At 38.7% G+C, this 72,089-nt stretch overlaps 1 protein-coding gene and 3 non-coding genes across 4 annotated transcripts; 3 read left to right on the top strand and 1 right to left on the bottom strand.

Moving 5' to 3' along the window:
• Window positions 1-17,661: 17,661 nt before the first annotated feature.
• On the top strand, window positions 17,662-22,736 carry LOC134669016 (protein extra-macrochaetae). Its single transcript, XM_063526536.1, has 2 exons — window positions 17,662-18,124; window positions 21,466-22,736. Exons 1-2 carry the CDS (start codon window positions 17,741-17,743, stop codon window positions 21,505-21,507), a joined length of 426 nt encoding a protein of 141 aa, XP_063382606.1. The 5' UTR covers window positions 17,662-17,740; the 3' UTR covers window positions 21,508-22,736.
• A 1,304-nt stretch (window positions 22,737-24,040) lies between these two features.
• Window positions 24,041-24,113, bottom strand: Trnar-acg (transfer RNA arginine (anticodon ACG)). Its single transcript has one exon. It is a non-coding gene; the product is annotated as a tRNA-Arg (tRNA).
• A 10,147-nt stretch (window positions 24,114-34,260) lies between these two features.
• On the top strand, window positions 34,261-34,342 carry Trnas-aga (transfer RNA serine (anticodon AGA)). The gene has a single exon. It is a non-coding gene; the product is annotated as a tRNA-Ser (tRNA).
• Window positions 34,343-40,691: 6,349 nt separating this feature from the next.
• Trnar-acg (transfer RNA arginine (anticodon ACG)) lies at window positions 40,692-40,764 on the top strand. The gene has a single exon. It is a non-coding gene; the product is annotated as a tRNA-Arg (tRNA).
• The last annotated feature ends 31,325 nt before the right edge of the window (window positions 40,765-72,089 follow it).

Raw genomic sequence — 72,089 nt, 5'->3', positions numbered from 1 at the left:
CTGTTTATGAGTGCGGTTATGTAGTGCGCAGCTAGAAAGTCGATAGTCATGTAGATGTGCTGTTCATGGGCGAGGCCATGTAGGTGTGCTGCTGGAGTCTACAGCCATGTAGATGTGTTGTTTATGAGTGCGGCCATGTAGTGTGCTGCTGGAGTCTACAGCCAAGTAGATGTGTTGTTTATGAGTGCGGCCATGTAGTGTGCTGCTGGAGTCTACAGCCAAGTAGATGTGCTGTTTATGAGTGCGGCCATGTAGTGTGCTGCTAGAGTCTACGGCCATGTAGATGTGTTGTTTATGAGTGCGGCTATGTAGTGTGCTGCTAGAGTCTACAGCCATGTAGCTGTGTTGTTTATGAGTGTGGCCATGTAGTGTGCTGCCAGAGAGTCCATAGATGTGGTCGAAAGACAGAGTTAGGTTCTGAAGAGTTAAAGAGTTAAAGAGTTAAAGTTGAATTAAATTAAAGAGTTGAATTGAGTTAAAGAATTGAATTGAGTTAGAGAGTTGAATTGAGTTAGAGAGTTGAATTGAGTTAGAGAGTTGAATCGAGTTAGAGAGTTGAATCGAGTTAGAGAGTTGAATCGAGTTAGAGAGTTGAATCGAGTTAGAGAGTTGAATCGAGTTAGAGAGTTGAATCGAGTTAGAGAGCTGAATCGAGTTAGAGAGCTGAATCGAGTTAGAGAGCTGAATCGAGTTAGAGAGCTGAATTGAGTTAGAGAGCTGAATCGAGTTAGAGAGCTGAATCGAGTTAGAGAGCTGAATCAAGTTAGAGAGCTGAATCGAGTTAGAGAGCTGAATCGAGTTAGAGAGCTGAATCGAGTTAGAGAGCTGAATCGAGTTAGAGAGCTGAATCGAGTTAGAGAGCTGAATCGAGTTAAAGTTGGATAGAGTTAAAGAGTTGGATCGAGTTAAATGTTGGATCGAGTTAAAGAGTTGGATCGAGTTAAAGAGTTGGATCGAGTTAAAGAGTTGGATCGAGTTAAAGAGTTGGATCGAGTTAAAGAGTTGGATCGCGTTAAAGAGTTAGTTTTGAGTTAAAGAGTTAGTTTTGAGTTAAAGAGTTCGTTTTGAGTTAAAGAGTTCGTTTTGAGTTAAAGAGTTCGTTTTGAGTTAGAGAGTTCGTTTTGAGTTAGAGAGTTCGTTTTGAGTTAGAGAGTTCGTTTTGAGTTAGAGAGTTCGTTTTGAGCTAGAGAGTTTGTTTTGAGTTAAACTGTTTGTTTTGAGTTAAACTGTTGGTTTTGAGTTAAACTGTTTGTTTTGAGTTAAACTGTTTGTTTTGAGTTAAACTGTTTGTTTTGAGTTAAACTGTTTGTTTTGAGTTAAACTGTGTGTTTTGAGTTAAACGGTTTGTTTTGAGTTAAACTGTTTGTTTTGAGTTAAACTGTGTGTTTTGAGTTAAACGGTTTGTTTTGAGTTCAAAATCAAATCAAAATCAAAATAAACGGTTTGTTTTGAGTTAAACAGTATAAAGAGTTTTATTTTGAGTTAAACAGTTTAAAGAGTTTTATTTTGAGTTAAACAGTTTAAAGAGTTTTATTTTGAGTTAAACAGTTTAAAGAGTTTTATTTTGAGTTAAACAGTTTAAAGAGTTTTATTTTGAGTTAAACAGTTTAAAGAGTTTTATTTTGAGTTAAACAGTTTAAAGAGTTTTATTTTGAGTTAAACAGTTTAAAGAGTTTTATTTTGAGTTAAACAGTTTGTTTTGAGTTTAAAGAGTTTAACAACTCGCTGGCGTAGGGTGATAACGAAGTTTAACAACCAATCATGCAGCGCACTGAAATTTAATTACAGGGTAAAATGGATTCCGATATTGACACCCCGAGATCACCTAGACTGTCGTCACGAGCACGACGGATGCAGAGTCGCGAGCGGCAGACGCTGAAAGTCAGCGACGGTGAATCTACCACAGAGGACGCTGTGGACTGCGACAGCCGAGCGCGAGGGGCCTGAAGACAGATGTCGTCACCACAGTAGGCGCTGACGACGGGGGCCTCTCTCAGATGACCAGTACGAAGAAGGCGACGCTCAAGAGGGACTTACAGTGGAGGACGTCATCAAGTTTGTAACTAAAGTATTGTAATTTGAGAAAAAAATCTGATTTCAGAGAAAAAAATCATTAGATAATTGCATCTGTTAATTACAAACCTGATTAAGCCGTTAATGTAATCACGTAGCTTCCCCAAAATATTATTTCCATAAACAGTTCCTACATTTACTATGGAAAGTCTAAAAATTCGATTATTAATGTCAATTATTATCGCTCATGCTGTGGAAGTTGTTTCTTTCTTCTTATATCAGGCAAAATTTTATTGCTCATGTTTGTTATAAGTAGAACTTAATTGAAAATAAGTATGTTACAGTACTAAAATCAATGCAATGAAATTTGGGCTTAAATTCTATAAGCACGTGCCGATAATAATGTGTCTATAACCCTGCGTGTAATTAGGTAAAATATCTTATCGTATGGGGATGTAAATTTTAGTAAAAGTAAAGGGTTTGACAGTGTGGACGATGTATTTCGTGAACCTTTACATGATTAGTAGTATAAGTAGGTATTTAAATATCCCTTTTTATGTAACAATAATACTAGTCTGGAGAATAAATACCGTTTACTTTCTGCAATACCTGCTACCATGAGTAAATTAAATAATTTGAAGTTTACCTCTACTTAAGTTGCTGTAATTCTTTGTATTATTTTATTGTATTCTGGTGTACAATGAAGAGTATTGGTATTGTATAAACAGACTACTTTTAACTAAAATAGGATTGAAAAGGCAATAGTCAACACGGCCGAGTGTGATATTATTGTTGATCGTGCACCGGAGGTAGCACGCAGTCGGATGGCCGAGTGTGATATTTCATAAGATTTCAAGAATAAATTGTAATTATTTTGCGTGAGTTATGTTAAACTTATGGCATTCAGTGGGTAGTGATTAAAAGTGTGATTTGTGTTTACCCGAATATTTGTTAATGAATCTGTGGGTAGTCGCGAAAATGACCCTTCTCTCCTACCCGCCAATTCTAATGAGGAAAAAGTATAAAATGTAACTTACCATGGGATGGGGGGATCATTCTCGCTTGGCGCTTGAACCAGTAACATGTAGCACGAAGGTTACGGCTTGTTAACTAAATATTGTCAAAGAGTGTTGAAGTAAGAAGTTGGAGTAAAATAAAAGTAATTGATTGTACGAAGGACTTTGATTCATCACACTAATGGCTGTATAAATTAAAGGTATGTCAGATATTTTGAACGCTTTATCTCGTCAATTGTCATTGAATGTGACTCCAACAACACACTTTCAGTACCCTCGTGCCGCCCAAGAAAAAAAACGCAAGATCAGCTAAACGCCCAGTGTGCAATATATGAGCCATAATATTGTGAAGTCGTAACTGCCCACGCACTTCAAACATTTTTTTTTTACAAAAAACTCGAGCTGGATTTTTTATATTTTTTTCTGGGTATATGTGAATAAAAATGAATACAGTAAACTGAATTCCACCTTCGTATCTTTTGTTCATTTAAATGCACATTGGGTTTTTGATTGATGTTATAAGTAATATAATATATTTTTTTAAATCAACTTTAAGGCACGTAATCGCGATAACGTAGCCTCTGACTATTATTATTCTTCTTAAATATTTACATAATAAGCAACGTAAGTCAACAATAAGCAGAAAATTTTTTTTTTTTAGTATTGGGCCACTTTTTTATGTATGTTAACATTCATATTTGATACTGAAATGGTTTATAACACGGTCTGAAAAATAGTTAATAAACTTCCTTAACATAAAATTTAATATCCTTCTTATTAATGTATAAGTTATTGTATGTTGGCTGTATTTAAGTATCACTTTCTTGGAAACTTTATTTTTCACTAAGACTAAATATTTGGTTCATCACCGGAAAGTTGGTATTCAGGATCACGAATTTTATTTTGTAATGGCAAAAAGTCTTCCAGCTCGTATTCAACAAGTAAATCATCATGCAGACCAGAAAATAAACTATCAAAAAGGAACCTTCAGTTGTAGGTTATATGTATTATGTATTTTTATAACAGTAGCACCCAGTGTGCAATATGATGAACATAATCTTACGATTAAGAAAAAAAATTACTTATTTGTGCCTTTGTAAAAAATAACAGTACAATTCAATAAAACAAACATTGAAGATAATTTTTATATCACTCTCTAAACGAAAAAAAGCCATGATTCATTTAATAAATCGAGATTATATACCCATTTGTCGTGCGGGTTTGAATAATTGCGGAAGTACAACACTGTCTATGAATATCTGCCAAACTTCTGCTGTCAAAATGGTCGCCACTGAACTGACCATTCACGACCTCTAGGTAAATTCCAATTTTGCGCGAAAATTTAAAACTGACATCTGATAAACTTTTATGTACAGCGTATTGCACACTGGGCGTTTAGCTCTGAATTAAATTTTTAAAATCTGGGCAGTTATGCTGAGTGTCACTTTGTACAATGTATTGCACATTGGGCGGCACGAGGGTACACCAAAATCGTTTCGGTTCAACCTAATACAGAGATCTTTACAGGAAAATTACTTTTACATATACCTGCATAGTAAATGTTCCTTTTTAAGTGCATAAGTCAATATTTAGTTTTTACGACCTAACCGCGCACACTGCAATTTATTATAGTTAATAGAATCAGGCGTTACTTTGCGGAAATCCATATTAATTAAAACCAAAATATTACTTTGCTAATCCGCGTAAAAAGATAACGTGCTAGTCAATCAGTGCTAACCCGTTATACTTACTTGCGTATTTTTTGCATGCAATTAATTAATTTATTCTCAATGCTTGTGCCAACCATTTCATGAATGAACCATTTCATATCCGACCTTTATTACATAATAGTAGTAGCACACATTCAGATCAAGTTACAGCAGGGTCAAAGCCTGGTACAATGATTTGTGAATAGGTCATGCAGGCTCTCGCCGAGAAGCCTCACTGCACTGGCGCTCCCTCGGACACAATTTATTTATTTATTTAACAATATATTTACACGGCATTACAGACAAGCCAATACAATACTAAATGCTCTTAAAATTATACCGCGATTTACTTCTTCATATTCTCACGATTACCACATTCCTATTTTAGTATGCTTATTAGCTTTAAAAATATGGTCCGGTACCTTCGTTAAAAATTTGATAGACAATTTTGTTGAAGCACTGACTGAAAAATAAGAAATTAGGGCACAAATGGGGGGAGGCTGTGGGAAAACTCATAGTCGTCATAGACCTAAGTAGGTACTTTTCACCTTTTTTGAACTAAGTACTTTTTCGTGTTTTATTTCGGATGGGAAATTTGAAACTAAGAATCAGTAATGATTATGATCTATCTATCCGACAGGAGGCCAAGATACACTTCGGGTCGTTGCGCCAAAGCAGTAAGTAAGTACGAGTAAGTACGTCTATCATTTTACCTATAGTTTGGGGCATTAAGAAAGCTGTCCCGTAACGTACAGTTCACCTCTCGCTAAAAGGTCAAGAAGAGTGATTGATTTCATTAAGGCAAATTAACCTTATGAGTTATGGCGTTTGTAATCTGATACTATATAATTTGTTTAGTTTGCTTAAATACTACCGTATATTCGCAGTTGATTAATGTGATACTGCTTTGCAGATGAATGGAGAACACGATATTACTTCTGGTTTTCCCTTGACTTCATAGGTATTTAGAAAATTATAATAAATTTTACGTTAATGCTAGTTCTGTCCGTTACAGTGGCGCTACTTCGCCCTTAAGGTACTCAGGAACTAGGTCTATCAGTGGTTGCCCTTGGTAAATGTTGATTTTAAATAAGATAGTTAGGGTATATGTAAATATGATAGGCAATTCCTATGTATCCCTGAAGAACCCTGATCTCGATGATGGCGCGGGCGCAAGTCGGCGCGCGTGCGCTGCGCGTCCGTAATTATCCCGCGACCTGTGACCCGCGTTCCCACGCCGGCCAGTTCACACGAGAACCCCACGCTTCCCATCGGAACTTGTGATTTTCCGACCTCCACCGCTGAGAGCCTTCGGATTTTTGGTGGTCACGTACCGAAACCTTGTTGGCATTGGTAATTTAAAGCAATTTTGACCTGAGTGTGTACTTTTTTGTACCAAGATAGTGGCAAGCAGATATACGGCCCGGTTTATGATTTGCAGTCATAGTATATATGGTCGTGATTATTCGACATTATGTAACATGATATAGGCACTATACTGTGCGGTAAGCTCTACCATAGAACGCCTCACCTGCTGGTAGTGCCTTGGGTACATCCAACTCCAAAGGTATCAAAATACATATATTGATACAGGTAACATCGACTGATACAGGTATTTCGGCGCCTAAACAGCAATCCGTCAATCAGGTTTCCAAGAAATTGGCCAATCTTACTTTTTATCTTCTGTAGACATTCATATTATTCATGGCTTTGTAACCTGGAAATGTTCAAGTTGGTGTTCTCTAAATTGGGAACAAGAAGAGATTCTGCTGGACCTAATCTACACATTCACGAAAGTGTCTCTTATGCGAGTCCTATTCCAATAAAGATATCGTGTATATCTATGTATGTAAAGTGAGGAGGCAAAAGCGCCGAGTGTGTTATATGAGATGCGGAACTAATGCAGCAACAAAGGATTTGGATCTCAATCAGTCCCGATATACCCAATGGATTCGAAGAGGAACAAAGCTAGAGGCTAGGCGCGCACACGCCGGCACGTGGCGGGAAAGCGCGTAATGAGCCCGCACCTGCATGGCGGAATTAAGGGATTTCTCGCGCCCTCCCGTGGGAGCGCCGGCGGCGGAGGGCCCGCGCCCTATTACCACTCCTTCACACAGCACATTCATTTCAACTCAAGTCAACCAATATAACTAGGGCTCGATCCAGCGTAATTAGAAAACACGAGCGACAACACTTATATTGGTTCTCATTCGTTAGCGCTGCCGGTGCGCTATAGGAATTCTCCCGTACGGTTTGCTCACCATCATTCGTCAACATCGACACGCGCACTGCCAATAACGTGAGCCAATATAGCTGGGCCAGCGGCGTTTTATGATCCTGGATATTGAGTTACTGTCTGTCAATATTAAAAATCAACACTGTGGGAACTAATATTCGAATAGAACCAATCTTTACTATCTTTATTGATTATTCTGATATGCCTTTATTTAATTCTGTTCTTTAATCTATATATAGCTCTATTATTCAGACTTAATCATATCAATAATCACACAATTTTTAACGCTATCAGATCTTTCACAATTCAACCGAAACCCAAGTACTATATTGCGATCTACCTCTAAGAGTCAGTTGCCTAGCCTATTGTCTCTCATATTTGAAAAGCATTACACAAAGCATGTCGTAATATGGGCGAATAATGCAGATCAATCAGTCGGGGTGCGCGGGCGATGGGAGCGGCGCGTGCTCGGCACTCCCACGGCACGCGCAGGGTGGACCGCCGGCCATAGGGGCAGAAATCCTAACCTACCCGTTTAATAAAAACAATACTTATTACCTAATACCTATTAGCAAACATTTGTATAGTAAAAAATTTGTAACGTCGCCTTATTCCTTTTTTTTTCGATCAAATTAAATATAATTTCATATGAGGTAACTAAGTCCCATAGAAAGATATATAAGTACACTAGCTGTTGCCCGCGACTTCGTCCGCGTGGAATTTAATCTTCAACATTTTACATCTTTAGTACCTATAATTTTCTATATTTTTCATATCCGAGCAATGTTGAAATTAAGTACTTTTCTTTTTTAGCAAGTTGTATGAAGTTTTAAGTCAAGTGGATTTTGATGTTGGTTGCTGAACTTTTCTTGTATTCTCATAGTAGTTGGTTACTTTTCTTGTATTCTCATAATGGAAATGTTTTGCATTCCAACAAAACATATATTATGTACTAAACAAACACATAACGTCTCTATAATGAAGAATGCGTATGAAGGTTCCCTTTAAAATGCTAAAAACATACCCTTCTGTCGTTGATTACCGTGTTTTTCTCTATGTCCCAGCTAGGATGACCGCTCGCGCTTGACCAAATCAAGTTGTCATCTTCTTCGTTTGACGTCTGTCAAGTCATAGCGTCTTCAACAGCAAGGCCCTTGCTGAGACGTTATGTGTTTGTTTAGTACATAATATATGTTTTGTTGGAATGCAAAACATTTCCATTATGTACATTGTCAAACACATAACGTCTCTATAATGAAGACGTGTCTGATATCTGCTGGTTGAAAGAAAAAACACCCATACGCTATGTGAATTCTCTATTAAATGAGATGTACATAATATAAAGATCTGCTACATATCTAGTAACAATTGAGATCAATAATCACTGTGATTTTCAATTGAGATCAGTTTCATTAAATAACATCATTGGTTATGATGTGTATTAATAACATAAACAATATTTCTATTGAACAAAAAAGCAAAGTACCATTTGCATAATAAAATAATAGTTTTAACTTTTTAACAAAATCAAGTGTCAATTTCAATCAATTTTAATTTAGGCACTGTTAAAATTTTTATGGAGCATATCAGTGCTACAAGAATTAACTGGCTTCTGCACAGCACGATAGTAATGATTTTTAAAAGTTTGGAAGCACTTCCAATTTCCTCTATCCAATATTTCATCAATCGGTCTGTTGTCCAGCCAACTTTTTGAGGCGACTGCAGACCTTATGCTCCCAGGTGAAGCATCAATACCAGCCTCTTTGAATATAGTTCTTATCCATCCTGCAATATTTGTCTTAGAGGCTGGTTTAACATTTCCAGTTACTGTTATAAATAAATCATTAAGGTTTTGAACAGTGGACCGTCTCGGTGCTGATAAGTTTATAAGTAGTTTTATATGTCTAACAGGACAAATAGCCTCTTCAGAATGCGCAGTCAAGCACCATCCTGACTGTCTTCTGGTAGATGAATCCGTTTTGGAACCAAAAGCTGGCCATAAAATGACATTATCCTCTGATTCTATGAGGCTTTCTTCAGATATTTGCAGTAAAGTCAAATCGTGTATTCTTCTTCCTGAAGCTAACAATAATATTATTGCAGTTCTCCTAGCTGCATCAAATAAGGTATTTTTGGATGCTGTTGATAGGAGCCAGTCGTACAATAATTGTGTATCCCATATTGGGGGCTTCTGATTTATTGGTTTAGCGGAAGAAATAGATTTTAAAATCTGTTTAACTAAGAAACTCTTGGATAACATCTCTGAGTTAGCACAATAGGTAGCTATAGCTGACTTATGTAATAGAATAGTATTGTATGCCAGCTTGTGGGTCAGATGTAAGCTTGCCAGGAATCTTGCAACATCATCTCCAGTGGGAGATTTACTGTCCGTCATGTTTTCAGTACACCACTCTGTCCATCTTTTTATTGCTGGTGTATAAGTAGTTAAAGTAGATGATCTCCAACTCTTTTTTAGAAGTTCTTTTTCTTCAGTGTTCCATCTGGATATTTGTTTGCTCCACCCCCAATCATCCAGGCCTGTAGCTCCAGGAGTTCTATTTGGGGAGGGTGAAATCCTGTGGTCCTGTCTATCAGAACTCTCCGGAGGTTCGATATCAACAGTGGTCTCTGTAATGCCCGTGCCTGCAGGTCCGGCATCCAATAGCATTGTGTCCACACTGGTGCAATTAGTATGAATGTGCCTGTGGCTTTGTTTAGGTGGCGTAACACTTGTGGCATTAGGTTGGGCGGAGGGAAGATCCATCCTAGTCGGTACTTCCACACGCGACTGAACGCATTGCAGAATTCGGCTGAACCATCTCTCGAGTCTAGTGTTACGTACCTTAGTACTACTCTTGATTCTTTGGTTGCGAATAAGTCGATTTCTGGCACTCCCCATTCTTTGAATATGGCCTCCGTTGCCTCTGGAAGTAAATGCCATTCTGGTAGAGGTTTCCCTCGTGATAGCCGGTCTGCTATGCTGTTGTACCTTCCCGGAAGGTAACAAGCCGACAGTGAAACTTTCAGCTGGTCGGTCAGTGTTAGCAGTTTGGATGTTAGGTTCAATAGCTGTAAGGACTTTGTGCCCCCCTCCTTTCTGATGTAAGCAACTAAGGTGCGGTTGTCCGTTTGTACCAGTATATGAGCACCGCCGAGGTGGCTCATTTGACACCTTATTGCAGCATATACAGCGTACATCTCCTTGAGATTTGAGTGCCATGACTTCTGCTTCTTGTTCCACGTACCGGACAGGTGAAGTCCGTTTAGTTGGGCTCCCCATCCCGCGTCCGCCGCGTCGGTCGTCAAGAAGTGAGTTATCTCCTCTCTCTGTAAAGGCACCGACGCATGGCACAGAGCATTCTTCCACCACAGTATCTCTGCCAGAACTCCTGATGGAATCCTTCTCTTTTGTCTTGGCCTGTTTTTGCAAAATTCTCTTAGAAATATTTGCATTCTTCGGCAGTTCAGCTGACCTCTGTGAACTACAATGTTGGCGAAGTTCCAATGGCCAAGAACAGTCTGTGCCTCTAGAAGTGAACACCTGCCGCGTTTTTCTAAGCGGGCTAGTTGGTCTTGAATCTTTAACACCTTTTGTTCTGGTAAAGATTTCTTGTTGTTCAGGGTGTTCCAACACAGTCCTAAATACTCTAGCTCTTGAGTTGGCTCCAGAATTGACTTCGAGTAATTTATTTTCCAACCCAGTTGCTCGAGAAGAGTCACAACCTCCGCGGCTTGAAACTTTAACTCTGAGCAGCTTTGGTTTGCCAACAGATAGTCGTCCAGATATACTATTACTCGATAACCTCTGGCCCGTAGGATCTCCGCTGTCCAGTTTGAAAGGGCTGCAAAGGTTCGAGGTGCCGAAGAAAGACCAAAAGGCAGGGAGGTTAGCTGAAGCAATTCTCCGTTGTAAACCACTCTGAGGAATCTTCTGTGAGATCGCAAAATTGGAACATGGAAGTAGGCTTGCGACAGATCTATTTTGATCATATAATCCTGTTCTTGCAAAAAATCTGGTACTGTTGTGTGAGATATCAGTTTGAACTTTTTGGTTGAAATATGCTGGTTCAGACCCCGCAGGTCGAAAATGGGTCGCACCCCACCATCTGCCTTCTTGACCAAAAACATCTTTGAAATGAAACTGGGGTTCTTTGTAGATGGGACCTCCAAGATCTTTTGACTCTTTAGCTGATTTATTACTTCTGTCATTTCCGGGGATACTTTTGTAGTGAATCTTCGTTGTTGGTATTGTGTTGGATACGTCAGGGGGGGTTTGGTCTTGAACGGAAGCCTTGATCCTGTTATGGTTTTCAAAATAAACTGGTTTGCTCCAATCTGATTCCATCTGTCCTGGTAAAATTGTAGACATCCCCCCTGAAAACTCTGATTGTCACTTCTTCTTGGCAGAGGCATTGTTAAAGTGAAAGGGCTTATTTTGCTTATAGCCCTGTTTCTTGTTCTTCTTATCACGCCTTTGATTATTGTAATTGTTTGGTGTGTCTGACTGTACCTTCTTAGAGCTTGAGCTGTCATACTCTTTTTGTTTTTCAGGTTGTTTGCTTGGCAGAGTCTTCTTCTCCTTTATGTAATTTGGTGTATTTAGCCATACTTGGGTACCTCCTAGTGACTGTATCAGAGGTGCCATTGCTTCCCGACTGAATAGGTATTCATTACTCGGTGGGAGATTCTTCAAGCTTGATTTGAGGTTAGTGTTAGATACCTCATTTAGAATACGGTTCCGGCGTACCTCAATACATTCAGTTCTCTTTCCAGTTATTATTTGTAATGTATTTTCATAGTTTTTGTAGATATCTGAGCCAGACCCGAAAATAGATGCAACTTTCTCATACAAGGTATTTGAATTCAATTCGTTGGTAACTGACCAGTCAACAAGCTCTTGTAATCCTTTTTTCAGTATATTCCGGTTATTCAGCACAGCATTAGCTAGGCCTGCTAGTACGTTTTCAGTTGAGGCAAGATAATCCTTGCCCTTATTGAAGTGCATTAGCTCCTCATTGATTTTTAACTCGACAAACCCAGGTGTTGCTAACACCGTCTTTAGTGAGTCTTTGTATCGAACTGCCTGCCAGGCAGGCGAGTTGAATTTATGCAGCTTCTCTAAAGCCCTCAAATTGTTTATATCGGCTGGTTTAAGCACGGAGCCCTCTTTAACGTTTGTGTCTATCTCGCCTAAGTCTAGGACTCTTTTACGAGGGGGTACTAGCAAGTCGTCCGTCTCTTTCTCTTCACATTGATTAGACGGTCCTTCGTCGCTGGCTGATTGTGAGTGCAAGAGTACATTTGCTAAGTAACTCACCTGATTTATAATTGTGTCGACTCTCGGATCGTAAGCCAGCTTCGGAACCTGCTCGCCGTGAGCTTTCCGAGGCCGCTTATTTGGAGGCGGCGTCTCATCCTCCGAGGACGAAGACGACTCCTCTGAATCATCAGAGCTTAACGAGGCCTCCTTCTCCTCTTGCGCACTCATTTTTTACAATATAAACTAGTATTTCACTAATAATTGTGGTTTTCACGCGAAAAAACGTGACGCTTTTAGCGGGAAAAAAATACGCTATGACTTGACAGACGTCAAACGAAGAAGATGACAACTTGATTTGGTCAAGCGCGAGCGGTCATCTTAGCTGGGACATAGAGAAAAACACGGTAATCAACGACAGAAGGGTATGTTTTTAGCATTTTAAAGGGAACCTTCATACGCATTCTTCATTATAGAGACGTTATGTGTTTGACAATGTACATAATGCCCTTATACAAAGATTCAAGTTCCGCACTCACAAATTATCTGATCTCCATACAAACTTTCAACCTCTTTCTCACCACCTTGGGGGATGATTTTCAAAAATGCTTGAATTAGTTTTCATGTTTTTTAATTTAATACCTTTTTGTTGCAAAAAGTTCAAGTTCCTAGCTTAAAATTTAATTTACACCCCAAGACGTACTTTCATCCCCCTTTTAACCCCTTTAGGGGTTGATTTTACAAAAACGTTGCAATTACTTTTTTTGTAATCGGCTATTATGTCTTTCTAAGTAGGTTCAAAGCATTTGTAATGGATTCAAACTTTCAACCCCATTTAAACCCTGTTAGGGGATAAATTTTACAAAACGCTGAAATTACTTTTCCTGTCTTCTATTTAAACCCTGTTAGGGGATAAATTTTACAAAACGCTGAAATTACTTTTCCTGTCTTCTAATAATATTTCTAAATACAAAGATTCAAGTCCCACACTCGAAAAAAATGTTTGATATCCATACAAACTTTCAACCCCTTTTTCACCACCTTAGGGGATAAATTTTCAAAAACGCTGAAATCAGTTTTCTTGTATTTTAATAATATATCTTTTAACGAAGTTTCAAATTCCTAGCTTAAAAGAAAACTTTAACCCCATACAAACTTTCATCCCCTTTTTAACCCTATTAAGGGATGAATTTTACAAAACGCTGAAATTACTTTTATTGTCTTCTAATAATATCCCCAAATACAAAGATTCAAGTCCCGCGCTCAAAAAAAATTTTGATTTCCATACAAACTTTCAACCCCTTTTTCACCACCTTGGGGGATGAATTTTCTAATACGCTGAAATTAGTTTTCTTATATTTGAATTTGATACTTTTTTACAAAGTTTCAAGTTCCTAGCTTAAAATAAAATTTGCACCCGAAGACGAACTTTCATCCCCTTTTTAACCCCCTTAGGGGTTTAATTTCCAAAAACGTTGCAACCACTTTTTTTTGTAATCGGCTATTATGCCTTTCTAAGAAGTTTCAAAGCATTTGTAATGGATTAAAATTTTCAACCCCTTTTCAACCCTGTTAGGGGATGAATTTTACAAAACGCTGAAATTACTTTTCATGTCTTCTAGTAATATTCCTAAATACAAAGATTCAAGTCCACCACTCGAAATTTTTTTTGATATCCATACAAACTTTCAACCCCTTTTTCACCACCTTAGGGGATGAATTTTCAAAAACGCTGAAATTAGTTTTCTTGTATTTTAATAATATATCTTTTTACGAAGTTTCAAATTCCTAGCTTAAAAGAAAACCTTCACCCCATACAAACTTTCATCCCCTTTTTAACCCCCTTAGGGGTTGAATTTCTCAAAATCGCTTCTTATCTCTTGTACACTTTATAAATGCAATCTAGTGTGCAAATTTCAACTTTCTGGCTTTTATAGTTTCGGCTCTGCGTTGATGAATCAGTCAGTCAGTCAGTCAGGACACTTGCATTTATATATAGATAGATTACATATTTACTAAGATACATAAAGTATACCTCTTTCTTACCTTGTAATTATAATCTCATAACTACAAAAAATTTTGGCGACTCAACGTTTTTTGCTTGCGTCTTCGGTTCTATCTATATTATCACTTTCGGAGATAAGACGAGGTCAACGACAAATGAACTGAAACGATAAAATCTATGAACTCGAAAAAATCAGCGGTAGTTATACTAGCATAGAAACCCGTATCTAAAATTAAGTAGGTCCTACTTGTCCCGTCACCCTATGTTTAACATTAATAGATAATCTCCACCGAGCACCACTTGTCCCTTGTACCTTTCCTGTTTACAGTACAAATTAAGATGGTCATAAATTTTATGGTCCTCTGACATAATAACAGATATTCGGCCCTGTCTCGCCATTTTCTCACCTGATAGAACAAAGCGATTAGAGATGCTCAGCAAGCGATTTTTTTCGCGTCTACACCTTCATCATTTATTTACACAGACATAAAAGCATCTTACTTATTTCAAAGTTGTTAAGGTATATTTATCTGGCCGCTAATTTTTTCCATAATATTTTTTTGTACTTGTCGCCACCAAATCGACAAAAGAGAATACCTGCTGCCCTAAGACAATATTCCGAAACAAATTGAACTGCAAGGTGCTTTTGATACCACATCGGCATCAAGACAGGGCGCAAAAAATCGTACGTGTTTAGACAATATCTATTTGCAGGTATGGCAACTAATTGACGCCTGTAAATCTAATATTGTCAATAGCTGGTTTCAGCTCAGCAATAAAAGATTGAAATAACAAACTATCGTTTTAACCTGTTAATAAAAGTAAACTATTATTGTTGGACGGAAACCGTTGTGCTACCAATGTTGGTCGGTTATTTTTTTATTTAACTTAGTTTTTTTTAACTATCGATCAGCTATTAATAATAAATAAATAAGAAGCAATTCATGAGAAATAATATTTAATAAATAGCATAACGGTAAACGAAAACAATAAGAACTTTTCTTTTCCCAGGAAGTCCACTTGACTGTCCATGTCCGTGATTCGTCACCACTTAATTGCGTTATTTGAATCGCATCACTTAAATTTAAATGGCGTTCCAAATAACACCAAATGAAGCAATTCACTACCTGAGTTCTTTACTCCCGCCTCCAAGGTGACTCGACTTTTTGCCGCGCTCGTTTTTTATGGTCATTGGACTGTAGTTGTTACGATTCGGACCTCTTTGTGTGGTCGCATAGGAGCCAGTAACGATTTAGGTACGTGAGGTTTGGTTGCCGCCACGGATGGAACACGTCTAACAAAGGTTACAGAGGTAGCTATTAGAAAGTGCTCATTTTATTGGGTTAAGTATCCTAAAACAATGTTAGATGTTAGCCCCTTTCCTTACTAATTGTAATACATGACACCGCGATAGATAATGCGAGATAATGACAAATAAATTTTGTCTCAGAGTCTTTTTAGTGGTTGTTTACTGTCGATGTTGTTGTCGTAGTCGCGTTGTCGCTTATCTTAGTGCAGTCAGGTGTTATTAAGGATTTAGTTACATCATTATATACGCAGGCATGATTAGGTATTATACCCGGGCCGGAACTAGTTACATACCTGTTTAATACTGTTTATCAATTATTTTGCGTTAATTATTATTACATATTTAGCGATTATAAAAATACATATCATTCAGATAACCCAGGACTGGCGTACTCGCATGTTTGTTTTGCTTTAGGGTATATGAATTCACCTCAAAAGCATAAGGAATTATCCAAAAGGAAGTGTAAATTAATATTTAACGAATTTCAGTTCTTTCGACCTTTTTTTATCTAGTTAAATAAGGTTTGAAAACTTTTCGCCTCTATTTCAAAATCGTTAAACTATAAAAAATATAAGTAATGAACGTTTCACGTATTACGACTCTACCTTACCGTAAATTAGATAGGTAGGCTTAGTTAAAACATGATGTACAGCCGTATTCGAACAATGACATACGTCAACAATTGTCAAAAGTGACGTTTTTGTTTGAAGAGACGACAAATTTGACACTGACATATCTGATCCATATCGTTTCAATATCTAGTATTTGACGTATCTCATTGATCGAATACGTCTGGTAGACTGTTTATTGCAATAAAGGAATGAGATTATTGGAAAATTTATTGACATATCCAGTCCACAAATAGCTTGATAATTTAATTCGCATTCGGGTACGTTTGTATTTTTTACAGGTAGCCGAGCCCGCGGTGCCTTTCAGCGGACCTGTCCCCGTGGGACCGCGACAAGTGGATGCCGTCACGTACGGCCATTGTTCCACTCCCCCCTACCCCCTACCTCGCTCGCTGCAGCCTGTTCAGGCCTAGGTAATATGGTATTGCCTTTTATTAACCTTTACTAATCGGTGCAGAGGGTGACTTGAATTTTGAGGTCGGGTAGAGATTGGCTCTCCTCTTGTAGGAGCGTTGAATAACCAAGACTTGTTTCTATACGCATATAAAATGCTTATCTCGTATCAAGTACCTTACTGAAAACTGTAAAACTTGCAACGTTGGCAATTGAGTTGAAAGAGAACGACAGATGTGAGAATAAAACATCGACTCTACATTTTTTAAACGACTTACTTACTTATGCAGCCTATATACAGAGCGTTTATCCATGGAAATAAATATACGCATAAGTGTACATTTGATAATGGTTTAATAACCATAATTGCATATATATCTGAATTACAAAAGAAATGAATTTAGTACCTGCTCTACATGCGGCTATTATTCGATTTAGCGATATTATCATAATACATTTTATACCTACTAATCTAGTTAAGCTATTACGTTACGTTTACATTACATATACATAATATTAATTCACATTATATGGAATTAAATAGGTACTTCTAATTATGTACAGACTTATCTTCCATATTTTATTCGTGGTGAATGGTTGGGGAGCTGCGTGATAATGATAATTTTTTATAGGAAAATGTTGTGAGTCCCATCATAGGTAACCTTGTAACTAGGAAAAAAGTAAAATTAAAATAAATAGTAAACAATTCGTCTCCATTAAAAATATCTTAATTACTAAATGGAAAAAAAGATATTCATAACAAGAAGAAATAAAATAAAACTTTACAATCAATTTAATCAATACTAGAGTCTAATCCACAAAGTTACTGTAAGTATAGTTCCCTAATTATTATTGTATAAATTAAATGTTTGATCAAAAAGTCAACAATACAGGACAAAGTGCATGTCACGAGCGCAACGGCCTTAGTCAGGGCCGCCCAGCGCCCAGCGCCCAACGCAGGCAGACGCGGCGCCCACCGCCGCCATGGGAAAATCAGGCTTCGCCTCGCGAGCCCATTGGCCCGACCGGCCCCGCCCCGCGCCCCGCCCGTGACCATAAATACTACGCGCCGCCGCGCATCTCCTCATTCCTCGCTCGCAGTCCGCACTCGCCACACGCGTCCGCGATAACGTTATTTCCAGTGCTCGTGTTCAGTGCAACTCACAATCCACAATGAAAGCGATAACAGCAGTGTGCGCGACCGGCGCTTCCGTGCCGGCGATTGCCGGTGGGCGCGTGCAGAGGCACAGGGAAGGCGAAAACGCAGAGATCCAGATGTATCTCTCGAAGCTACAGGACCTGGTGCCATTCATGCCCAAAAACCGGAAGATCTCAAAGTTGGAGGTGATTCAGCACGTCATCGATTACATCTGTGACCTACAGTCAGCGCTGGAGAACCATCCCGCCATGGATCAGTTCGACGCGGAGGGTGCGCTGGCCGGCGCCCCGTGCCCGGCCCGCCGCCCGCCGCAGCAGCGCCGCCCGCTGGGCCCGCGCCCGCAGCCCAACACCATCCTCCGCAGAACACCTGCAGCTCATGAACACCACAATCAAACGGTTAGTTTCTATTTTTTCCTATAAAAACTGAAACCTTACACTTTGTTTACTTTATCAGAGTTTTCACGGAATACCAGTCTCAAAGCCGGGTGAAAACCTGAAAACATTGACGATAAAGAAGTGTTTTCTTTTCTTTACTTAAATTGCTTAACTATGTAAAATAACTGAGTAATATATTTTCTAAGTATTAAATTCAGTTACCATATTTACAATTTTTCCATGTCAACCTATAAATATGTACAGAAGCGCAGGCACTAGCCATGTTGAAAATGAATTCGCTAAAACTTTTAAATATATATTGAATTTGTACAATTGGCGATGCATACGCGCCAATAAACAACTTGTTCGCCTAGCTAAAGTAAATGAAATCGGGCGCGTCGTTGTTTTTGCGGCGCGCGCGCACCTGCGCGTTTCGCAAGCGCGGGAAGGTAAAAGCGGAGATGCCGAGTTTCACAAGCGACGGCGAGACGTCACTATCGCATGCATAGACTCGGAAACTTAAGCCTCAAAACATGCTAAAGGTTCCCATGATCTCAGATGTCAGTCCTATTCGTCAAACATTTAAGCGAACCATTCAAACGCTGTAGGTACATTAATTCTAAGAAGTATTTGAGTAGTGCTTAGGTCTATAGGTAAACAACAGCCACAATCTAAACCGCTGTTCACGCATGCGTGACGACTGTTTTGATTTTCAGCCTTGAAGCGCGGCCACCTGCGCCGGCGCCGCGTAAACGGCCGTGTACTGACACACTATTTGAATATTCAACACATATTTAAGCCTCGTTTAACATTCCGCCTAACACCTGCGCGAGCTGGCCGTTGCGTCTTGTTTCAAATTGCCCCCGAGATACGCAGAGATTCCGACACCGAACGGAATCATCTAAAATTGCACTAAGATTTTGCTGCCCCGTCAGAGCGGCAGGTGCATCGCGCAGGATTTATTCGAGCGCCTTGCGATTACTGCCCCAGGCGCTGGTCGTTAATACTTGCCCGAGCCACGTAAATTTTAATATCTGCCGCTGTTGGAGCCGAGAGAAATGCCCACGACAGCTTGATTTAGGGGACACGACGTGCTACTCAGAATTTACAGCAGAGCAACTGACCAAACAGACGACAACTGCAACAATAAAATCCCGTTCACAAATCCATTGAACCTAGCGTCTGTTATTAATACAACAAAACAATGTTTTATAAACCAGTTACCCTTTAACCCTTTACCGCATTCCAATGTCAACTAAGAGGTCTAAAAGATATAACTAAAATAGTTTTCCGGTTGTATTCGGATTGCTAATTAAAATTAATTCTCTAGATATAGTATACAAAGAATTCAGAATAGTATATTTATTACAATACACCGATAAACATAGATCATATTACTCAGGTATCCAATAAACAAGCACCACTGAATTAATGAGCTCCGGGCGCCGGCGACATCGCACGATATACTAATGTACCGCCTACTACAATACAGTATCGGAATGCCGATTAATCGGACCGCATTCTTCGAAACAGACGAGGAATAACTTGAAGTATAAAATCTCATATGACTGTAGTTCAAATCTAAATAAGCTCTTGTATAAAGCGTACCTACAAAAAGAAGGCTCGAGGCGATCGTGCCGGAATCCGAGGCATCGTGAGGCGGCATTTCACGGTGATATCTGGCGGGGCATCGCCGTGTGCCACAAACTCCGGTCACGAGCATACGCCACGCCGCTATCTCAGCGACGGTAATTGTTGCTCGCAGCTGCATGAACTCGCGAGGCCGTGGGACCTTTCGCCGACATTACCACTCGATTCCTCCGCTCTCACTCACGTTTTTGTCCTTTGCAGCTTGAACCCAATATTGTCCGTAATTGTATTACATCGCCCCGAAACAACCGCGGCTAGGCACAGCAGGAGACACTACCGTTACCAACTTAGGTACCTATAATAAAATAATGCAGGTACCCCTTTATGATCATCACATGAAAAGAATTGTTATTTGTATTATACTCTGCTGTCAATCTTAACAAAAATATAAATGGCGTATCAGTTAGTCATACACCCGCATGATTCTCCTCAAAATTAATTTAGGAATTTTAAACAGCTTCCCAATAAACTAATCTATCAGATGGCGGCCGCCACATGTTCGTTGATCAGATTAATTTAGGCTGTGTTGGTGCTGCGTCAGATACAAAAGGATGGCAGCTTAGCGCCTACACGGCTTGCTCGAGTCGCGACCGCCGGGCGACAGGCGACACTAACGAGCGGCCAGGTGTCCACGCCCACGCTCTCTGCTCCTCTGAATATCTCAGTCTCCGCGCACCTCGCCACGCATAAATCGCACGTGAAAGTTTTACGAGCACCTTTACGCTTCTCCGAACTAATAAACTGCGGCGGCGGCGAGTAGACAATGCAGTCCACCGCGAAATGTCTCCGCAAAACTTTGCACGTGCAACGATTTCGCCGATCAATTCCATCGCCGACGGATCGATCGAGGGCATTGTGCGGCTAACGGTTGCTCACAGCTGCGCACAGAGCACACGTGACGGCCGCCACCGGTAGCCGGATAGCTAAATAAATGCGACGCTCATACCTACCTTTTTATTATCCAGTCGACAATGCTCGTCACATAAAGGGATTTCACGTGTGCTCGCAAAGTCCCGATCTGTCGGAACATGTGTGCTCTCCCTTTGGTATGTGTCCGTAAATAGGGTGTGGCCACGTGCGCCCGCTCAGCTGCGGCGCGGATGTGCGGACGGGAAGCAGTAATCTAACACTTAGCACCGAAAAAGTTATGCTGAAACTGCAATCGAACAACTACTCCTTCAACCAAAACATCCTGCTGAGTTCGCGTAACTGATTTCCTACAGTACTTATCTAGCCAGCGTTTTATTCTAAAGGTTATTTTCCCCCACTTCTGACTTTACACGCATCCCTCAACTAATTTAGGACAGGGAAATAATGGACCCATTGTCAAAACGCTAATGAATTAAAAAGTGTTGATATGGAGCACACATGCGGTGACAGATGGCCGGACGCGGGCCGGGATGCGTGCGACACTCGATACGCTATTTGTCGCAATTACTGGCTACCGAGTAATTGTGATTAACTTTATCACGAAATATTAATCGATCCGAACCATTTTCACTGCCTTCTTCAATTACATCACAGTTGTTTATAAGAGAAGAATTTTAAGCGAACATGTGCGCGCGCATCTGTGCAACGATTGGTAACTGCACCCTCGTCCGCCTTGAATTGGGTGGCAAGGGTTTGCCTTCTGTCATTCTGAACCCTTCATTTAATAGAAGGTTAGTTATTTATTATACCTATACTTACCTATGTTTTTCTTATTGTTACAGGCGGTAGAAAAGCAAAGCCAGCAGGACAGGCCACTCTGCTAGATTAAGAAGATAAATATTATATGGTAAAATTAAATATACCTCGTGAAGGAGGCCGCGCACGGCGACGACGACACCGCGCGGGCGAGCCTCTCGCGAAGACATCCTAAGTACGATCTCGTTACGATCAATATAAGTGCTACGTTAATTTAATGTAATTTGTGGCATTACGGGAGGAGACAGCATTGCAATGCAATCAATCGTTAGTGACGACCTCTGACCGATTGTTTTGTTAATTTCATGTAAAAAGCTTTACTAGTTGTTAGTCCTATGAATGTTATGTGTTGAATGGTTTACGGAACACTTAAAACCCAGTCAGGACTGCCAGTTAGAATTAATGCTACGACATTGATATTGTGATTCCTACACGGAATCTATCATATAAATATGTTTTCATTTGTAAATTAATTGCTTGTATTGTATTTCTGTTTAATCTTCAGTCCTAGATTCTTAGTTCTTAAACGATGCTTCCATTAATATCAAAGATGTAAACCGATTGAAAGTTGGTTTATCTAAATAATTTTATTAATTTAAATTTTCATGAGTGTGATTTTGCATGGCGATTTTGTTGCTATTAGGATACGGAATAGGTTATTGTGTTCGAGTAAGTGCTCGGCGCAAACGTTATCATTTAATTTATAAATTGTGTCGAGCACGCCCTATATGTAAATAGTGTATGTAATAAATGTAAAAATATTAAATTTTAGCGGAAAATTATCAAATTGAGACCTTTTATGATTTTATTTTGAATATAAGGTGAAAATGCTTTAATTATCTTATATAATTCTTATTATGATGTATTATAATTTTAAATAGACTGTTATAGATTTAGTTATTGAGGGATGAGTTAACGGCGGGGTGCCCGCCTTGTGGTACAAATAGTTTATCGATGGTGGCGGTGCGCAATGGTTGAGGCGGCCTCCTGCTGCGGCCGGCAGCGCCGCCGGCGCCGACGCCGGTCGCCGGGCCGCTGCCGGTCGCCGGGCCGCTGCCGGCACGGCTCGGGTGCCACAGACATAACCGTGCATTTAACGCCGCGCCTAACAATGTTCCATACAGTCCGAAATCAATAAATAGGTCACAAATTACTACTACTGTATAGTTTCTAAACTATTTTCAATTTTTTTTTTCATACTGTCATTTATAATGTAATTGATTTAAATCTGCACTGATTATTTAACAAAAAAAGAATCAATGAAAACTGGAATAAAAAAGTTTTGAATGAAATACTATTTTTAATGTTTCCTTTGTGCCCGTCCTTAAGTACTATAGAATAAGTACCTATGTCATTGTCATTACACCACGGCATAGGGAAATAAGATAGCTAGTAATGCTAATACTCCATAAAAAAACATTTATATTAAGTTCAGTTTACATAAAACTTATTAATAATAGGTTTTGCCATACCTTGCATAATAACTTATTAAATATGTATTTATAAAGTAAGGAAACTGGTAAATGGAGTGAGAACTCTAAAGTTTATACTTATTTCTCTATGACCAAGGCCACAAAACGAAGATCAAGGGTTCAATTGTAATTCTCACTGGAATAAACTCTTTATTGGATTGGAAATATCAATTTATAAAAATAATGGGAGATGCCTTAGTGTTTATACTCTCACAAGCAAATTCAATACCGAATACTAACATGGATTCCGCATTTCGGCATTCGAGAAGTTAGTAAATTCTTACAACGAATACAAATACATAGGTATTTAAAAAATTGTCAAGCAGTTTGGGCTGTAAGCGTACTACATGCTTACGAAATAAATAGATTTAAAGTTTCACAATACAAACCTGCTAAGATACCTACGCAAAAAAGATTACCATCTCTCAAATATAGAAATTACATGAAAACGCACGAAAATTATCGGCTAGAGTCGGATCAAGCTAACTCTACATCAAAGAATATAATACTCGCTCTACATGCTATTTGCAATCACAAAGTATGGCAAATGTTATCAAATCATTAATGTCAAATTTCTGTAGAATATGACGTTTATAATGAACCTCTCTTACTTTCTCGTTAGTCGGTGCAAATTTAGGTTAGACGGAATCTATATAATATATTGAAATGGTGGCCTCCAAACTCAATATTTGATTTATTATTTCTTTAAAAAGCTAGTAAGAAACTGACACGGGTAATGCTCATGGAGCCGAGAGATCACGCGATTGCATCACGGCCAATTATCGCGACTACAAACTACAATATTTGGTCAGCTGCGTGTTTATAATCATAATTTAACAAGTACCACGCCTCATACGCTAAAGTCGTCTCTCCAACACCAGTAATAAAGACGTTTTTTGCTGAAACACTCATTGGAATCACACCAATATCATTTTAAACTCTATCATTTAAGCCATAAAGTGCATTTTATTATGCTCTACCTTATAACTTTATTAAACGAAACGCTTGTTCGCCAAACATTAACGCGTAGCCATCACACTCGTAGATGAGTAAACAAAACGACTAATTGTTGAAGACAGGTAAAAAAAAAGAAAATCCGTGGAAATCCTAAAATTAAAAAGAATTTTCGCGACCCTGCCAGGATTCGAACCTGGAATCTTCTGATCCGTAGTCAGACGCGTTATCCATTGCGCCACAGGGCCAGGTTGGTAGAGCTTTAAATTATGTAAGTTCGTCTCCGAACGGCTCACCAGGTCAACAACTTATTCTTATCAATTCTAAAAATATTAAGGCCAGTCAAATTAGATTTCTTCCAGGAATCAATTCTCAGCAAGTTGGAAATCGTCTTCATACTTTCATTTGGTTCATTAATGTAATTCGAGTTTGCTCCATTCAAGGAGCTGTTGAAAAAATGTTGACTTTTTTTCGGTTTTTTGCTTATAGTTCAAAAATGGTACATCCGAGGGAAAATTGGCTTTGATCATGATAGAAATTGACCTCTGAGGATCCGAAAGGTACCTTAATGTGAATTCGTAGTCAAAGATTTTTAAAAATGGCCGCCACGTAGAATTTCTTTTCTTTTGTTAAATCGTGTTATATAATCGAGTGGTTTTGTCAATCTAAGGTAAAATATATCTCCCAAAGCTCCCAAAATTTATCTACACCTCCTGGGAATATAACGTATTTAATTTAGGACCAAATGAAGGTATTAAAATGATTTCCAGCTTGCTGGGAATAAATTCCTTAAAATGCTGTTTTTTTTATCTAATTTGACTGGCCTAATTACTTTGTCAATGGATCCAATTGGGGTACAATACAAGGTGGACGTACATGTACAATAATTTTAAATTGAAGTCATTGGTTTCATTGATATATAAGACTACAGTTAAGACAGACAGGTTTTTAGAAAAAGTGGTGACGTCATCTCTTTTTTGGTCTGTCTTCAGAAATGTAAGTACCTAAACTTGCTTTAGAATTAGAATAAATTGGCTTCTCATACTGCGAAGTAAGAACGTCGTTGTTTGATGAACGATAGCGTATCTCCTGATAGTGATAACACCATCAAACAGGTGTGCCTCAAGCCGTACCGGCCTAACTGCCTTATTTTCCTACTTTTCGGTACACTTGCACTTTAGCTTTTTATAACTATTGGAGTTAAATATATCACAAGTTTTATTACAGTTTATATATTATTTTAATAGATACCGTAAATACATCGCACAAAAGAAAAAAACAGCATGATCGTTAATCTATGGAAAAAGTAATAACATGGATAAGTCTACTAAGCTCTAAGGTCAGTTGAAATATTTGGCAAGCCACACGTGCATGCTAATTACTCTAATTAGGTACTACAGTAAAAGTGATTAGTTATTATTCGCTCGGTTCATTAGTTTACCGGATACCATTGTCCTGAACCTTGGCATCCCCGGGTACCGGCTTACGGCGTGATAACGGCACAGGTGGCAGCTGTTCTTATCGCGCGCTGAAACCGCGGCGAATCGCGACACGGGAAATGCGTGGTTATGCTGAAGGGCCTGCTCTGCTAACATTCCTATGTAAATTTCCCTCTATGCAGCAGTGTTAAACCGAAACTATAATACTAGTTGAAAAATATTGTTAAAATTTTTCATTGTTAGTCTGTACTTAACGTAAAAATATTTATTGAAAAAAAATAAAAATACTTAAAAATCATTATACACACTGCAAGAGTTATAATATAGGTACATATACTATGTAACTGATTCGTTCTGTATCGATAAAAGAAGTCATGCAACGAATAGTAGTTTTACGAACTTTCTGAATTTCACAAAAAAAAAATGCGGCCAAGTGCGAGTCGGACTCGCCCATGAAGGGTTCCGTAACAGCAAGTAACATAATAAAATTGCGGTTTACGGTTTATGACGTCTTAAAAAAAAACTAATTACCAAATCTTGTTCAAACCAATTTTCGGTGGAAGTTTGCATGGTAATGTACATCATATATTTTTTTTAGTTTTATCATTCTCTTATTTTAGAAGTTACAGGGGGGGGACACACATTTTACCACTTTGGAAGTGTCTCTCGCGCAAACTATTCAGTTTAGAAGAAAATGATATTAGAAACCTCAATATCATTTTTGAAGACCTATCCATAGATACCCCACACGTATGGGTTTGATGAAGAAAAAAAATTGAGTTTCAGTTCTATGTATGGGGAACCCTAAAAAATTATTGTTTTTTTTTCTATTTTTGTATAAAAAACTTAATGCGGTTCACAGAAGACATCTACTTACCAATTTTCAACAGTATAGAGCTTATAGTTTCGGAAAAAAGTGGCTGTGACATACGGACGGACAGACAGACAGACAGACAGACAGACAGACATGACGAATCTATAAGGGTTCCGTTTTTTGCCATTTGGCTACGGAACCCTAAAAACCTACGAATTAGTATATTATAATTAAGACAAAAACTTTTCCTTGCAGTTTTCCCCATTCACCGACATTATGGCTACCATATCATGTGCAACTAGGTATAATATTTTCATATAATAATGTATACAATTGAACATCTTTTTTCCCCTTGTGCTATAAAATACCCACTCATTCTTATTCTTTCCTCGTTTAATTTAAAGGGTATAATTTTTTAACTGAACATATTCAGGCTCTGAAATTGAAAATAATATAGCTCGTAGGCACCACGCATCAAAATGCGTCATAGGATTTTTTCAGCAAGAGCAGGATCCTGAAATTTTGATGTAGGTATAATCTTAACTTTATATCTTCTTGCGAAAAATACTTTTACTACACCCAATGGAAACAGTTGTCAAGTTATCTTTGAATTTATTTTATTTTGTCCTCCACACACTACACAAATCTTGTGTAAACATAAAAAAATCCTTACTTACTTCAAAAAAATACCGTTCTTGTATGTCATTTTGTATTGCTTTCCAGAGGACAGTAATCCTAATTGCGATTTCGTGCACGTTCGAGTTACCTACCTGACGCGACGTTATGTATGTAGGCATGTTTACTCGCCATCTACCCAAGCGCTGTGTTTATTTTACTTTGTTAGTTCAGTATTGGCCTTCTACGTGAAGCCAACAAGTAGGTACTTAATGTTAAAAGTCGCTAACTATGACGAATCTAACAACTACAAAATTAGACAAGCTGCTTGGCCTGCAATTTTTGCTACAAATAGAAACTGAAAAATGTATATTTCAGTAACTAAAAGCATTAGCCTTCATCTTGTGACTTTCAGATAAACAGTCATAGTCATAGAGAGACATAAATAAAGTAGATACATTTGTTTTGTGATAGTTTGGAATCATCAAGGCCGGGGGGAAACAAAGTTATGAACGTATGGTGGTTGGTTTTCGTAAAGTACTTAAGTACTTAATCTATCTAATTTGTAAGCTGTATGATAACACGGTAATGTAAAGGTTTGTGGGCCAGCTAAGCGTAGCTATCGGTATCAGCTATCAGCGCTATCAGTTTAGTGCGCTCACACCGGCAAGTGCAAACACCTGCGGCACCTGACACGCCAGACCGCTATCTTAGAAGCACTACGATATCATATCACTAACGGTTCTGGTTAATACATTAATAAAAGATTGTTTACTTGATGTAGGTATATGTATATGTACATGGTGGAAAAAATCACTTGCTGTACCTACTTTATATCTTGAAATGTCGTAATCGCTTTCTGATGCGTACATACGAATTACTGTCCTATCTATCGCATTTCGCTGTTCGCATCGGAGGACGTTAATAGACCTTACTTTTTGGGTTCCTAATTTGCTTTATTCATTAAAAACTAAATGAATGTAATAGAACACTTCACCCTGCGTTAGTGCGTCATGCACACGGTTTTTTTTAAAGATAAAAACAAACAAGCGTCCGTCTGATTATGAGTGGTTACAGTTACCTGAAAACTCATAATGCAAATCTACAACACCCTTTCCACGCTCAGTTACAAATTGATAGAATTGCAGTTGTTTCCCATGTTCCATGAAATTATGAAATCCACCAAACCACTGGCTAGCAGTAACTTTAGTTTGCTAAGGCCATGTACAGTCGACGTCAAAGATATATTTATATTTTTCGCCTTGGTACAAAGGAGTAAGGTGCAAAAATGTATATCTTTGACGTCGACTGTTCAGAGCAGTAAGAGTGACATTCCATTTCCAACTGCAGCTGCAATACTGTTCATTTTACTATGGAAACGCGTCGCTGTCATTGTCAATTGCCATAGAAAATGAACAGTATTGCAGCTGCAGTTGGAAATGGAATGTCACTTTAACATAAACGAGAGGTGTAACTAGGCGCCGCGCCGCGGTGTAAGCATAACAATGCCTGCTGTAAGATGACCGCACGCAACCTCGCCGAACAATAGCCACGCAATTCGTGGACTAAACAATATTCAACTTTCTTATGCAATGCACGATCAAGATAGCATTTCTTTATTAATACAGCTCCGATCAATATTATATGAACTTTATATATCTCCTATAAATTCTGGAAAAATAATTGATTTTCAAGAATATCAGCATATCTTACATAAGACTCGGAACGGAAAAAAAAAGTTCTTGCAAAGTAATATTATGCCGTGCCGACTTGTCGTTCTGAACGTATGGTACACACGTAAATTTAGGCCAAATTAATCATAATGCGAAATATAAGTACTTATTATACCTACGGATACCTATAGGTACTACAGTGAAACCTGGTTAATTGGCACCTGGATAAATGAAAAACCTCAATAATTGCAATCAAAAGTCCGGTCCCGGTCCATTGAGACCAAAAGGCCTCTATAATTGAAATTTTGGAACCTCTATAATTGCAATCTAGATTTTTGTGCTTTTCGTAATTTTGCCTCTGTAATTGACCACATCGCAACTTAAGACCTCTATAATTGACACTGTGCTAAAAAAACCGTTATTTTTGCTCTTGTTTTTACCTCTATTATTGAAACGAGTCTTACTTATTACCTCTGTAATTGAAATAATGTAGTTGTAGACAGCAGAAACAATATTTTAATAGCTATGATCATTTTATTTATATCTCCATCCAGAATTCAATTTATTTATTGGGTATCTATAAACACTCAAACAGCCTGTAGTAGGTGAAATAGTTTTGATCAATAAAAAACAAAGTATGCTTTTTACATTCTAATAAAACTTTCTTTTACAATTCAAGGGAAATTTTTAAACCCAAATGATAAGAAAATAAAGTGGTAATTAATGCAGTGTAAAAATGCAAGTATAGACAGAAGCAATATATAGACCAGAAACCCAGAACTTAAGCATGTAGATCAATGTAAATCTACTTTAAATGGTTATTTGCACCTCCATAAATGAAATTTGCCAGAACGCAACCTCTATTAATGAAAACCTCTATAATTGACACAACGATTTTTTGAACCTCGTTAATTGACACGACCTGCTTAAATGAAAGAGTTTACAGATCAGATACTTATAGGTACCTGTTACCAAATACTTATTGTGGGTATTGCTACGACTACGATACGAAGATATTGCCTACGATATTTATATTTATGCTTTATATAATTTCCTACAACACCCTTTCCAAACAATTCTATTTCCAAACAATTCTCCGTCACAAGAATGGCAATGAAGGTAATAGCGCTGGGGCACGTCACTCGCCTCTCGTTAACCTTTCACGCTACCAACTTATATATTATTCATACTACAATATGACTTTAGTGGGCCAACTTTGCACTCAGAATATCTTATTAACTAGATTAACATTTTTTATATACTTTTATGTCCTTAGCCTACCTCGGCTAAGATCCCAGTCAGTTATTTTTTCTTATAAATAAATCATCGTCAATATTGTAAGGTAAAGCTCGGTTCTCCATACAAACGTAGTTACGCTCTCATTTTAAAACGACTAAGTACCTAATAGCTAGATTGTGCTGAAACGTTGTACCTACTTGTACCAATAGATTTAACTGATGTCATTACGTGCAGTTTCATTACAATCCAACACGTAGTTTTAAAATAAGAACGAAACTCCGTTTGTATGGGAAGGTGGAATTCGGCCGAGCTTGTCGACATCTTCTATTTATTGATTAAAACTTCTTTGTAGCTAGAAACCATGTCAATATGATACGATCAAAAATCAATTTCAATAGCATGCATGAGGTACTTACCTATAGGTCCAATATCGTATAAGTTTAAATATAAAACTTTATGATCACATACAGTCACTGGTAGTAATTTGGAAAGTGTAATGAATATTTGAAAGTCAGTAAAGTGCCCGTAGCGAGCAACCCGCCCGCTTTAATATTGAACGAGTGTAAAGGGCATCGCGCATATTTCCCTGGAGGCCTGTGTTTACCCAGCTTTACTACTAGCTATGCTAATGCTTTACTTTAGAGCTTTGAGTTAACATTGTACTGTTGTTTTGAAAACGTAACTCAATCGGGGCTTACTCGTAAGTGCTGATCGATTCAATAATTGTTAATAACAATTTTATTTAATCACAGGTCAAGGAAGAAGCATTATAAAACGTTAAAACGATACGTTTCTTAAAGCCTCCTTGTCTTTAATAATCTAGTCTACAGAACTTACAGAATTTTAGAAAACAATTACATATTTCATAACATAAATAAGTACTTTATTAGAATTGTTATTGTTACCTTATTGCGTGTATTTTATGAGCTCATGCACGTTCCGATACAGTTAGACGCAGCGGAAGTGATGCCCCAGTCACCTCGGCATTGTGTGCAGAACCGCATTATCTTTTATAAATACACCATACCTACTACCAGACCTTATATTTCTGCAGCTTACCGAGTGTGGGCCCTTGGTTACGCGAACCAATGTTAGGTGATCTCGAAACCTGATGTATGAGCACTGGAAGAGCGGATTTATTAGTTTTTTGCGCCGGGATCGGGGATTAAATATATCAAAATTAAGTACTTACCTTCTTACAAAATATACAGTTCTGGTGTCCAAAAATAAAATATGCATTAAAACATAAATTCGTTACAACATGGTATGTACATAGGTAGTTGCTAAGTGTTGTAAATGTGAACAATGAACCGTTGTTCCTAGCTTTTAGGTAGGTTAGACTATTCCACGCGCCAGTGCTTCATTACTAGTACCGATATCTATAAAGTAGCTACTTAATAGTTGGTAGTGTAGTATTTGGTAGATATTATGTACATATAAGACACCGTGTGACTGTGTGACGGAAAACCCATTGTTTATTAGTAACAATGCCGATAGTGCGGTAAACCTGTTGTGGATCTCTCCATTGTGGAGTACAGGGAAAATTTTTATAATGTTGTGCAAATATAATTATGGATAAACAGTTAGTTACATACCTATATGTTATGTATAGGTGCAATACATAATAAAGTGTTGCTCTACCTCGCTTAACATCCGTAAGCGATGTTGTAAAACCATTTGATTTGAAATTGATTGCGCGAATATTAGTCAGAATTAGGATAGCTAGAAAGTTTGTCACTATAACACCATGTTTGTAAGTAAGATGTACACGTTTCGACATCCATATTAACATTTTACCTTTAGGATCTACCAGGGTCCCTTTATTTGTGAGACCTTTTAAACCCTCATTTACTTTTTATGCATTGCTTAAATGTATGAATATGCATTATATATCTAAATACCTGGAAGCATAAACGCCGTCCGTCGTTTCAACTGGAGCTATAAAACGGATAAACGGATTAACTGGCGAGAATTTATACTCGTACTCACCCGCCGTGACACTCACGCTCATTATCTTAACTTAAAACATCTTATAAGTGAATTTAACGTAAATCCAGTTCAAGCTGACCTCTATAATTCATAACAACTATGCGTAAATTATTTAGCCTTATTGTGGACCGCCTGTAATGGCGCTTACATCACATTTGTGAAGCCCACGACTTGCAGCAAATGAAATGTAAATTACCTCACAATGCTCCGAATATAGAGCGCTTAGTTCATGCGACGTGTGAGGGACACAGCACTAGGTATTCTTACATTTTCGTCAACATTAATTTGCATATAATGCCGCACCTGTCTTGTACACATGTATAGGTACACTTATGTGCAGTATATATGTATTTGCCTTGGTTTTTAAATAGCTTCGTGCAAAATTTCTTTGTTTGATGTTACAGAGATATTGTAGTCATATTTAATTATGAAATTAGCATAAACACGTCCTCTGCTGAACAAAACGCTGAGAGGTCAAGCAAATAATTCAAGAGGAGGGAAAATATATTAGGTACAGTAGGTAGAAGTAACATTATTTTCACCACACCAGCTCGTAAACGTTCTCTTTATTCTTCAAAAACTGACGAGAAAGTTGCATTATATTTACAAGAGTGGCAATTAAGTTTTCTCATATTATACAGGGTGTAATTTTTTACGTGATACAAAATATGTTTTTCTAACTCCATAAATAACTAGCAATTGAATGCTCCTACTCTCGTTGAAATCAGACAATTTTATTTTTAATTTTTTTATTTTTTTTCGTGATATTTTTTGTACTTTTAAAGGATATTATGATATTAAAACAGCTTTAAAATGTAAAGTGAACTAAATTACTTTTCAAAGTAGCGTAAATCACAAGTCATTAAACATTTTTTGTGATTTATGCTACTTTGAAAAGTAATTTAGTTCACTTTACATTTTAAATATCTTATAAAGCTGTTTTAATATCATAATATCCTTTAAAAGTACAAAAAATATCACGAAAAAACATAAAAAATTAAAAAAAAAATTGTCTGATTTCAACGAGAGTAGGAGCATTCAATTGCTAGTTGTTTATGGAGTTAGATAAACATATTTTGTATCACGTAAAAAATTACACCCTGTAGTTCGTTTTTTTAGTATTAGAAATAAGGTAAACAATCTTGATGTGTCTTTTAATTGAAAAATACATTTTAAAAATAAGTTACGGCAAATATGTAACAAGTTTTGCTTTCATAAGTAATAGTTATTGATTTTTAAAAAGCGTTTTTCAATTAAAAGACATGTCAAGATCGCTTACCTTCTTGCAAGTTCTTTCTAATGCTAAAAAAACGAACTGTAGCTGGTAGAATGAATTGACTTTTAAGTGATGATTTTGAGAGATAAATATTTAATTGCATTACAGTTAGTATTTTCGCCGCGTTAAGTATAGGGATTACTCGCTAGTTTAAGTTCTTCTGCACTAATAAATAACAACCATCTTTCCAAATATGTACCCAGTATATGTAATTAATGAATCACGAAATTTAATATTGTATCAATTTAATTAATGACTGGTAGATAGGTCTCAATTCTTATCATCATTATTCATCCATTCAATAATCCGCAGATTACCTTTTTAATTACCTAGTTGTATTTACAACTGGGTAGGTACCATCAACCTACCTACTTAATTACATAACATATTATGCGCAGAAAAAAAATAATGGCAACCTGCCTCAGGGGCCTATTTTAGATTTAAGCTAGTTATTAATTTCGTTTAGTTGTACCATTGTATATATATTGTATGTAAATAAATGATTTTAAAAATGGCAACCTATCTACGCATATATAAAGTAGAGTCTGTTCGGAAAGAGAAGACTTCCACACTCTTTCCGCACAAACTCTATAAGTTAATTGCATTTGAAGGAAAGTAAAGGACATATCATTTTAAACATAAGTAATAGGTAGATATGTAAATAAAAAAATCTAAGAATTAAGAACGTCCTATCTGCATAATTTTTGAATGGTTTGGTTTATGAGTGGAGTCAATATTTATGCGGCCAATAACTTAGGGTGGTATTAAATTACCTGTCCAATTTTTTGTCCAATGTTATTGCGTCTTACTCTCTCATCAAGCAAAATCCCTTAAGTAAATGGGAGACAGCAACATTGTTGGCTTATTTTTTAAGGTTATTGTGTCAAATGTGTGAGTAAAGTTTAATTGGCAAACTCTGTCTGAGCTACCTATCTCGGTTAAACATTAGGTTAAACCATATCCGCGTTGTCACGACCGAAGATTAATTTTAGCAGTTAAACATGTTTACCTCCGTATGTTATGTCATGTTCATACCTAATCGTAAAACCGCTCTTCACACAAAACGAGAATTTCATGCGCCATTAAATTTGTTTCATAGCAAAATACTTACATTACATACTCGTATTTACTAGGTCAATATTATTACAGTATGAAGTTGAAATCGTACGCATGACGTAAGTACTCATATTTAAAAAAAAGATTGTATTATATGTATACTGTATACTATTTACATAACTAATTAATTATGTCTTGAAGTCTTTTGTCTTTATCAAAAATAATTTTATTGGCATAAGACATTTGATTACACCATGTACAACGTAAATAATATTTTCGTCCGCTCAGTCATCAGCAGTCGTGGCCGAGCGGTTAAGGCGTCTGACTAGAAATCAGATTCCCTCTGGGAGCGTAGGTTCGAATCCTACCGACTGCGAACTTTTTGCTTTTATTTCAAAAATGTTTTTTTTATTGTGCTTAAAACTTTAGACTTTAGAGTTCTTTGTAGTGTTCAATTATAATCGAATACAAAGAGGGAGTTGGCTTTGGTTTGGAGGCCTCCGCACCCGACGAACTTCATCAATCAATTATTTATTTTTTACTCATATTTATTCAAACAGCATCCCAATAAATTACGCAGGTCCCGATCTCAGTTTCGTGGTGCAACATAAACAACGTATTGATCGCGGAGATGGCCGGCACGGACAGGGCAGGGTCTCATTAAGGAGTGCACGTGCGCCGCCTACGGCTGAGGTCGTCGACGACTAACGAGTATTCGCCAATCATGTTCTATAAATGGACAATTCATGTTCATAAATTGCGACATCAAAAGAAGTTTGCATTCGTCACGACTCTTATTATGTGTTTTTTATTGGGACAGATTCACGAAAATGTGTAACGTACAATGGTATTTTGTGTCTGAATGTTTCAAGGTACAAGCTTGCTGGTTGTGAATATAATATACGTAGGTAGTATAGGAAAAGCCGTCAATATACATTTTAGAATTTTATTCACAAATTGCTATCCTAATTATTACCATCCTTACGTATGTATCCTTCGGGGCCTTAAAAGAACAAATTATCACATTAAATCTGCTTAACCCCACAATCATAATGGGATTAAACGCAAAGACAACACACTATCAGTGTATAAAAACACAATGTCGGCTTGAAATGAAACACTAAACCGCATTAGCCTCGGCCAACTGGCACCCCTGTAACTTCTCGCCGGATTACGACTCTGTACCAGGGATTTAAGGTTTCATTGCTTTCGTGCCGCCCCCTGCTTTTCTTTGGACTCTCAGACCCCTACTATGAGATTTCGTTCGAAATAGTGACAACCGTGTAATTCTTAAACCCACTTGTCCGGCTGTCCAGGCCCTAAATCCTGGATCCAGGTCGGACCTACGCTTTTTATTAGTATTCAGGAATACATTTGCATAAAATAAAGCGCAGATTGAAGTCTAAAACCTGAAAGGAATTTTTCCCGTTAAGTACGGTTACAGAGATGCCCACAATACCCAGCATGTTTGTATGTAATAAAACGTTTTTCTTATTACTAAATATCTATTTTAATACGTTCGGCCCACCGTTTCCATTACAAAACATTTCGTTTAAGTCATACGGAAATGTACGATTAAGTTTAATATCGTGACTAATTTAATTTTATGTGGACGTAACGAGCATACTCGTCTGGTTAAAGATGTCGAAGAATGTGGCTTCTTAATGTGGTGCACTAAAATTCTTACTTATATGCGTTACTGAGATAATTCGATGTAATCTTGATCGCATTCACTAGCCGTGGTCTTGCCGTGGTTTAGGATGGAGGAGCTTGGTTGTTACGCATATTCATTGCTTTTACCGGCCTCTATATAGAGAGACCAGTATACATCTGAGCTTTGATTACGCATAATTGTTAAAAATCTAAAGGTCTAGTTAGTCAAGGATAAGATGAGATGCCAGTCGCGATAATACGTCGTGAATAGTTTAGGCTTCGGAGTCAAGCGAGGGGACCAGACGGAGGGGGCGAAGCGAGCCGAGACCTCTAATGTACAAATATTGCGGACGAAATGAATATATTCGCCCCTCAGCTCGACAAGTGCACGTTTTGATTAAGTCACCCGATATGAATGGATGGACGTTGTAATGGGAAAATACTGTTCGGTGATGAAAAGATGTTTTTATGGGATTTTCTTACGAGATTACTTTTACGTTGGTACATTATTTCTTTGTTACAGCCAATTTTTTATTAGGGTTCCGTACCCAAAGGGTAAAACGGGACCCTATTACTAAGACTTCGCTGTCCGTCCGTCCGTCCGTCCGTCCGTCTGTCCGTCTGTCTGTCACCAGGCTGTATCTCACGAACCGTGATAGCTAGACAGTTGAAATTTTCACAGATGATGTATTTCTGTTGCCGCTATAACAATAAATACTAAAAACAGAATAAAATAAAGATTTAAGTGGGGCTCCCATACAGCAAACGTGATTTTTGACCAAAGTTAAGCAACGTCGGGCGTGGTCAGTACTTGGATGGGTGACCGTTTTTTTTTTCTTTTATTTCCGTTTTTTTTTTTTGCATTATGGTACGGAACCCTTCGTGCGCGAGTCCGACTCGCACTTGCCCGGTTTTTCTTCTCTGCTAGGAGCTCAAAGTTACACTTTTCTGTTCTATAGTTTGTGTATTTTACATGTTCAATCATATCGAAATATCGTACAGTATACAGTCCTTGTCTTTGCACATAAAGCACACATTTAATAGTAATGTACAATGTACTTATTCATATAATTGTATTAGGTATTGAATATTTAAGTAAATTAGGAATACCACAGATCTGTTTTACTTTGAGATAATATTCTAATAAAAGAAATCATGTTAAATGTCTTAAACCGTATGTTCAGATAATGACGAAGACCATTTTTCTTTCTTCGGCTGCTCGTCAGATTAGTATGTCCTATAAAGTTAAAGTAATACTAAAAGAATAATAAAGATAGATTCTAAGTTAAAAGAATGCTACACAAACCTCATTGGACATACAAATTATGTCAAGCTTGAGATAAACTCACTGGTCAGCGTTACACAGTCAAACACAACATTTGTTCAGCTGCCATAAGCTCAAAGTAAAAACAGTTGTTCCTAAATGGCTAAAACAACGTTTGCACGCAAATGTAGCCAGTTGTGCCGGTTGGAACCAATCCCGCATCATGTCCCTAGTGTCCCAATCTAATACTCCATATGGCGCTACACATTGTGCAAGCTACATAACCATTTACAGACGAACTCCGCAATGCTCCGACGCCCCTCACCAAGCTCTCCTCAAAGTTTACAAAAGGGAGGGGAGGAATGTCTAAATATAATGGATTAATATTCATAGTACTAAGGGCGGAAACACTGAAGCAACGACATATGCATGCATTAGGGATGATGAGTCCGGCATCACCAGCTTAATAAATACGGGCGCTAAATTAGAACGCTCCATTTATTGGCCACGGTATCATATCTAATGCTAATCAGTCTTAAATTATACAGCGGTCGAATAACAAACACGATCTTTCCATGTCAACAAATTTCTCGTATGACGAGTATCATGTTGTAAGAATTCCGCCATTCCGGCGCCATGCAGTGAGTTGACACCGCCGCGGTAATGCGAGCCTTTACGTATGACCTGCTGGAGCAGGCCACCTACAATATGCTTCCTTATTGCGAGTCGATGCGCGCCTCATACTATAGGTATTTACCTCAATACCGTTATATTACACCAATAAACGGAACTAGATTCGCAAGCAGTAACGTGATAGGTAAAGTATGACGCAATGACGTAGGCAGGGAGGTACTTAACTACCTAAATCATTAAGTTATAATTATTATTTTTATGAAATAATTATATATCTGTTAACACACGAATCCATTTTACTGTTAAGTGTTAAGTTTTTAATTACCTATTTCAATGAATTATGGGTTAAAGTAATAACTAGAGATGCCTCGAATATTCGGCAACTATTCCGTATTCGGCCTATACGGTTACTTTGGAATATGTAATATTTACTAATAACTATGATTCGGGGGAAGACAAGAGACATTTTAAAATGTAGGTACTGAAACATGAAAAGTAAATAATGCTATTAACTCTAACGAAACCAAATTAAAGCCGAAGGGAAAAGGAATCTTGCTTGCAATGATTTCGGTTTAATTGTTGACGAATAATGATTATTTATAATGCCTATTATATACACAAAGATATGGAAGATAGGATCCCTAATAATTTACGTAACATCGAACTTTTGCTTCTCGTTAATCTGATTAAAAAGCAAAGATTGACCGCCGTCGTTATTCTAGTATTTTTTTATTTTTCTCAAAACACACATCATACATATTAGTCATTGTAGATATATTTACCTGTAGTACTGTAGAAGAGAACTAGTATTCCCATAAAGGTTGTTTGGCTTGAGTCATGTTTGTGGTTCCCACAGGCGGCCCACGCATCTCGCACCTATTTGCCTCTTCTAAAAAACTGTAGCTTGAACTTCTTTTTTATGTTTACCTTTAACTTACGGGGTAATTACGGAACTGACATAGGACGGGTCGGGTTTATTGTTGACAATAGGTAAGGTAGGCTATTTAAATTTAGGCGCTATCAAAGACGACCGGTAGCAACTAATTATAATTTCTCCAAGACTAGGTGTCCATTTCGCGGTTGTTATGGGCAAAGATTGCGAGTAATCGTATGGGTTTCTGTAACAGCATAATAATAATATTAGTTTAGTACTATTCGAGAAATGAACTCCAGCCATTATAATACCTTACCCACTGAATTATTTTTACAAGTATTACGGCTCTACGTCTGCGAGAACAAACGAAACTGCATGTTTTTGAAACGTTATAAAATCAAATCTTCTGCCGTATTCAGCAACTTAAAAAAAACTGAATAACATAAAATTAAATACTAATGACACATAATTTACTTTACAAGTACGCAGTTCAGTCATTATTTATGGTTTTTGAGCCTCTTCGATAGAATGGGTTTCCAACACTGAGTAGGTAAGGTACCTGTAAACACTCGAGCGCCCGTCGTTGTCGTCACGTCCAAGTGGTCGGAGCTGTTCGCACTTCGCACATTTCACAAGCCACTTGAGCACATTCCTAGAGAAAACGTGTTATATCTGTAACCTTGTTGACAACTTGACAACTAACTTGAGATCTCATAATTTTAGAAAATAGACAAAAAACGCAACACTTCTGAAGCAAAGAGAGCGAAAATTCCTCCTGTCAGCATGTCATAAGTGGCGGGTTATTCTTGATTAAGAATCATAAAACGATATTTTTACGAAGGAAGTACGTCCAGCGGACACCGCCGCGGCGCAGGCGACGACGCGTTGATGGCCTAGAACCTTGTCACACTCGTTTATGCCGCTAATGACCTGCGTGAAAAGTTTTATAGTATGAAAAATTGCTCGCCGCCGCTATTCCCGCTAATATGACAAGGGAAATCGTAAAAAAATAAATATTGTTGTAAGTGGAAATGCTGACAAAAGTATATTTTTGATGTTTTTGTGACTGGAACAAAAGTTAAGTAGGTTATGTTAGGAAATTAGACTTGAATACTTCATTCCAACAGATAACAAATAAGTATATTATTAAATTTCCTGTCTAATAAAAAATACTGTAAATTATATACATACAATCAAAAAGCACTTATAATTTTATAATTTTATTTTTTTAGTGACAATAAATTGTTGTCACACACAAGTACTAAGTTAAGTAAGTATATCCTTTGCTTCCAAAGAAAGATTTTCCTTAGATATTGCTAGTCATAAAACCGACGACGCAGAGATTCACAGCATGGAAGATTATAAATAACGATCCCGTGTTTGTAGTTGCAAAGCTAAATCTAAAATAACCATATTATAATTTCAAATTGTATTCAACTTTACAGTCTGTTCTATTATGTCATCTCTGGCTGTAGTGTGAAATTCCTGCTTATTAAAAATTCCATTCTATTTAATTTCAAGGGGCAAATATCGATTCAATAAACGTGTATCTCCATCTCAAATACCTATCAAATTGGTAATAATGGAATAACATAAATTTTCTATTTTTGGTAGAACGAGATCAGGGAAAGCCAGGTAATTCCACATCTATTATTATAGTATATTGTACCTACTAGTCTGAAATACAACAACAAATTCCCTTTTATCACAAACTAAATTGAAATCTTCGTAATGATCATAAGTTTCTACGATTACAAATACGAAGTCCAGTGGCGCCACTCGGTTGGCGGGCGGCGCGCGCACTAACGAGGCCACGCGCCCGCAGTCCCGCACGCGACCTCTGTGTTCGCTAATTAGTACCGCGCTCACGTGGCGCTAATCAACCCTTTTGTATCCACATGCACGCCTACATGGAACTATTGAAACTTACATCTTCTTTAAGGATACTATTCAAACCGTGATACACTAATGGAATAATATTGTCAAAATAAACAAAATACGTAAAACATAACTAAATAGTACTTGTCTATACTATAATAATTACCACATACTTAATCAATTAAATTAAGTAAGTAGGAAAGGAAATAGGTATCTACTGTACTGGACTGTACTGGAAGGCATTTTAAATTAACAAACTATATGTATTATATAAACTTCTAGCACAATCTCAATAAATACAATATTTATTATAATTATTTTAATCTTCTAATTACCACTTACATATTTTATGCTAAACAAAAATTTTCCTCGGCATTACTTGTATACAGCACCTAATCCATAATTTCGACCTGTTTCATAACTGGCCCTGTGGCGCAACGGATAACGCGTCTGACTACGGATCAGAAGATTCCAGGTTCGAATCCTGGCAGGGTCGCGATGCAACCTTTTTGTTTCTTTTTTTATTTGTTACCAATATTACCATTTACCTCTACAATATTAATTATGCTAAGAGTCTAAAGGGCAGCCTATTAAAAACCCTGGTAACTTTAAACCTCGTTAATTTTTAACAAAATTAGATTATTTAGAATTAAATAGGCATAATAGGCATGTAATTATATTTTCACGAACCGTTTTGAATCAGCTTTAAATTAGGTACTTATATGAATAGTCAAATAGGCACACAGGTAAGTATACCTAGGCACAATACCAGGCAACATTCAGGTTACCCAGTTCTAGCACGATCTCCGGTTATGCATAGTTGTTACGGATTGAAGGGTACAAGTATACTAGTCAATTTGAGTATTCTACCCGCCTGTGTTTTGTAAGCAATGGAAATACACGAGCCCTGACTTATTGATCGCGGAGGCTCGAGCGACGACCCGACGCGACGCCCACACCCAACACTCCACATTTGCTCTCTTTAAACACTGCAGCTGGCTTTCTTACGATATATTACAATCACACTTATCGACAACCGTGACTCGGTTAAACTGACAGTAGCCTCACAAGATAAACAATGCAATTAACGACAAATTCTATTTTTCCTACTTATTTTTAGTCCGGTCAGACAATCTTATTAGTTAAATTCAATTACAGAATAGCTTTAAACTCCCTTTTGGAGTGCTATATAGAGTAGCATAAGAAGATCGATACTTATCAAATTCAAATTGACTGGAAATAAATGAGTTTTTTGTGAAAATACTCAGAAACGAATGTGCTAATACTTGGAATGGTATCGGTTTCCTTCTTGCGAGTGTTTTGTCTACGTCGAATATACATAGGCTGCCTTTTATATTTCGGGATTTGAATAAACTAGTGCTGCCATCTGCCAACTGAGGTTATAAACGTGTAATTTAAACATTTTGGCGGCAATATGAAGAGAAAAAAGTTATGACTCGACCGTGTTTTGTTTTTAATTGTCATTTGAAAAAATATCGCATCGGCTACCACGGAATTGACTCGCGAACATTTTCGAGGGATAATTTTTTACAGTTTTCGACACGGCCTCAGTCAACAACAGTGCATAGATGAACTTTTTTTTACTTTTGAAGATGAAGCACCATCAAGGACGAGTATTTACCGTTGGTTTGCAGAGTTTATTCGTGGCCGTAGTTCGCTTGTGGACGAGTTTCGCAAAGGTCGTCCAAAATCAGTGGTTGTTCCGGAAAACATTGACTCTGTGTGTGAATTATTATTGCAAGACCGTCATATGACATATCCAGAGATTGAGGCGTCCTTGGGCATTACTGGGACCAGCATACAAACAATATTGCATGAACATTTAGCAGTCAAGAAAGTTTGTTCGTGATGGATACCACATAATTTGACCGGTGCTCAAAAACAGGCTCGGGTGGATTGATGCAAAGATATGCTAAAAAAATACAGCGGCGGGGTTTCAAAATATGTGTATGATATTGTCACAGGTGACGAATCGTGGATCTAGTCGTATGAACCGGAAAATTAACAGCAGTCGACGGTGTGGGTCTTTCAAGTTGAACCAAATCCAACAAAAGTGGTTCGTGCACGAAGTACTGCAAAACAAATGATTGCCTGTTTTTTTGGAAAAACTGGGCATATCGCAACCTTTCCTTTAGATAAACGTAGAACAGTTAATTCTAAATGGTATACAACCATTTGTTTGCCAGAGGTGATTGAAAAGGTCAGGGAAGCCAATCACCGCAGACGGATTATACTACTCCACGATAATGCGAGCCCCCACCAGTCGGCACAAACATCCGCCTTTTTAAAAGCTCAAAATATCGATATAATGAGTTACCCGCCGTAAGTCCTGATTTGGCCCCTAATGATTTATTTTTGGTCCCGCACATCAAGGACAAACTGCGCGGTTAGCGTTTTTTGACACCTGAAGCAGCGGTCGATGCGTTCAAAACGCCCGTTTTAGAGGTATCCTCTTCGGAGTGGTTGAACTGCTTTAAAAATTGGTTTATCCAATGAAAAAATACGTAGACCTCAAAGGAGAATATTTTTAAAAACAATAAAGCCATTTTTGTTAGTATAAAGTCGTTAATAATTTCAAATCCCGAAATATAAAAGGCAACCCTCGTAGCATAGCTAACTCATGCGAGTTATATTCGATAATAATGCTATTGTGTTATCAGCTAACGAAACCCATAAAAATACAATGAACAGTACAATTCAGTGTTCGCTTTCAACCTACCTCTCGAACAATCTCACGCTCTTTTTAAATATTTCTAAGTTGTAACCTATGACATTTAACACTGCAGAAACTTAAGAGGCTGTCAAAGTGACAAAAATGACGGTCACACAGTTTATCTGTTCAAGTGAAGTGTCAAAACATTTAGAGAATCCTTCTATCGGAATGATGGAGTGGTGCTTGCAGATACGAGATGACTTGTTTTTTGTAAGAGGTAAAAAATATGTCGCCTACATATGTTCATGCTTGTTTATCGTTTTGAGATAAATATCTTATACTTGAAAAACAGCAACCAGCTAATATTTATGTAATGCGTAGGTATTAATATTCATCTTTAAAATCGTTTCAATCAGGTCAGATCAAGATGCCAAAACTACCTTAGGAACGCAATATGCAATATTGCGCAATAAAGGTGGGATCAGACGGTTCATTTTCTAGTTTCATTACCTATTCATCTTTGACTCAAAATGACACGTCTGAACGCAAAATGAACCAAAAGTGAAAAATAGTGATTTAAACTTAGAGGTTAGTGAAGAAGAAATTAAATTAAACTTAAAATAAAGACGATACGATTATTATATGATCAATTGATTACAAATTACTTATACCGAGACGCACAACTGCATTCGACGCCATAGTGAAAGAAAAGAAAAAAATGAATGATTTTTCCAGCAGCCGTCTGAACGTGGAATGAAAGGAAAATGAAACATTCATCCGAGTGAACCGTCTGATCCTACCTTAATAATAAAGTTTAATATCGTGTAATGCTCAATTATTTTATAGTCATACAAAACACACTCCATGACACCAAATTGCGGACTTGCCGGACTTGACACACGTTATCCTGGTCCTATTAATAGCCGCTATCGGGGGTCAAGAGCGCGCCTTCCGCCGATATCGTTATCGCTCGGTTATCGCCCAAATCGCGGGCGCAGCATCCACATCCCGCGTTATTTACGGCACCGCGACAAAAACCGCCTTATCGCGACCATAAATGGGTTTTTGTGTTAATGTTTACTGACATGATAAACAAGTCCAGTCCACACGTCTCTGTCTGTGGAATGTTAGTGCAAACTTAGTAGGTTAGTAATGTTAGTACACTTAACAAAATGAAGATAAATGCTAATTGTGTAAAGATAACGGGAGAACGGGTGAGGATGCGAAGATGATAAAATAGGATTCAAAACTGGCATCTGTTAGAAGCCTACGGTCTTAATGCATATAATGAATGTTGAAAATACAAACTGTCTACATAGTTCATCGTATGTGCGGTATGTGCCTATACTCGTACTATCCCAACGTTCTTAGAATTCCTAGACAAACTCGTTTGGATTGGCACAGGAGGTCAAAACGCCAGTAAAGTATGCTTTTGGTAGACGTCACGTGGCTAGTCTAAAACAGAGGTAAGGTAGTTTAAAAATGGAGACCAATTTCAGGACTCTTGGTGGATGGGGAGGATCTAAAACAGAATTTCGTGATCTGCATATTCGAGCGTTAAGAAGCGATTTTATGTTCGCTCGGTAGGCTCTCGGAGGTGTCAAAGGTTGGTTCATGTGTGCTTTTTATTATGTACCATCTATATTAGGTACCATCACATATATAATCTGATGTGCCATCACATAAATATCTTTCTTTCAATTCTTTGAAAAGGTACCTAATTTTATAAATCCGTCACGCGTTTTTACAGCAAGTTTACCTTAAGATGATGTGGATGTGAATATTTGTGTTATCCGCTTCGCAAACATCCCGTCTGGTCAAATATTGGCCGTGCGATGTGCGCCCGCGCCGCCGGACATCGCGGAGGAGCGCTAAACGCGGCTACAATCACCTCATCTCACACACCACCACCATACAATCATGAAACGGGTGAATTATACTTTTAATGGTTTTTTCTAGAAAACCTAGGGAATACCTACTAAATTATTTAAGCGGTCTAGACTTCTAGACAACAATTCTTTAATTAAAAACCTGGTACCCAAACACCAGCGTTACCAAAGAAACATGTCTTCTCTAAGTTATCAATCTTCAAGGGTAAAATGGGAGCCTATTTATGTCAAATTACCTATACAAATTAAGTAACATGTAACTGATGTAACCTTCTGCTATATCGTGTACCAAAATTTAAGAGTTCCACAATGCAACAGTTAGTCACATGAGTCCCATCACACATGATAGTCACAGTACTTTTTGTGACTATCTCAGGTTAAATAGGCCCCTCACGTTCATACGTTCATATGCGGTGACTGAGAATAATTTTCTTTTTAAATGATGACTTCGAGGTTACCCGAAAATAAATCAACCTGATATAGGTATGTGTACATTAAGATTAAATGTAAGTAGGTAAGTACTTGCCCGATTACAAGTTCTCATGAGCAAAGCCCCTATCAATGCCATCCATTTACCTGCCATCAGTACTCGCAGAGAGAGTTAATGAAAGATAGCGATACTTAACCTTTAAAGTTAAGCTCCTCAAAAGAAACTCTTCAACTCAACGTGAGTCGGAGCACAAATACTTGTAAGTACCTAAGTAAAAGAGATAATCACGTCAATCGAGCAATGGGTTATATTCCATTTTCTTACAATGTACACTTGAATGTTTGGCTCTATCGGTACTTGGGTATAAAAATCCCATACCTCATACGTAATCGGAGTTGTCATAATACTGGTTAGCCTTAGGCGAGTATTCGCTAAGCGCCACAAATGCCATATTATTGTGCTGCATCGCCGCGCGCGCAGCCCCGGGCTTCGCTTTCAAGTGCTACGAAGCGTGCGCTATTCGATTACCATTCATTTACACTTCACCCCACGGTTGTTCTGCAAGTTGCTAAATAAAAAAGTCATGTTGTTACAAAAATGATAAGTGATCATTGTGATCAATGTGACGGAAGACAAAGTTACCGTACGGCTACGGCCGATCTGTCAAATTTAGGTACGTGTACGAGTAGGTTTTCAAACTGCATTAAGGTGACAGTCCATTTCCAACGACAGCTGCCCTACTGTTCGTTTTACTATGGAAATTGACAATGACAGCGACACGTTCAGTACCGGTAGTGCAGCTGCGGTTAGAAATGGAATGTTACCATTATACCGTCTGCCTGTGACTTCGCTCTCATCATAATAAATATAATAATAGTTAGCCACACACACCTTCTGCCCAGTGGCAGAGCAAGCGTTTCTCATTATTATTTATTATTTGATTGTATGCAAGATTATTATTGGGCCAGATATTTGAATTAGGTACAGCCAGCATCAAATAGACAGTGACGGCCAAAGTGCTTGGTTGCTGGCCCAATACCTATATTCAACACATTCTTATTTCTATGGTAGCAAGCTGTCACTATACTCAGACTGTACCTAATGATACGAAAGACTTCTATGCTTTTTTTCTCTAAGTATTTTCTATACATGTTTCATTAAAAGCCCCATGGTTTTGTTATTCATTAGGTACGATTGAGCCTGGCTCTCCCCGCCCAATCAAGCACGCCGTCTGAGGGATGAAACCCCATCACCGCCCTAAAAAGACCTCCCTCTGTGTACATTATCATACACAACTTATAACCACAAACGGGTCTCGATGTTTTGGCCAGAGATGCCTAAAGCCGTGAAGCCTCGGTACATAAATTCGAATATCTTTACAATGACTGGTTTTACGACCGTGTCTCATTCTGAGATTGAATCGGACGCCATTCGCTGTTACAATCATAAGAAAATGCCAATACATTAAGTAGTTAAATTAGGTAGGCTAGGCCTAAGACATCGTCGAACAATATGAGTCGTGAACTGCCGTAGGTTAAAATTGCATGACATTCCGAGTTAAGGTAGGTAGGTCACGAACCTACTTGTGAGCTATAAATTTAGCCCATTTTAAACGAAATCATGCTTGTCTCAAATACAATGTATAGGTACAGTAAGTAGTGCTCGTAGGTAGGTACTTCTATTTACTATCCCAAAATGGTTTTGTACCAACTTCAGTGGTTGAGTTAGCATATTAGCATGGCCATTCATTCATGGCCATGAATTCAAACAAAAATCGTCATAATAACTTTGATTTATTTATACAAAAAGAATTATAGTTATAACGTAATTATTAATGTACAGTCGGCGTCAATAGTAGCGGATGAAACAACAAAGCGCCAAAAGTATCTGCCGCCTTCTAAATAAACATATATCTCTTAGGGCCACTTGCACCATCCCACTAACCCGGGGTTAACCGGTTAAACCTGGAGTTACCATGATTACCAGTACAATTTGCCACTGGTTTAACGGTTAAACCGGTTAACCCCGGGTTAGTGGAATGGTGCATTGTACTAATGTTATGTAGGTATTAGTAGATACATAATAAACTGGGATGTGGAAAAACAATATTCAAAAACATTTATTTAAACTTTAGATAGTAGTTCAAGAAATTATTTCATCACTAGGTACCTATACCATCATCACATCATCGGATATATCGAAAACTTAAACAAAAAAGTGGCCTCGCGATATCCTCTGCACGAAAAACACAGATAACAGGCCTGTTGGAACACAAACAAGCAACTCGGGTATTATTATACCTGTGGTCGGTGTGAAGCAAACCAATAATGCATTTCATGTCATAAATATTATATAGGTATAGAAGTGTATGTCGTGGTCGTGTGTCGTGTCGTTAGAGTCGTGTAAACACCCCCGGGCCGAGCCATTAGTGGCGCGTGGCGCCGTATCGGACACGTGCCCGTCGTGTCTTTGGGAAAATACATTATACAAATGCACTGTGAAGCGATCACGCAGATAAAGATACTAAAGATATGTAGTTGCCTAGCAAAAAAAGTCCCTCTTTGAAATATTAAAATCGGTAAAAAAAAATACGCGCCTTAACTAGTTCGGTGTGTAAAATTGTAAAGACAAATTTTAATCAGTAAGTTTATAATTTTGTTTCATATTTGCATAATTTACATATTCATTGTTCTATATAAAATGCTGATTGTACGAATCCATTTACTTATACAACAATTCAGCGGAAATTGACACGCACTTCCGGCGCGGCGCGTGGTCGCGCTTCCGGTCGCTTATAGCGGAAATGGAACGTTCCTTGTCGTTGCTCCAGTCTGTGGGAAAAAAGCATTGATTTTTCCTTTCATTCTTTAGGGGACTGAAAATGTGCCTTTTTTAATGCGTATAAACTAAAACAACAAAAAGTTATAATAATTTTGCAGTTATTTTCTTAAGAGGAATATAGGAATGTTTCCCTAAGCATATTGAACTATCTAAACATTTTAAGTAGTGAAGGGAAAAATAAATTACTACACCATATAGGTAACTAAACATCCATAATCATCCATAATTATTTAGGTACTTTACATAACTTTACTATGTATTTTTTTCCATGTCCATCAAGATTATTTTAATTATTTAATTAAAATACCTAAGACCAAAGGCAGAGCATCTGACGGTAGTTTATGGAGATGGTGTCCTCCTTTATGGGCATCAGCGAGGCGTCATTAGCCGCCCCAAGTACGGAGCCCTGTATGTACTGCCATATGAGATGGATGTCTAAATTCGTCGTGCAGTTGTCTAGCTGATGGCAGTCAATGGCGCTTGCGATGGCGAGGGCGGCCCCTGGGGAGGCCGTGGCCGAAGGGTTGCGAACACAATCTATTGGGTATGATAACGTGTATGGATATCTACACTTATACTTAAGATATGTGTATTGTGCTTAGCTATATTTTTCTTAAACGCTTGTTGCCAACTACGGCGCGTTGGCTGTATACATCATTCTGCACAATCTGTGATAGGTAATAGGTACACGACCGAATACAATAGGTTTAGGTATACATACTTATGTAAGCTACTAAGAAAAACATTATTCGTGTTTTCGTATATTTACTTCCTCCTACTTTAAGTTCCTAAAAGCAATTTAAAGATAAATCTTGAGAGTGATTACATACTACACTGAATACGGCAATTTACCCTAAAGCGATCACTTTTTGAACATTGCTATACAATATAATGTATCGAAAACCCTTTAGGCTACAAAATATAGTGTTGAGCGTGAGATAAGCAAAGATCGTTACATTTTGCTGGCATCGCTAAGTGCAGCCGCGAAGCTTACAGCGTTCTGCACTCCGCCGACAGCGGCTAAATTACTCGGAACGTGCTCGCCATGCACAAATATCCGCTCCCTTCCCCCAAAACCGACCAAATACATTTATAGCCTGTTTTAGCTGTAGCATAGATATATGCTGAACGTTTATTTAGAACTCGCCATTCAGTATTCAGAAGGGCTGCGTTGGATTGAATTCGCTAAGCGACGGAAAAAGGTTTCAGAGGTTTTTCATAGCAGTCTTTTTAATACATTGAACGTCTAGACTATTTTGAACGCCTGTGGCCAGACGAGCTCCGCATGGTCCCTATCCCAATCCAGCATCCATACAGAACAGAAGCCTAATTTTCATACAGACTCTGGGAGCCTTTTGTTTAGCAATGTGAGCCGTTTGACTTTTGTCCAAGACGTTTGGAGTTTACCAAGACTCGGACCAAAATATACTTATTCTTCCGTATCGCTTGCTTGCGTACCACAATATGCGCTAAGTTATTATCAGTGATCGTAAATTTCCCAGCATTTTTGGTGCAGCAGGGTGGTGTTAACGGTATTTGTATAGATAATTTCAACCCTAATGATTAATTAGCGTTACGTAATTACGTTAATATTAACCTTAATTTACCATTTCAGTTGAAATTATCTATACCAATTCCGTAAACACCACCCTGCTGCACCAAAAATGCTGGAAAATGTACGATCACTGGTTATTTAACCGTCATTGAAGTGTAGTACTAATGTCATGTTTCATAGTAGCGGCACGACACCCGACGAATCAATACCTATTAGTTAATGAATGTTATTGTATTCCACCGACGCGGCTAGCGAGCCCGTACAAGTCGGCAGCTGGCCGCCCCCGTGCAATTTAATAAAAAGGTTTCCCATAGAGATTAGAGCGCGCTAGGTTTCGAACCCTGAGCGTCTTCCCCTCGCACGTGCACGTTTGCTGCAATCAGTGTGGCTTTAGCTCAAATTAGTACGACACTACGACAAGATTACATAAACGAATAAACGCAAGTAATATAACATGATATAGTGACATTGAGTGATTCATGTAAGTGGTTCAGCGAGTTAGCGAGCAAGTAGAAGACCGTATTTGAGATACAGTTCTGTAAACTAAATGGCGTCGCCGAATTACGTCCCAACGTCGCTTTTCCAGGATGCCATACCCACTGAAGCTATTCAACATGAAGGCTATGCAAAAGCCAGTACATGGTTGATTTTTGACTTTTAGAAAATATTGCAGGCTTCTTCAACCCCAGTCTAGGTAAGGGCGCTATCGGGCGCGCTCCCCGCTACCCTGATTGAGTTACGGACATGCGCCCGCCAATTTGTATCAAAGACTCCTCCCCGCGGCGCACCCTGCGATCCATCACGACAATTGCATTAGAGCGTCGTAATTAAATAGTGTATGTTTTTATTAGAAAACATGGCGTGTTTGTTAGACATAAATTGAAAGCGCAAATGCTCGTTACTCTCGTTTATATTTCAAACTTGCATAAACAAGAATATCTACTCGCGTTGATGAAGTTCTAAGGAATAAGGTCAAGTGCTAAAAGCGCCGGCGATGATGGCTGCCGTAAATATTTGATACTTCCCGAGAGCTAAACTAAAGGCCATCAATCCGCCGCTTTACTCACTTCCCATCGTAAACAAAAACATCGGGAACTTTTTAACCTGTCATCGTAGAATACATATAAACTCTTCACTAGTAGCAAACGAGGCGAATAATTCGACATGATGAAAATACACACTTTGGACGTTTGGTACAAGATTATTTACCTACACCTCATCATCATCATCATCATCATTTCAGCCTATATACGTCCCACTGCTGAGCACAGGCCTCCTCTCATGCGCGAGAGGGCTTGGGCTATAGTCCCCACGCTAGCCCAATGCGGATTGGGGACTTCACATACACCTTTGAATTTCTTCGCAGATGTATGCAGGTTTCCTCACGATGTTTTCCTTCACCGGAAAGCTAGTGGTAAATATCAAATGATATTTCGTACATAAGTTCCGAAAAACTCATTGGTACGAGCCAGGATTTGAACCCGCGACCTCCGGATTGAAAGTCAGACGTCATATCCACTCGGCCACCACTGCTTACACCTACACCTAGTTTGTAATATTTAATCTCTTGACTTTTTTACCGATTTCGATAAAAAATTATATAACTTTTAGGTTCCTTTGATTTAATCCCAAGAAACTAAAAAGCATTCGATTTATTAAATTCGTAACATTATCCTAATGTATTTATTCCATATTTAAATTACTTATTGAGATTGCAGTTGTAAAATTTTGTAAAAAATTCTACTGTAACATGGATATCTCGTCAACTATAAATTTTAGTTAACTAGTTACATCATGTTCCAGTAGTTGTGACTTGGATCTTGTACCACGCGGTTATACAAACAGAGGAGGCGGCGCCGACGCCGCGCGAGATTATGATCGCGCATGATTAATGCGCGCTAGCGCACGCGCATATTACACGGAACACTCTACACATGCGTTGCATGGATCACTAGTAAGCCACATGTCGTCTGACTTGTCTATTTGAAGTTCAGGGATTCAGGAGCTTCCACCTACGAACACTTACAGTGCTTATTTCATGGAAAGTTTTTTCAGGATTAATATATCTTTTGTAGAAAATAACTCGTATGGTAATACCTACTGAAATGAAATGGAGAGACAGTTACAGCTGTGGTTAGCATTTAAGTCTGACATCAAAAAACGGCGCGCATGTGCTACCGTATAACCGTACTGGTAAGCTGGCGTCGATAAATCACGGGACGGCGTCGCGCGGCGTCGCCGCGATGCGCGTGCGCCGCTGACAGACGCCCGGCCGGCTAATGACTCACTCACTCTCTCTCACCTCAGGTGTAATACGAATGCTTACCGAACAATTGACTCCACTCAACAACCCAAGTGCACTTCGAGACGAAATTCATAATGATATAATGAATCAATCAACAGACAATTCGTTTACTGCTAAGTCAGCTAAGGTCGTCCATCAAGTCAGCCCCAGGGTTTCCCTTGTTTGAAGTCCATCTTCAAGTTAATTTCTGACCTGGTTTACTCAAAAGGTTGGCTACGCAGGAGAAGATTGCCACTCCAGTTTACCGTTTACTATATTGATAACCATTATTACTATATTGATAAACATTTTATTGCTGGCTGGCTGGGTTTTCATTTATTGCTGGCTCGCTGAGGTGACTGCTTGGTAATCCATCAAGGGAATCAACGGCGAATGTCCAGCGACGTCGGTTCTTATCTCACATTATTTGATTAACTAGCCTTGACGTTATGATGATACACTTGTCATAATAACCATTCTAGTACTACATTGCTCCTGCATGTGTACGTTGCAGTAGTTAGTGTCTTGGTAGGTAGCTGTAATTTTTAGTTTTGCAAAAATAAATAAAATAATTGTTGACCAACCGCCATACCGCCAATCCCGTAAAAAGCTAAATAGGTACCTTCTTCTTCTTTCTATCTGATTATTAAAGCAAAATATATTGATAATCAATTTATCAACAACGACTATTAATTTGACGTAACACACAAAGCTATGCAATTTTCCTGACTAATATCGAACAGCAGTTTCTTGACAGCGACTTTCAATTACAGCTTGACAAAGATAGGCTCGGCGTCGAGGGGTGTTAGAAATTAAGTATGTAGCGGAGATAAGAGTGGTTTTCGCTGAAGGATTGTGTTTAGTGGTGGAAACGTGAGGTTGCCTGGGCAAGTGGAGCGCAGCTGTCGCGACGAGCAGACAACAGTTGTCGCCGGCGTTTGTCTTGCCTACGCGCTGCTATCGAACCGCGCACAGATTAATTGGATACTTTTTTTCTTGTTCGTACAACAAACGTCGTGTAATTATTCACGTTTAACGTGAAAGTAATATGTAGCGAGACTAGAACAATACGCACTTAAAGCCTCAAGAGGTACCATGGAACCCCAGCCATCTACAAGTGGACAAATCTCTACTACTTAAAATGATTGACACGGGTGAATAATATATTCTGGTTTAGACATCGTTTTGTCAGAAAGTAATTAGCTGATCAGTTCATTAGTCATATCCAGGCAATCAGGCGTAGTGTGATGGACGCGCGGGAGTGTCCGGCAGCTGCGGCGGATACCGTCACTGAGACGTGGCAAGCGGAGTTGACAAGAGTGCTGAATATGTCATTATCGGATGGATTTAGAAAAATATTAATTCTGGTTAGGTACAGGGCAGGTTCGAAAATCGAGCGAGATGGAAAATTGACGTGGTGGGAGTGTCCGGAGCATGAAGGTGACAGTCCATTTCCAACGACAGCTGCATTACTGTTCATTTTACTATGGGAATTGACAATGACAGCGAAGCGTTCAGTACCGCTAGTGCAGCTGCGGTTAGAAATGGAATGTTACCATTAGTCACGTGGAACACTCAGCCATATGACAGGTCCGCGATACTTCTATTCAGAACATTATTTTATGACATGCAATAATTACAAGAGTTTATCTTGTTTTGACGGCACGCATTGCCAGTTGTCACGTATAATTGTTTATGCTGGTTGTAATTATTTTGCTCGTATTATTGTAAGATGACGGCCTCAGGATTTATCTCCACGCTAGAACTCCACAAATAGTTCGTCCTGTCCTACGGCGGCGCCTGCACGGCGCGGCGGCCGCTCTGCGCGGTCAAGCGTCCCCTGCGATCCTCGCTCGCCTTTGTTTTATTTAGAACGACCACCAACAGCAACTTCAAATACCTACATATTAGTAGCACATCGATAAATTATCGTTGCAACCGCTTAATGTACCTATACTTTGGCATTCATTCAACAACAACTACGTTAAAATTAAAGATGCCTTGTTAAAGCCTCCTTTGATTGTAATCTCCTGTTGAGATATCACCCATTAAAAAGTCACGTCAGCCATAAAAATATTATGTTTAGTAATATTTTATACGGGGCTTATTCGCTCGTGTTCAAGAATAACAGACGCAATCTCGAGATTTATTGCGCATTGTATATCTAGACCGCAAAGTAACAAGGTAGGTAGGTACCTAAAATAAAGTACTGATAAAACATTATAAAGTTGCTATAAAGAAATTTATATTGTTATGACGAATAGCATTGCCGTTAAAACATTAAATAGTCGGCGTAAACTGCGGTATGCGTTTAAGAGAAGTCAGTGGCTCTAGCAAAAATACTCGGCTGATGATTAATTCCATCGCATATTTTTATAATATAAATTGGTTTATACAATACACGTTTATTATCGATGGGAAACTTTGTATTCCGCAATGTCTTTCTAAGTTAGCGAAAAACACTAAATAAATTAAGGTATTCGTTATCAATGTTCCTTCTCCTTAATTCATTTCTGTCCTTAATGTCATAATTACTGGCCACACGTGTAATAAAGAGCTACGAAATGTAAATGATGCACTCGAGTTTACCGTCACATTATAATTAGGCAGAATACAGCACTCGCTTATTCCACTAGAGAAGCGCGTTGAGCGCGTGTCGCGGCGAGTCCGTTTTCCGCGCCCGCGCGCGCTTTTCAGCGGACGCGCCACAATGGCTACATATAGCTACCAAATGGCGTGATTTTTAAAGGAAAAACGTCCAGATGAGCGCCGTATCTTGTGACATGAACAAAAATAATTTGACGCAGCCGCTCGAGGAGCGACATACGGCGACACGTGGGCACGATATATTACACGCAGCCGCGCACTAAAAATATTGTGTTGGCAAATTAATGGGCATTCGAAATGGTAGGTTGTGGGATGAAAGGAGGTGCCTTTTATATGTGAAACGTTGGTTTTGTATGAAAATCTCGGCAGCCGGCCACACCTGTCCGCGCTCATTGGAACGGACGCCGGCAGTAGCAGGGCTGTCTAATTTCCTATACCCACACTCGCCTGCAGGATATACTGTTTCCAAGTCGTTATATCAATAAGTATGCATTTATTAAAAATACCATTTATAATTAAATTGTAATGAATTGAGAACCTTCTTCATTTTTTAAGCCGGTTAATAACAAATACATATGTGTGGAATTATTTTGGTGATATAATTTGTTTCTTAACTTATCTATAATATAACAGAGGAGGCCATCGCAAAATAAGACTTCGGAATCGAATCAATAAATAGGTATACTGATTCGGATTGTGCCCATTTACCTTTTACGTTTAAAATTTGAAATTAAAAAAAGACTAGTAATTTCATTAAAGCTAAAAGACCTAAAAGGCATTTACATAGATAAAACTATATGTAGACTAAATAGTATGTACCTACTAGTACATAGATCCCAATAGTTAGTTACCCGCTAGTGACAACCCTTTCTAGAGCGGATGTGACAAACAAGACACTTCGCGCTGCGTGTGCGCGCGCGCCGGTTTCATAATAATTGACCAGATTAATAACCCTCTGGGGTATTCATATTTCGCGCCGTCCGCCTGTCGCCTCCTTCCTCCTGTCACACCCACACCCACTCGGCCACAAGAAAATTCGGCTCCTGGGAAAAGATTATTAACATCCAAGAAACTCTCTCTGAAATAGTGTCGGCGGTTTGAAATAGTATTTCAACTAATCCAAACCAAATTTCGCCTAAAATGTATTCCAAGCTAAAATAACAAACAGCAAAGCAAGGGACAAAAACTGGCTAGACAATATACAAAGATAGCAATGGAAAGAACGCAGAGCGCGTTCTACAGTAGATACATATGGTATCATCGGACCTCAAATATTAGCTTATCAAAAAGTAAAACTGTGAGGCATTGACCGGTGATTATTTGACCTCAAAATTTCTTGAAAAACTGCAAATTTACAGATTTTCCTTATAACTCTGATTGGAATCTGAACAGCGCAGCGTAACGCATTTCTCTTTTTTCGGGAGATGACTGTTGTCTGTTAAGTATTTTTGCTATTTAGTTGTATGAAGTTGCATTACAATTTTGCATGCTGCGTAGCGCCTTATAAGCTGCGTCGTAGATGGTAATGTAGAATATTATTATGCAAGGCAGTGACAATATAAATCCATGGATACCTCGTCGGTGAAGTCTAAGTACTTGACACTGCTACAAGTATAAGAGCGAGTCTTGTTATAGGTAGCGGGTTGTTGCGGCGTCGGCGTCGGCGTCGTATAAATACGCGGCACGTGCGCTCGCGCAGCTGGCCGCCACGTGGCCCTCTTTACGCGACCACGTAAAAATAGATCATTGTCTCGCGGCCACGCCCCCCGCCAGATAAAACACCACATCAGATGATCTGCCGATACTAAAATCCGCTCGTTTATTTCGTAACCACTTCGTAGCACCTGCTACGAGGAACCGAGCCAACAATACTTGTTACACCTAAAGTATGCGCGATTTTATTAGCATCGTATTTTTCTTTTGTCTTTTCAAATATGTTAAAGTGATTTTTATTGCACAGAAAAGATCTTTATTGATGATATTCGCTTTTTAACTGGCTGTTCGGCAGAACTGTGCACAAAATAAAATGTTTAACTCACTTCGTTAGTGGCCATACCAAAAACATTTGTTACCCACTTCACTCTACAGATAAACAACTTAAAAAAAAAGTATTTCTATGCATGTTCTTATTTTTATTCATATACTACATACAGTAAGATACAACTAAATGCCCCTCGCTAAAAAAAGATACAAAAAGACAATCGAGGGGACTTCCGCCGCGAAAAACTTCCGGTTTGATATATTCCCTCCTAACGCTTCCTCGTCGTTTACTGCAAACGGAATTCAGATAACAGTATTTTAATATACCTACATATACATATACATACCTAGTTTCGTTTAAATTGGACATACCGGCTTTATTAGAATGGAAGAAATTTGTTTATACCATTAAAAAGCTTACATATTGGCCCGGGTAAAACAAGGTTCCACAACTTACAATCCTCCTAATATGTATTATTCAAATCCCAGTACTTAGCATAGTAATTACTATTATATATGTCGGCGGCCGATCGTAAGATCAGGCAGATCGTAATGTTCCTGTGTAATGTTTTGACGATATTCACATTAAACCAATATAGGCAGGATAGGTTCGTTAGGTTGCCTACTTGCCTCAGATGCCCGAAGGACAAATTGTCCAGAAATAGGAGCCCCGCGTAGCGGGGCTCCGTCGACTCAGGGAACCAGTCAAAGATTTTCACGTTTCATGATATGCCTAGGAATTTCACGATATGCCTGATCTTATGATCGGCCGCCGACATATACACGGCCCGATTCGAACTTTAATATAGGAACGTCAGTTAATAGATCTAGAAACGATATGGATTAGATATGTCCAGTGGCGGATTTGCCCTAAGACCCAGTAGGCCCGGCCAGGGCGGCAAGATATTTAGGGGCGGCAAATTGTGACAAATATTCGCTGATGATGATGAACGAGAAATAACTCAAAACGTAGTCAATATGATGAATGCTGAGAAAGGGGCGGCTACAGGGCCTGGGGCCTAGGGCGGCAAACACTACAAATCCGCCACTGGATATGTCAGTGTCAAATGTGACGTTTCTTCAAATGAAAACGTCACTTTTGACACTGACACATCTAATCCACATACGATATCGTATCTAGTCCTAATATTTGACGTATCTTAAAGTTCGAATCGGGCCGAAAGTCGTTCCTATGGTTCAATTCAGCTCACCGCTGGGCGAGTAACTATAAATATCGCCGTGTCTCTTTTATTTACACGGAAGTGCTTATCTTTTGTTCGTGTTTATAGCCGATAGCTCATAGCTTACTAGCTCGCGGTGGGACCAGTGCCTAACGCAAGCGCCGCACCGAACGCTATGCTGTCTATAGAGACGTCGGTATTGCGCGTCACTCCGTCACTCTTCAGCGTTCCGTCCCGACGCCGGCGCCGCCACGCGCGCCTGAAATACTTGGGCACACCTGCGTCTTATATACGTTTCGAATATAAAACAAAACCTACTAAGAATAAACTGAACCTAATGATTGGCAAATGGCACTGAAAATACTTCTCATTGGCACCTACTTTTAGGGAAGCACAGACCAATTACCTAGGCGGTTTACTGTGTAGGAAATTAAGTCACTGCTGCTGCCTATATATAAAGGAAGGTGCTCGAAAATGGTAGCGTGCCGACAATGTACTTATAGCTAACCTTATCATAACGGTATAATTTCTGGACATCATATTTTGTACCACCTATACAGTCCCTTCCTAAGGAAAACATATCTATGTATGTTGATACATAGATAAAACTAATCTGCCGAAATATCAGTACCTACTAGTATGCTGTAATTTATACATATTGTACTCCAAGTCACACGACTCCCTACATATTCAATATGTAGCTAATATGTATAAATATATTCACAAAACCAAATCAGCATCTGACTATTCTGACTCTACAGTTTTTGTGGAATAAAACTCTATCTACTACTTATTAACTATTTCAACTGTAAATTACAGTTTTTATTTATGTATTACAGTCTGTAATACATAAATAAATACTGGTCTAAACTGGCCCTTATGGTTTCGATAACATTCATTAAATTTCAGTTTATTTCGAAGCCTTAGCAAGATAGTTAGTTTAATGTTTAGTTGCACGCGATACGTATGATATACGCAAAGATAATGTACCTGCCTAACATGTACAGTCGCCTACATTTATATAGCCTAACAGACAGAGAACCACAAGTTCATAAAGCCTCCCCGTCACTTTCCCCTTCAGCCGCGTTGCCATGGCGACGGCTTTCCATGGCTACGCGCATTGGCCGGGAAATTCAAAATGGCGGCGCCTATCGATCGCCGACGGCTGCCTCACGCTATATTTGCAAGGACCCTCCGCCCTCTTCATTTATGCAAAATGAAAATTTTCGTTAACAAAATAAGTTACCAATTGTTATATTAGTTCTTATCTGTAGAGCATATTTGGTTTAGAAATAATTATACTTTCTAAATAATGATTTCTAGTTCATTTTAATCTGGTGATTGTTCCCAAATGTTCAATGATTATAATGTTGTGAGCAACAAAATATTTTGCATTGTTCAAACAATAGATTCGGATGTTGTGCCAACACCGTTACAGTGTATGCGGAACAATACCACAATACTCCGAACCAATTGACACATCTCCACAGAACACTTCTACAAATCCCTGCACTCTCAATAAACAACTTCCTCTTCTTTCATAACTATCATTGAAACCGCACAGCACTTTTGTAGGTTCTTTATGGATGCTTGACATTGTTTATATTCGTGTTTGCAACTCCAGTGGAGCTCTCTACAGCACAATAACAAAAGTGACACCTGCGACCTACCTGTCCGTACCGCGAAACGTCTAACAAGCGGACTTTCGACTTTACAGTTTCCTGCGTTTGTTCGCAGACAATGGGCCATAAGGCCGCGCCGGCGCAGCCGATTCACTATTCAGCCCACCCGACACAGGCGACGCCACTATTATAACGTTGTGTCTATTCAAATGCTTGACTACGCATACCAACTACTTCTTGGATACACAGCACATCATATCGTTGATAAAATTCGACTTGAATTATTTTTGCCCATGAATTTTATTTATCAGGCTTTTCTTACTTAGTCTATCATCTCTTGCGAGAGATTATTGCGTGTGGGACACTCACAGTCACGACCATAACAATTTATAATTAGAATTTATTTGCGAACACGTAAATTCATAACTTTCATAAGAGGTGACGCGAGAATTACATAATTCGGCTAATATTTTTACACCGTCAGGGTGAGCTCTTATGGATAAACAGCAGTTTCAGCACACAACACACCTCAATACTATATTTGTAGAATACCTAAGTTACATGACAAGAAAAGTGTTGATAAACTTCAATCGCTAAAAGCCTCTTGATCAATCAGACCGTTTGTCGCGTTACTGCGCCTTGCCCGCCGGCTCTCACGGTTCACGACTACGACGCGGTACCGTAACCGCGATAAGTAAGTACCATTATCTGATCCATCTATTGTTAGAATGAAATTGCTGTACTATTCATCACGCCTAATTGTTTTAGAAAAGCATTTCTTCTAATTAGGTAAGTACGCAAAAGGGAATAGGGGAACAAACTATCAAATATTTTGCGTCAATTAAAAATCATATTTGTAGAGTTATCTCAATCTTAAGTTCTTATATCTTAATCTTAAGTTATCTTAATCTTAAGTTACTAAACAAATAAAACCATTTTACCTGCGACTTAAGACTGTATCCATAAATCCGAGCGCAAACAATGCAATTCATTTTAAACAAAGGCTTGTGCTTGAGTTGTGGATGGTGTCACACAGTTGGAGTAGACAGGGATCTACCACCTACCTGTTCTACTAACTACTAGGTATTCAAACTGAAACAAAACGTGTATAATTTCATTGTTAATTCAAGTACCTGCGCAAACGTATACCTAGTGCTTAGCGTACCCATACAATATTTTTATTATGACTCAATAATATAAATAAATCAGTGATCTGTGAACAAAGTGTTGTGAAAAACGCGACGGAACACTAAAGATTAAACATTTTGTCAAACATATACCTACATATATTTAGTACAAACACACTGTAACGTTTTCATATATATACCAAAATATAAAAACGGGTATCCGTCAGTTGTAATGATGACGAGTCCGAAGTAATACAATGCATCGTCGCCGAGTTAATCTGAGCCACACACGTGGCCGCTAGAGCGTCGACTCGCGCAGGTGTCGGCGCGGGCGCAGCGACGGGTCACGACCTCACGACCAACGTTGGTAGATGGAATCTCGCGAGATTCAAGTCTCGTAATACATAATACTACGTAATTAAAAACACTTCTCGCCTGAAAACGCCTTTTGTTCCGCTGAAACATTTGCTCTTTTTCAGGATAGATAAACGTCCTTAATCAAGGTAAGAAGTACTAGTGCTCGACGCTGCACTAGTATTCAACATGGACACTTTATGTCTAAGTATTAATATACATAGGTTAAATTTGAACGGCGAAGATTTTTCTGTAGGTATTCAAAATTAATTCTTGTCACTTTGACATAAAGTGCCCATGTCGAATACTAGTGCAGCGTCGAGCACTATTACTTCTACCTTACCTAACCTAAACACCATTCCGAGTCATATCAAGTCAGTTTCATATCAATAAAAACACATTAAGTTTCTCCTAACTAAGCCTAATTTACAATCATCCTGCTTTTTAGTTTTTGCCAATTTTGAACTAAAACTGACTGGCTGACTGATTGAAACTGACAAATTGGAGCAATCGAACTGTCATTTTCGTATCTGTACCCTCACCACGAGTTTCACTGCGTCAACTCGTCAAACGCAGTGCATCTCCTTGCACCATTTGTCAGTACGAGGGAGTTATTGCAATAAGCAGTCGCTATAGTGAATATGTCATTGTCCAACTCGTGGTAAGGATACTCAGATATAAAAACAAGGTTTAGAAAACATGACCTTGCATTCAACACGATGAATGTTAAAGTGATATAGGTATGTCGTTGATAGGCTGCACAATCTAGCACATGTTTTAAAAAAGTAGCTATGTAATAAGACAATACTCTTGAGAAATCTCATAGCATTGCCGCATATTGGACGTATTCATAAGTTTGCATTTCCCCAGTGGTGCAGAGTAGAGATGCACCGGATATCCGGTTACTATCCGGTATCCGGTCTATCCGGCCATTATCTTACTATCCGGCCGGATACTAGATAGTGACCTACTATCCGGCCGGATACCCGATAGTAATATTGCCTGATTTCGGAGTAAACAAATTGGATTTAAGAAACAGACACTGTCATAATCGTATTTGTTTATTATTTTAAAACAATTTAACCATTCCACTGACTTGCACGCGCACTCATTTCGAACCTAGAAATGAGTCCGTGCGAACCAATAGGAAACAGGTCAAACATGCAGAATACGCACCTGAAAAACCGAAATGTATTAGGTATAGTTCCGCTGGCCGAATATTCGGCGGCCGGATACCGGATATTCGGCCGATGGTCAGGCCGAATATCCGGTATCCGGTATCCGGCTAAACAACTATCCGTTGCATCTCTAGTGCAGAGCAGCGAGGCTGCGGCCTCGTGACGTCACCGCCGGCGAGCAATGCCTCCGCGCCTTGTACGGCGCGGCGCGGCGCCGGCGCATGGCGAATATATCTAACGCTGACTATATACGTACATACATAGTCAATGATCTACTTCATTATGCATCTTTATGCTGTAAATAGGTGTTGAGTAGTTCATTCTATAAGAAAAAATCAAATTTTGTGCAGACAATCTCTTGTCGAACTATACCTATAGTTTGGGCGATCGTAATACACTTTTTTAATGTCTCTAAGGTAGAGTGCCCTTCACTGCCCCAATACATGTCATCTTTAAATTTATTGGGCGTTAGCATGTGGAACACTGGGACGTTTACCTTATTTTAACCATAACGAGTCTTAAGAATTACGGACGCAATGAGAACTCGGTTGTTTTCAAAGACTCTCTTATCGACTAATATTGGCAACTCAAACATAACGAAGCCATTAGTAACAGCATGTAAATGCATAAGCAAATACTAAAGAACGTTCAACAAATTAAATATTTATGTGTATGTAAGTATGAACTTATAATGCTTCATCCTTATTTACGATGCGACCATATGCTTTGCCGTAAATGAGCTCTGCCTTCAATTATGTGATACGATAAGCAAATAGTAAAGAGAGTGTGATCTTAGACAGCACGTGAAGGATAAGAAAAAAAGTGTCCCCGGATTTGACAGCTGAAGTACCTAAGAGTATAAAGGTGACAGGCCACTCCCAACGACAGCTGCATAAGAGTGACATTCCATTTCCAACTGCAGCTGCAATACTGTTCATTTTACTATGGAAATTGACAGTGACAGCGACGCGTTTCCATAGTAAAATGAACAGTATTGCAGCTGCAGTTGGAAATGGAATGTCACTTTTAGGTACTGTTCAGTTTACTATGGAAATTGACAATGACAGCGACGCGTTCAGTAGTGCAGCTGCGGTTAGAAATGGAATGTTACCATAAGGCTGTACGGCGCCACATTTTGTTGTTGTTCTATCTGATGTACCTGTATTCCTCTCTTCCATACAATAAAGTATTACTTACTTAATTTTGTGGTAACTAGTCAAACGTCAACTTTTGCCAGACATAGTTTTGCAATCAATTAATTTTTGCAATCAGATTCCGGCTTATCAAATGGCATCCGGAAAACTTGTCGCCCCGTATGGACTGCGGTATGTGGTGCAAGCAAAAAATGCCCGGGTAGGTCGATACATATATTTTCCCAACATCACTAAACTTAATGCGATTCTGTTGTCCATTTAAGAAGTTCCTTCGCTGCAAGTCTCGTCGTTTATTTTTTTGTATCTAACTCTGCAAGGAAAGTTGCATCGCCTTAAACAAGCGAAGTCTACACTTATCAGGCGATCTCGTTATTGAAAGAAATCACTGTCTTCCCACTAACATGCCTTGAACGTATTCGATTAGTGCAATTTTTATCTCATATGGGTACCACGTTATAATAAATAAACTAAACCTGTTTTGTTAATTGACAACCGCTCACAAAGTCAGCATCACCGACGTTAGTATAAATAAGTAATAAATCAGCATTAATTACTATTTCATATTAAAAGGTACACTAAACATAGGTATCGATGTACAAATGCAAACAGTCTATACCTGCTCTTTCTGATGATTTTCTTACCTAGCTCGCATCTTAATAAATAGGTTGGCTTTTTAAAGGTAACTTTTTATAGTGGGTAAGACTAACTTTTTGTCTTTGTTAATAAATTAGGAGTATTAGTATTACTCGTAGAACCCGTGATTTTAGTCGTGATAATTATTGTACATATATACATAACAAGCATACGAGATACGAGAGCGCTGGTGGCCTAGCGGTGAGAGCGTGCGACTTGCAATCTGGAGGTCGCGGGTTCAAACCCCGGCTCGTACCAATGAGTTTTTCGGAACTTATGTACGAAATATCATTTGATATTTACCAGTCGCTTTTCGGTGAAGGAAAACATCGTGAGGAAACCGGACTAATCCCAATAAGGCCTAGTTCCCCCTTTGGGTTGGAAGGTCAGATGGCAGTCGCTTTCGTAAAAACTAGTGCCTACGTCAAATCATGGGATTAGTTGTCAAGCGGACCCCAGGCTCTCATAGGCCGTGGCGAAATGCCGGGATAACGCGAGGAAGAAGGATATACATAACAAGCATACATATTTATTTACCATTACAGAGTATCAGTTTTTGTCATTGTATTTGTATTGTATCCGGGTTTATATGAATAACACTCGTCTTTTTACTCGTAAGATCTCCACGCGCAAGATAAGCCGAGGCTGCGGTCACGACCACATCCTGCGGCATCCAGCATATCCAGTATTTATTGGCAAACGTCGGTGTGTCGGTATGTGGCACATTCTCAGACGAGGTCCCGGTGGCGCAGGTTATCGGGCGCCGCGTTATCGGCGCTCCCGGCGCACATACTGCGACCATTACTCAGCGAGGGACAAAGCTCTGATACCGCACCCATTGTCTACCGACCCATCAGGCGCCACCGCTGCCACCTACTCATTCTTCTACTGCCAAGAAAATTATTGGACTCCAAGTTGCAACCACATTCCCAATCTAACCAGAACTTGCCACATGTAAATTAAGTAGTGGCTCTAAACAGTTACGTAGGAGGAATCATCGTGGGTAGTGCATAAGCGTCTGTAATATTGGTCCCACCTGGTTGGTACCTTTAGTGTAATTTTAGATGTTTACTGGTCTATGCCACCGCGTAAATTACACAGCTGCGCGAACATTTTGTATGTTTTCGATTCCAGTTACAAAATCGTGCCTGTCAGATATACGAACCAAAGGCATAATCATGTACCTACATTATTATATCGGACTAGTATTACTACTGACAACTTTAAAAATTACAAACCGGATCCAAGAATTCCAAGATTGACTTTTGAAACTTTTGGACGAAAATATTAGGCAATTAAGTACATATAATACATATAGCAGCATTTACGTATTCAAGAACCTCGAACTTCTTAAACCGAAAACGAATGTTCCAAAAGCTAAATCTTTGCATCTGCACTAACAGCCAGTCATGCGTTCTTGGTCACGCTTGGTTCAAAAATGTGACCACTGTATCTCACTTTAATTTAAATTCCGACTCAACCCAGAAAATTACAACGACATCAAGTGACTAATCAAAAATCACCTCATTAACAAATCTTGGGAAACTACATAGCATTGTGAATGCTTTTAAAACACAACAAAAAAACAGGCGTTTCTTCAATATAAAAATGCACCTGAGAATGAAGGCGGGACCACTTGACTAATATGTCGATTATTACAAATCACGATCCCTCAAAAATTTCCGTTTGTTCGGGCTACATTGCCAAGTAAAAAAGAACATTAGTATGAGGATGCCGAGGTGGAGGTGTATTGGAAGTTGTATAAAAGTTACGAGTAACCAAGGGCGCGTTGAGTCACGTAAGGACGTCTCAGGTAGTGGTTATAATTCGTTTAGTCCAGGGTGCGCCCACATTTTTTCCCCGGTCGGCCACACAGGTGCGCCACTCATCTAATTGACTATTCCGTGGCGCGGGGTGCGCGGGGCTTGATGGCCCTTTGTTGCACGGATTTTGTGACAGGACTTCCTAATATATCCACTATTTATTTGGGAATAGATTTCGAATGTTTAGATTTTATCAACTAAATGAATTTAAATCTGTTGATAATCGGCTTGTTTGTTAATTAATCTCGTTTATATTCAGTAACCAAGTTAGGAATCCGTATTAGACGGTCTTTTCTTGGAAGCATATCTGATATAAACATAAACACATCCAATCATGAATTCTAATAATGTTTTATCACCACCAAATCGCGGATGTCGGTGCGCGGTCGCGGTCACGCTGGACGGTCTCTTAATTGGGTTCGATTCGTTAACCCGGCTTGTTAATTGGCACATGGCGTCTGTATCGAGGACATTAGTTTTATTGCTAGAAGCCTCATGATGTCAGAGCGGATCAATTATTTTGTTGATCCATCTGAGCACTTGTCATTACATGTATATATCGTACGAACTTATTGGCTCATTATTATTATCGATGACAGATAACATATTTATGATTTATCATCTGCCAGTAACTATAGGTAAAGTATACTTTTAAAACGTATTAGCAAAACTAAACTGTAAGGCTTTTCTGTTTAATGTTCAGCTTTAATGATAAAGCAACTCCCTACAAATAAGCGAACACTGAGAGAAAAATCATCACCAGGAATTAAAAAACAGTTCTGTACTGGGGGAAAAAATGAAGTTTTAGTAATAATTATGGACGTTTCACTATTTCTGTAAAGTTTATTTATTTCTACAAACAGCTCAGTAATCCCAAATATAATTTCAACAAACAGATAATAGAAATTGCAAGAACTAATAGAAATTGCAAAATTCAATTTGTTCCTATTAGTTAACTCTCCTTGTCCCCGGATTAAGTTTATTTTTGTAATTCTAAGTGTGTTTTTGTTGTACTTTTCTCTCACTGAACGGTATCAAAAAGCCAAAGCGGAGGTGATCGAGCTGCTACTGTAACCCTCCCCGGGCCGCTCTCGACGCAAAGGTGGCCATCACACTTGCTGCGATTCCGGGTAGGATTGAGATGGACTAGCCTCTCTCTGCATTAGGAAAACCCGGGGTCAAGAATTAGGTGGATATAGAATGGTTGTAATTTAAATCTTCATAGCTATGCAAATTGATTTTGAATAAAACATTTTGCACGTAGTACATTGATTTGTAGAGTAAATACTTGCTGAGGAATAGACTTCGCCAAATCGCTAGCTTGTCAATCATTCGCAAGGCGGTGCGTTGCGTTCAAGTTTTTGCTGCCTTTATGAGGCATTGTTTGCGCAGACAACAAGATCACTCGCGAGCGCCTATAAATCACACCGCCCGATAGGGACACACTTGATAAGCGCTTTTGGCTTTTCGATCGATACAAGATTTTGTTAAATGTCATGTCGATTGTGCTTACACGCTGAGTCTTTTCCCCTATTAGCAATTGAACTATTAGGTACTTATAAACCCGAGTCGCTCCTAAACGCAATGCTAATGTACGCACGTAGGTGACGGGAAGCATTTACTGATTAGGCAACGCAATGGCAACAGCGGTGGTCAATAAAACCAGAGGCGCCATTTTGAATAGGAGCCGAAGGCTCTGTTGTCGGGAGGTCTGTTCCGACATCCGGCGCCGGCATTTGCATACAACGCGACCAGAATCACCTACACCAATTAAGTTTATTCATTGGTACAATGCAATTGGAAAAATGATACACGTTATATCGAAGGACTTACGAGCCTTTTAAGCTGGATATCTCAGGATAAACGACCACAACTCAGGGTCGATCGCATGCTTCAGCGTCATGAATTGTTAATCCAATGACAATTGCACATCGTTAACATTTCCTTCGGAGGTCGCAATTATTTGCATTTTGTTCATTAAATCGCACGAGCGGAGGCTCGCGACAGGTGGCCCCGCACGTGTCGCCGCCAATAAAACGCAATGAATGTCAAATGTCGTCTCCCGCCACCTCTCGCGAACGCATGCTCACTCGCGACCTTCTGTGACAACCCTAAAACGCAATTCCCATTGCCCTCCGCACTACATACGTCATTTCTAGACCACACAACCCCGAGATACTTTCTGATTCCATATCATTAAGATATTTATTGGTGATGCAAGTCGACGTTTAATTTTAACGGCTGGGCGGGGGGGTCGTAAAGGCGAGTTTCGGTCGACGGCGGGGGCGCGCCCTCGCGATGGCCTGACTTTTCATTATCGAGATGTTTTATTAAAGGAGGGCTGTTGTACGCGGTCCCGCTGCAAAAGTTATAGGGCTGCCTACCTAAAGAAAAATAAACCTTAAAAACTTTATGAACATAAAGTAACTTTGTTTGGACTGTTTGGAGATTGCAGAAATCGCTTCTTTAATGTTTCATAGTGTCGTAGAAAATCTAAGCCTATGCATTGCAAACTTAAAATTTTTAACATATATAAATTATTGATAAAGAAATAAACAATTGTATTGATTGATTATATTTCACAAACTAAAATAAAAATAAAAACAATCGCGTGTCGGGCCACACAAAATGAAGGATTCCGTGTCCTTCGCGGCACCTTATGCTCTGCTAAAAAAAAGAGACAAAAAAGACTGTTTTTAAAAACGCTGCAGGAGGCAAAATATATATAATGAATCAAACAATTTTCGTGGTAAGTAGGTAGGTATTTATTAAGTAAAGTATAGATATGTTCTTAATTTTTTTAGGCCAGGTTCAAAAGTTAAAGGGAGAGCACATTTTTTTGGAGCAAGTTTTTTCAAAAGTAATTCACTTAATCAAATTTAACTTTTTAAAATTGTTTTCATAAACCGATGGAATGTTGTGCTACACGTCGGTACTTTACATACATACTTATAGAGGATTATTATCGAGTGCTATACAAAAAATTCTCAAAATTTTTGAGTTCAGATCTCTGCTTAAAAATTTTACAATATACATAGTTATGTAGGGTGTCAGCCCTACAGCGGTTCGACTAGCCGAATATTGAGTTACCAGTAGACGGGGTGTGGGTGGAATGTTTACACTGGGATTTAGGGCCGGGTATTGCATTCCGCTAGTTGGAACCCGACTCACGCTGAGCGAATCTGCATCTATCTTAAGCTTTGTACCTGAGCCAAAATTAGGCATAACTTTGGTACATATTTTAAACGCACCTACCTAGCAGTAGTGAAATATAACGTGTACCTACATTCATGGCTTATTTCTAAATACAGTGTTATATACAATAGGTATAGCATGACTGATAGAGCGTTACGCTGCTGCGTTGTAGCAATTGGCAAAGTCGCTTTCAATCTTCTTTTATGTGGGAAGACCATAGGTGAGATGTAGCGATTCCCTTTCATCCATAATGTCGATTATGATGTGCCACTCTCTAACGGAGACCAATCTAATCGACAATATCTCGTTTGATGTATTATGTAGAGGTAATCATTCTTCATAGTTCGATATACTCGTAAGCGGATGTTTTGGGCAGTAGGGCGGCGACACTGCCCGCGCTGACGCACTGGCGGTGGCGGCGCATCAACTCCAACTATAAACACAGCCGTGTTATAACGTCGCTGTATTCTTCGAAGCTCGTTTGGCAAAACATTAGACAATGGCCGTGCCACGCGCCGAATCCAAACAATCGTGAGTCAGTTTTCACCCACGACGGACACGCGGACAGCCACGACTCAAGCTCACGACTTCACTGTATAGCTTATCGATATGAAATCTATGGCGCAGATAGCTATGCAAATTGTGACACGGACAGATGAATGTCCCGGTTGAAGTAGAACCCATTGTTCAGCTGCGTAAGCTACGGCATACAGGGCTACAGCCAATAAGCCCAAAAGAGACGGAAAGCAAATCTTACATAGTTTTCTTAAGCCGATAGTATATCGTAAGTATATCGTAGGTACCATTACCAGGCGTGGCTCACTCTGCGATTTCGTCGCTTTGCTACAGGTAGCTAAAAGTACATCCGTTCCACACCAATTTTAGCGGGTAGCCATAAGCTGCGCGTGGCGCTGTTGTCACCTAGCGGCCATATCTGTCCTGATCCTAACAGACGCGTTTTGTTAGAGAGTGAGTCTTCTGTACCTAGTACTATTATTTATTCTGTGACATTACCTACTAACTATAATTATGTAATATATCTACCTACTTATATTACATAATTTTAGATAATTTCGTAAGTAAGCTTAAAAACACATCTGAACATTATCTAAGTTTGTACCATAATTAGCACAAAGTCAAGCGCGAGAATAGTGTTTACTGGTCCAAAAATCGCAAAAAAGAGACAAGAATGTTAGCACTGAATGTTAGCATAAATATGGTCCTTAAACATTAACTTAGAGCTCGCATTTGATATCGTCGCGTGACACTATACACTAAAGACCCCGAGCCGTTTGCGCATTGTCCACCGCGCATCTCGCCCTCGCCTCCCCTTCGAGTACATAGGGCACAATGTCCTTATGTCAGCGCCGCGCCGGCTTGAGGAGGCAGAAAAGCTTACCGTAGCTGATTACTTTCATTGTGTCTTGAGGGTGCATAAATAAATTCTTGGCAGGTCGTTACTTTAAGTTTTAACGATCAAAGTCAAATCATACATCTTTCTCTGTTCGCTTGTACTACTGGAATCAGTTATGTAACGCTGCCATACATGACCCAAAAATTTTTTATTAAGCTATGAGCTTCATCACATCTGATATTTGAGTAATTCTAAGTATTTCTAGCCTGGGGTGGGGGGGGGGAGGGTGGGGTACAAAGACGGCCGCCACCCGTCATCTTTAAAAAAATCTATTCTGATCCTGGTGGGTACTAGGGCAAGTTTGGTATCATTTTCGTATAAACCAAAGACGTAGAATTCATTGCTGATATTTGTTTTTTTTCAGTTTCATAGTAATTTTACAAGAAAAACGTAATAAGGTGAAAAATTTGGTTGGAGACTTTTGCTACGCGGAGCCGAAACTACAAAAGCTAGAAAGTTGAAATTTGCAGACTAGATTACATTTATAAAGTGTACAAGAGATAAGAAGCGATTTTGAGAAATTTAACCCCTAAGGGGGTTAAAAAGGGGATGAAAGTTTGTATGGGGTTCAAGTTTTATTTTAAGCTAGGAATTTGAAACTTCGTGAAACGATATATTATTAAAATACAAGAAAACTAATTTCAGCGTTTTTGAAAATTCATCCCCTTAGGTGGTGAAAAAGGGATTGAAAGTCTGTATGGATATCAAAAAAATTTTCGAACGCGGGACTTGAATCTTTGTATTTAGGAATATTATTAAAAGACAGGAAAAGTAATTTCAGCGTTTTGTAAAATTCATCCCCTAACAGGGTTAAAAAGGGGTTGAAAGTTTGAATCCATTACAAATCCGAGTAGACACACATTTCTTATTGCTTCCCAGGCTTGAAATGCTTAGAATTACTCAAGGAACATATGTGATGAAGCTCATAGCTTAATAAAAATTTTTTGGGTCAACTTTATAACTGCTTCCGCTATACATGTACAATTTTATTAAAATTTCTTTTAACCGACTAACTATACCCCGTAAAATGTGTTCAAACGGGTAGCTACAGCATATTTAGAGATATATATGTAGTTATGGCGTGGCATATCATGTAGCGTGTTAGTTTTAAGTAGTTAGTATTAAACGTGACGTCGAACTGACTCGTTGATTAACTTACCTACTCTGGCTCCGCCGCTATAATTACCCCCCCTCTCAGAAGGCGAACCTGGAATCTTCTGATTTCACGAATGTTGGATAAATAAGATTTAGCTATAACGTGGTACATATATACTACCCAAGTTAACCTACCCTGCGAATAAATAAAGTTTTCTTATTCAAAGAAACTTTTAACGAGTTATGACCTGAATCTCGACATTTAGAATCTGCTCGCGTGCTGAAACCAAGATACCACCACACTTAATTTAAAAGGCGCTAATGTAATGTAGTATCCGTATGAAGTAAAATATCGAGAGCGGCTACCGCGGCCGACCCTCTACTACCGGCTACGAAGTCGCACGACGACTGCTGATTTCAAAATTTAAATGTAAACCATCCTAAATACGTACCTATACCTACCTACTAGTATGTTGCGGTGATATGTTTTTCCACAGATTTATTTATAATTTATATAACCTTAGTAGAATCAGAAGGCTTCAATTTGTAATAATAACGGTATAACACCTGTAATAATACACAAATATATGGTGCCTATATGTAATTGTTTTGTTTACAATTGGTTTGTCGAACTGTCACTCATAGTCGAATCTCTGTCTGCAGCCTTAGAGTCTAGACAAAAGGTAGCGCTCGCTCGGCAGCAGGCAGCACCGCTGATGCAGCTGATAACGCACGATCTATGCCCGCGCGCCGGCTATTTACGGCTACTAACATTCAGCCTGCCA

The sequence above is a fragment of the Cydia fagiglandana genome, chromosome 11, assembly GCF_963556715.1.
Source record: "Cydia fagiglandana chromosome 11, ilCydFagi1.1, whole genome shotgun sequence".
Taxonomy (NCBI): Eukaryota; Metazoa; Arthropoda; class Insecta; order Lepidoptera; family Tortricidae; genus Cydia; species Cydia fagiglandana.
Note: the sequence above shows the minus strand (reverse complement) of the source record. Positions and strands in the feature narration are given on the sequence as shown.

Coding starts and splice junctions, on each gene's coding strand:
- LOC134669016 (XM_063526536.1), top strand. CDS start 17,741: ATGAAAGCGATAACAGCAGTGTGCGCGACCGGCGCTTCCGTGCCGGCG. Junction 18,125..21,465: donor ATGAACACCACAATCAAACG/GTTAGTTTCTAT, acceptor TTATTGTTACAG/GCGGTAGAAAAGCAAAGCCA.